General features: G+C 45.2%; 1 protein-coding gene across 3 annotated transcripts; it reads left to right on the top strand.

Annotated features, from left to right (window-relative positions):
* The first annotated feature begins 2,448 nt into the window (after positions 1–2,448).
* On the top strand, positions 2,449–55,496 carry Gng4 (G protein subunit gamma 4). 3 transcript variants are annotated; one of them, XM_063260080.1, is made up of 5 exons: positions 2,449–2,764; positions 14,019–14,138; positions 25,499–25,584; positions 27,147–27,255; positions 52,638–55,496. In XM_063260080.1, the coding sequence occupies exons 4-5, from the start codon at positions 27,157–27,159 to the stop codon at positions 52,764–52,766; spliced, it is 228 nt and encodes a 75-aa protein (XP_063116150.1). In that variant the 5' UTR covers positions 2,449–2,764; positions 14,019–14,138; positions 25,499–25,584; positions 27,147–27,156; the 3' UTR covers positions 52,767–55,496. The 3 variants fall into 3 exon arrangements, with proteins under 3 accessions (XP_063116150.1, XP_063116149.1, XP_063116151.1); XM_063260079.1 differs by lacking the exon at positions 14,019–14,138 and having other exon boundaries at positions 2,450–2,764; XM_063260081.1 differs by lacking the exons at positions 2,449–2,764; positions 14,019–14,138 and adding an exon at positions 4,972–5,132.
* Positions 55,497–60,948: the final 5,452 nt, after the last annotated feature.

Here is a 60,948-nt window from a genome sequence, read left to right as displayed (position 1 = left end):
ACTGAAAAACATCAGGCTCACCCATATTCAAAGACCCAATACAAAAATGGGCATCTGAGATGAACACACACTTCTCAGATGAAGAAATACAAATGTCAAATAAATATATGAAAACATGTTCAACATCACTGGTTATTCAAAAAATGCAAATTAAAACAACACTGAGATCCCATCTTACCCCAGAGAAAGTGGCTGTCATCAAGAAATCAACCAATAACAAATGCTGGAAATCCCATCTTACCCCAGAAAAAGTAGCTGTCATCAAGAAATCAACCAATAACAAATGCTGGAAATCCCATCTTACCCCAGAAAAAGTAGCTGTCATCAAGAAATCAACCAATAACAAATGCTGGAAATCCCATCTTACCCCAGAAAAAGTAGCTGTCATCAAGAAATCAACCAATAACAAATGCTGGCAGGGCTATGGGGAAAAAGGAACCCTTCTCCACTGTTGATGGGAATGTAGACTGGTGCAACCGCTATGGAAATCAGTGTGGAGATTCCTCAAAAAACTAGGTTTGGAGGTCTCATTTGATTCAGCTGTTCTCCTCTGGGTATTTTCCCAGAAGAATTAAAAACATCATACCATAGTGATATATATGCACTGTTGTTTACAGCAGCATAATTTGTAATAGCCAGATCTTGGAGACAACTTAAATGCCTATCAAACAAGGAATGGATAAAAAAAAAAAAGATGTATTTTATACAATGGAGTACTACTCAGCTATAAAGGACAAACTTGAGGCTTTTATAAGTAAATGAATGCAACTTGAGACCATACTCATAAGCGAAATAAATCACTCCCATGTGTAAACATCGCATTGTCTCCCAAATGTATAAAACTGAAAGAGTAATAAGATCCAAAATGTATATTAGATATATAAAAGTGAGAGGGGAACAAACTACTCAAAAGGAAAAAACAACTGGGATGGAGGAAAGGAGAAAAGAAAGAAGGAAAAAGACTATATATACAACATAAATAATTATACTGCTAATCTCTTCATGGAAAAGAACAGTTTGTGTCTTCATTGTTTGATCATTTTTTAAGCCTATATCTTGTAATCTGAGCAACTGCTTTGAAGATAACAATATGCATTATGGGCCTGGGGGTTTAGCTCAGTAGTATAAGTGCCTGGCTGGCAAGCAAGAGATTGTGAGTTCGATCTCCGGTACAAAAAAAAAAACCAATAAACAAACAAAACAATACACACTATGTTGCTAATGAGCTGCTAATGAGCTGGGGCGGAAGCATCTTGAGATCCACTGTGGAAATTCTGGCTTAGCCTGACAGCTTAACGTCTTTCTCTTCAGGAGGCTCAGAATCCCATCTTGAAAGGATAGCGCAATAGAAAGATAAAAGGAGGAAGGGAGGTTCCTGGAAGCATAGATGTTGATCTCCCTGACCACTAATTGGAATCAACAGTGGGATCTGGGGCCAATGGAAACCCAGGATTCTGCTTTATACAACCAGTGTGAGAAAAGGTGTGGCACAGACAAAGGCTTGCCAGCGACATATTTTGGGAGTTTTGGATTTGTGACATTTTCAATGCAGCACCTATGGGGATGGGGTGCTGTGCAGGGGACATTTACCAATCAATTTATGGACTCGGGAACTACGAAAAAATTTGATGTGAGATACGTGCTGGCCCCACGTGGCCTTTGCTGGCCTCTGCATTTGCGTGGCACCTGACACTTGGGCTCCGTGAAGGTGCACGTCTGTCTGCGATCCCCGTGCCATTTACAGCAAGGCGCAGCTGCTGAGGGTGGGTGGAGAGGAAGGGCGCACGGTTACTCATGGCTGTCTGTGGTTGCCTGTCTAGTGGGAATTAATATTGGCCTCCATTAATATCGGCCTCCCTGTTTACGAGTTAGACTGCCTGAAAGGTTCCGGTTGCTTCCCCATTCCGAAGGGTTTGTGTTATTTTACCAAGAGTTGAAAAATGGACGGCGCCCGAAGCCGTTTTTCCCGCAAGGGAAGCGGAGTGCGGTCACTACGCGATTTTAATGTGCTCATCACAAAACACTTACAGCTCCGAAGGCGCGAGACTCGGCGCGCTGTGGCCCGCTGCGCAGGGGGTGGCGAGGGCAACCCCCTCTGCGCCCACCTGGGCCCGCTCCGGCCCGGGCAGCACAGGTGGCCCAGAGCTACGGTCCCCTCCAGGTTCCCCAGCGACGTCGGTGCGCGCCCCGCACAGCTGCCAGCATCTGGGCGCGCACAGCCCGTGAACCCAGGGAAGGCGGAGGCCGCCGCGCCCCGCGCTCCCCTTCGCCCCATCCCGGGACCAAGCCTGGCCGTGCGCGGACCCGGCTGCGCGCTCCAGGCGGGCGGCACCCGGGGCGCGCGGAGCCCGGTGCGGGAGCCCCGATGACGCACCAGTGACGTCGACGGCGGCGGGCGGGATTTCCCGGCCCCTCCCGGGCGCTGGGCGAGACCCTGCGCGCAGTGGGCGCGGCCAGGAGGGGCGCAGGAGAAGAGCGTCCGGGGTCGCTCACCCGCACCCCACGGGTTGGTGTGGACGTGGAGCCTTGCGCCTGACGACTTCGCTCCTGCGCGGGGCCGGCGAGCGCAGCGGGCGGGTTCCCACCGCGCCCCCTCCCCGGCTGCGCGCCGTGCTCCCCGAGGGCCGGGGTCGCCGCCAGGACCCGCGCTTGCCGGGGCGCGCTCCCTCGGCCCACCGTGTCCCCGGCCGGCGGTGCTGCTCGGCCCTGCAGCCCCCTGAGAGCGCCGCGCCGCGCCGGGGACCCCGCCTGCGCCTGAGCCGCGGTAAGTGGCGCCGCGGCCGCCGAGCCCCGGGGTCCCCGGGGAGGAAGCCTCGGCCTCTCGTCGCGAGCTCAGGGCGAGTCGGGAGCCGCAGGGAAACTCGGGCGGAAAAGTGTGCGAACTGGAGAAGCCGCTCCGGCGCCCCGTGTCCCCCGAAGCTGCCCGCCACACAAAGACCCCAGGTTCCCGGCGGGGCCCCTGGGCGCGCTCCCCGATCCCGACGCTCCCGCCGCGCCCATGGGTGGGTTGTGGGGCGTCTGCGGTCTCCCCCGTTGGAGGGTGTGGGGGGAGGAGGTAGAGTGGCCTTGGGCCATTTTGCCTGGAATCTTGTGTTTGGACACCTGCCGGGGGAGCGGACCCAGCTGGAACTTGGGTCTTCCTCCTCTGTGGCGTCTGTGCCCGCGTCCGGTGCTGAAATGCTCTGCGCTCCTCGCGCGCGCGCCTGGCCGCGCAGGGGGACCTTGGGTTTAATTTTTTAATCGCCTCTGAAATAATAAACGGCAGGAGAGGGGACAGGCATGGCTGGAAAATGTTCTTTAAACGGATCTCCTTCTTATCCTGTGTTATCAGCTGAAGCGTTAGGAAGCCCCGAAATGTTGAAGTTTGATCAAGTGATAAAGTGGGTCCAGGACACCGGGTCTCCTGCCCTCTCCCCAGCTCCCATGGCTGCCCGTTCCCTTCTTTCTGCATCGCCTCCCGGATCTGTAAAGGGGTGGCAGGGGGCGGGCAGGTTCAGCCAGAGCAAGAAGCGTCGCCTCTGTTCCCTTTAAAACCTGTCAGCCTGCCCTCTGCTGTGAGCGAGGTGTGAAGGTTCCCACTGTGGGCCCCAAAAATTCAGCGTCAGTGCCTCACCGCTGCAGCAAGGCCACCGGACCTTGCGTGGCTCCTTGGTTCCTGGGGCAACTCCTGTGCCTGATGGCCTGCAGCGGGGGAAGGGAGGCAGCCGCCATCTGATCTGGCCCTGTTCCCTACGGAGCCTACTGTGCTAACAGCTGGGTGGTGAGCGAAAGCCTTGTTCCGCTCCGGGAGACAAGATTGCGCACCTGCAAGCTGTGGGCTCTGTGTCCGTGTGCGTGGCCGCGGCACGGGAGAAAAAGCAGGTGTGTGTTGATGGGGCGGTCCGTTGTGCTTTGTGAGGCAGAACAGACTCATCTGAGAGTCGTTAGACTGAAATAACGAGGGACAAGGGGCTTACTGTCAGCCCCTCCACAACCCTCTGCTCCAGTCCTTGTCCCCTTAGATAAAATCACTCAGAGAGACCGGTGGGAGGTGTCTGGCCCCTGTGAAAGAGCACAGCAAAAGGCTGTTCCCAGCAGTCCTCGCCTGGCCGGGCAGCAGCCTTTTCCATTTCTCAAGCAAAACTCTAATACAGGAACCAAAAAAGAGCTTTCTCCTGTTCATTTCAGTTTTTTGAGTAAGAGTGACAGACCCCAAAGCCTCCAAATCTCAGTGCATCCTTGGAAATGGTGGAACATCAGGTGGGAACATGGAGCCTGGTCCCTGGGAAGCAAGTACCCACAGCTGTCCCCGAGGACAAGACACCTGGCGAGACAAGTGGTCCAGTGTGCTGCCGCCTGCGACACGCTCACACCACAGCTAACGACTCCAGGGCAGGCGGCCAAATGGTAGAGAGAATTCTCAAGTGTGTGCCAACAATCATTCTCATTTATTGATTACCACATTTTGCTACCACTTTTTTTTTTTTAGTTTGCCTCATTTTTGTTCTGCTTAAAGAGCAAAGGATGCCTGATAATATATATCTGAAGACTGCTCTTTTGTTCACGGAATTTTGAGGCATGGATTTTTAAAGCTATTTCCTGGGTTCTGTTCCCAGAACACCTTCATGAGCACGGACTGCTATCTAATCTTGCTGACTTTCCTTGGCCTTTTTATTCACTGTAGACATACTGAGACTTTTATTATTCAGGTACTCAGATAAGAAACCAAAACTTAACTTTGTAAACACTGACCTATCCCATCACCAGGGGCTGGCATGGTATCTTAACTGAAAGTCAAAGAAACCAAATTAGGAAAGAAAAGCACAGCAACCACACATAGAATACAGCTGCTAAGGGCTTAGAGTACCTGATTAAAAACAGATGAAGAATAAGCCAGAGAATCACGTGATCAGATGGGAGCGCACAAATGAAACCTCCATTTAGAGAAGGAAATAGAGGAAAGGAAGCCTGCTGAGAGGAGACATTAGCGCAGAGTGCCCTAGCCAGCTGGAGCATTCCGGGTCTCTCTCATCATAGATTCGGTGAGGTCAGGTGGCAGCTGCTGTGCCAGTTCTCCTGAAGCCTGAGGCATTGTATGGAAGCTGTGGCGTTTGCTATGGATGGCCTTGGGTACCAAAGAGGGATGAGGACAGGTACGTCAGAGTGGAAAAGCTGTTGTTCATCCTGGGGGCCTGGGTATCTTCCAGCAGATCAACAAAGGCCAAAATGAAAGGATGAGAAAGAGAGGTTAGCAGGACAAAGGGTCAAGCAAGAAAGACCTGTCTACTGGACTTGGGCTGGACACAGCATATAAGTGATCTCATTGGTCCTCAGGTGATACCTGCAAGGTTTTGGTTTTTCAAAAACAGCAGTGACTGCTACGTCCTTTCTGTCCGTGGGTGTGTTGACGGGGTGTTTGGAGGGTGGGGAGAGACTTTCACAGAGAAAAGCGTCACGTATAAATAACAGAGTGCTCAGGTCATGTGGTGGAGAACAAAGTAAGTGACTGGGTGGACTCCACCTCCCACACCCCAATTCTGGACATGGACTTCTCAAAAGGGAGGATTTGACCCTCTTTCTCCTTGGATTTCTCAATCTGTTGCTCTCTGGGTAGTGGGTAGTGGCTTTCTCCAGTGGGATATGCATTGTGAGGCTGTGAAAGGCCCCCAGGGAGATAAGAATCATTTCCTTCCTTCAGTGGGGCCCGGGCACCCCACAGCTCCACAGCACACATGCATGCAGGCACCACTTTCCTGCCTTTCTCACTGTTCCCCAGGTTCCCTCCTGGTGCTGGGTCTAATGCACAGCTGTGGGGCCTCTCCTTCCACCCATCCAGCCATCACCACTGAGGAGGAATGGGCTCTCTTTCTCTGACCCAATATTGTGGGCTTTTGTGGCAGCACCCCTTCTCACCTGCAGGGCCCGTGTCACAGTGGGCCCCCCATCACCTCCCCACCAGTTCCCATTCTTTACCTGTATGGGTCTGCACCAAGTCTGCACAAACTGTCATCCTCCTCTGCAGCATCTTTCTAGCCCGTGTAGGGGGCCGTCTGTGCTGCCCTGGGGGGCCTTTGGTAGAAATTTCCAGCAGGCCCTTTTGCCCTTCAATAGCTGGTGCGGAATCGATATGAGTCAATTCTGATTTGATTTTGATTTTAGTTCAGCAATCTTAGAAATATCTTGTGGGTCCCTGTGCTCCATCTGACATCACTCACAGCTCTGGACTACCCCTATGGGCCAGTGCATGATCAGTCACCAAACACTCTGGGCCCCAGTCTGAAAGGAAGGACCAGCTCCACAGTGGGCAGGTGGTGCACATGGGATACATGAGTGTCCCAAAGATGTAGGTACACATCAGGCTTCCTGACTAACCATTCAGGGCAGTGGTAGGTGTGGAATGTGTCTGAGAAAGGAGGAAAGTGGATGCTGGGTGGAAGACCCTCATCCTTGACCTCCAGAGAAATGATTAAAGGAAACGTTTAGGGCTGTTGGCCTCTGAGTTCATTCTAGAACAGGGTGAAAGTGGCTCTCCCTTAGTGTCACCCAGTTTTCCCCTCTCTAGCCAAATTGTATCTGATGGGGCAGAGTCACTCGTGTCTTCTGCTGACCTGGGCCTTGGGTGCCACATCACTGCTGGCTGCCTCATCTCCAGGTAGCTACAGTGGTCAGCCTTTCCGCTGTTGGTTGGCTGGTGTCAAGTTGTGTCTTTTATGGTTTTCTAAACAACCCAGCATCTTTCCAGAACCTTCCTTCTTGTGGTTTGTTGCAGTAAATAGTCTGAAATAGTCACCGGCTGGACCATACATGTTTTTATTAAACAAAAATCTTTGTCATGAGAGGGGTCATCATGGAGTCCTGTCAGTCCTCATGATGGTCTTGCCAGGATAGCCACTCTTTCCTGAGTTTTGCTGTGCATTGTGGCACCACTCTTTGGTCACCTTGATTGGAAGGACTGCATCGCGTGCATATGGCTGAAAGTCACAGTTGTGTCCCTAGAAGACTATGAAACACCTTTGTGAGACCACTAGGTTTTAGGCAGTGGAAAGATGAGTGAGACACAGTTGTATCTTCCAAAGAACAAGTTGCCCAGAGGGGAATCCATGTGTGAAAACAGCTTCCCCATGGATCAGGGCTTTGGCCAATGCATTTAAAGATCCATGATGGGAAGCCTCTTCCTGATGTCAGGGAGAACAGCAAGGCTTGTCTGCAGAGGTTATATCATCAGCTGATGGGAAACCGATGGGACTTTCCAAGCTGGATAGACAAGAACAGACTTTAAGCGAGAGTTCAATGTCTGCCTGGCTCCCAGAATGGCTATACGGGGGTAAAAGAATGGCAGGATGCATCAGACTTCACATATGAAGGCTGTTCAGTAACACAGGAAGGACCTGCCCTGTAGCGCATGGATCCAGGACAATTGTTAGCAAAAGCAGGACTGGGCAGATCTGATCTTGGCCATGGGTTCTGCCTGGTGTATGGGCCAGTCAGCAGGTGAGGAGACAGGGCAGACCTGGAAAGGCTCCGAGGATGCTCCAGCTCCATCTCTGGCAGCACTTCTGTCTGGCTAGAGGCAAAGGGCCAGGCAGTTGCTGAAACCTGGGAACTTCAAGGTCTTCAGTTTGGGCTGAAGAGTAATGTGACTGGGTTTGGTGAATGGAGTTGGCAAGTGAAGAGGAGAGTGTATGACTGGCCAAGAGAGGAGGTGATGACATCCAGGGGACAGGTGGGTCCAGAAATAAGTAGAGGGCAAGATGGGCACACAGACGAGAGGGCGGCAGCACTGGTATCCAGGTGAAGCTGGGTAGTACATCCAGGGGGGGGTCCAAGACCCGGTGAGCCACATGGGAGCCCCAGGACTCCCAGGACAGAGGTTTGGGGAACACCAAAATTTATTCCATGAAGTGCACACTTTTTCTTTTGTTATGGCCTCATTTCTTGCATGCTAGATGAGCACCCTGCATCTGGGTGACACCCAGAACCCCGTACCCATTCTGATGCAGGATTTCTCAGGTTGGATTCCCTTCGGCTGCTCACTCCTCCAATCTGGGAAACAGCAGCCAGCAGCCCAGCCGCACCTCCCCGGCTGACTCATTCTGTCTGCGTACAAGTGGTGGCAGTTCTGCCTCTTGTTTATGATTATGTTGTTCCCCTACTGCTTCTGGATGTAGTTGGATGCTGCTGGAACCCGCAGTCTCTCACTTTGTGTCCACATTGGAGAAACAAAATATTGGCCTCTGGTCACCAGCTGAAGAAGAGATTTTGGTTAAGGTTTTACTCAAACCTCATGGTCACCCTTTTTCCAAACTGTAAGCTTTGGTGGCTTGGAGACAGGGAGGGTGGCCGTGGCCCTGCTTTCCAGTAACCATAGCAGGTCACCTGAGCCACCTTTAGAGTGGCCTGCCAGGCTTGGGCTGGGCCTCCCTGACTCTTGGTCTCCTGGTGGGCTGTCTGTGGCCAGTGTTAAGTGCGCTGGGTCCCCGCCCTCAGTTAGGGCCTTATTGTGTACCCTAGGCTGCCCTTACTGCATTTCCTGCTTAGAAGAGAGCACACCTCCTCTGTGGGGGAGCCAACCTCTCACCTGAGGAACACCTCTGCTTAGAGCACAGTGGCCTGAAAAGCAGGCCTCTCCTGTCCCTCCAGCAGCAGTGGTGGCAGCTCTGAGGTTCTAACCCTTCAGTCACCTTCAGGGAAGTATGACCTGAAGATCCCAGCCTGTCTTGGTTATTTTTTCTCTTTGCTGATACAAAATAAAGATATTTTGTATTCGCCTTTGAGAGTTAAAGAAGGAAAGATTTATTTAACTCACAGTTTGTAGAGGTTTCAGTTCATCATCGGCTGGCTGGCTCCGAGCTGGGGTGAATGGCAGATAGGCACTGCAGAATAAAAACAGTGCATGGCAGGCAGAAGGTAGCAGAGCAAGCAAGGACGGGCCTCTTTCTTCCCTTACACCTTATCCAGCTCCCTGCCCCCAGGGCAGTAGCACTTACACTCTTACTCTTAGCATTGCACCATGAATCAGTCCCAAGTCACACACTCTAGATCCAACCACATCAGAAAAAGCCCCACCAATGACTGTGTGAAGCCTTGGGGGGGGGAACACCTGAATCCCAGACATTAATGCCAGTCATAAAAGGGTGGTGGGAGGGGTTCACTCTTCTGCTCTTCCATGCTGGGAGAACACACAGTGACCGTGTCCACCATTTCCACCTTCCACTATGGGCTGACACAGCAAGGAGACCCTTGTGAGACAGGTAGCACCTTGATCTTGGCTTTCCCCACATCCAGGACTATGAGGAATAACTTTTGTGTTTTATAAATTACCCAGCTCAGGTATTCTGGGATAGCAGCAAAACAGTGACTAAGACAAAGACACATGATTATAACACAGCACAAAGTTAAAAACAAGTCCCTTTAGGTCACAGCAAAGCAGCAAACCCCACTTAGAAGGTACAGGAAGGTCTCAGGATCTGGCCAAATTAGGGGTTAGCACAGAGCCTGTGCAGGGCAAAGACTTTCCAGGCAGATAAGAACAATGTTAGCATATTTACTAAGTGCTTCTTATGGGCCAGGCTGTACTTTTTGTTTATTTCCTCATAGTTCTCAAGTCTAACAAGGTGCTCTCTCACATCTCCACTCTTATTTTTACTAGTGTTTTTTCCATTTTGAGATAGGCTCTCACTAATTACGCCAGGCTGGGCTAGAATTTGTGATCCTCGGGGCTGGGGATTTAGCTCAATGGCATAAGCACCTGCCTTGCAAGCAGGTGGTCGTGAGTTCAATCCCCAGTACCAAAAAAAAAAAAAAAAAAGAATTTGTGATCCTCCTACTTCAGCCTCCCTAAGTGCTAGGATTACAGGTACTGGGATTACAGTGTAGAATAACAACCAATAAACTGATATCTAATCCCAAATATGCCCAGCTCTACAGGCCTTATATTATAGTACAGTATCTTTTATTCCTGACAACCACTGTGGTAAACAAAATGATGCCCCCCTCCCTCGCCCCAAGATCACACCCTAAATCTGAGAATAGGTTACCTTCCGTGGAAAAAGGGGCTTTGCAGGTTCATCAAAGTAGGAATCTTTGATTTATTACTTTTGTTTTTGTGGTGCCAAGGATTGAAACCAGGGCCCTTGTATACTAGTGCTGTACCACTGAGGCATGTTTCCAGCCCTAAAGTAAGAATCTTGAGATAGAAGATAACCCTGGATTGTCCAGGGGCCCCATGTAATTACTAGGGTCCTTGATAAAGGAGTACAGGGGCACCAGAGAGGAAGGTGAGAAGACAATACTCCGCTGGTTGTGACTGGTTCAAAGAGTGGCAGTGCCCTAAAGGCTCCCTGCACCGCCACCACCACCACCAGCTGCCTGGTGCAGGAGGAGGAACCTGGTCATTCTGGGAACTTCACTGTGGGAGACTGGCACAGAGGTCAGATCCTTTCATCTGTGGCTTTTTTGACTGCTGGAGAAAGTGAAATTTATCCTTGTGTGCTTGAAGCCCAGTCTGCCACCACCACCTGTACTCAGGGGCAAGACACTGTGAATGTCTCAGGATCTGTGGCAGACTGTCAGCACATTGAAGGAAATCGCACACATGAACACACACACTCACTTCAGACTCTACATCTTTTTTCCTGGAAAACATCCTGATTATTTGCAGGTTTATTTAATGCATCCTGTTTTTTTTCTCTTTGCTGCTATAATATTCTCCTCCAGGCATGGCATAGTCAGTTTGCAAAACCTCCCAGAGTCCTTTGCAATATGTGTAACAAGTATTCAGCTGCAAAGCTTCCCAGTGTTCTTTGCAACATATGTAACAAGTGCTCAAGTATCATGCCTCTCATGCATGACGGCCTTCCTAATTTTCCCAGGACCATTATCTCTGACAAGTCATTTGATTTTGTAAATTCTTCAGATCAAGAGTGAAAGCTACATTACTGGGTTTCTACTTTCAAGACCACGCCATTAAATTGTTATCTAATCTCAAAAAAGAGGGAGGAGGTGACAATATCTAATAGTCTATAAATTTGTCAGTTGTCCTCATTGATTCTGTTGCCACCTGAGGCCTTTTACTTGATTCTAATCATTTTGGGATGAGAAGGTGACAAATGTTGCAAAGGGAAAGGCTGAAATGCCAAAAAACAAATACAGGAAGACAGAAATACGCTGGAAAGCAGAGGTTTAGAAGCAAGTCTCCTGGTTCCTCAGTCACTTTTCCTACTTGAAAAGCATTCTTTTTTTCTAGTTGTTCAACCTGCATCTGGAGAGCCAGTATCCCATCTGTTCCTGTATCACCAAAAAGGAGAAAAACTCAATTCTGGCAGCTTGCTCTGCCGCTGACCTGTGCACTCTCTACCCAGAAATGAAAGCATGTGAACTAACTCTAAGCCTCCACATGCGTGGTCCCCTGGGGACATGAACTGCCCCTTTGTCCAGCATATTCACACTGTATATGTTACCCTCCCACTAGTCATTTAGTAACTGCCTCAGTTAGCAGCTCAACTATTACAGTATCACAGTGTTTATGTTCAAGTAAAAATTATATGAAGCTTTATTATATGTATGTATAGAAAAAACAAGGCTTATATAATGTTTGGTACTAGCTGTGTTTTCAGGCATCCACTGAGTGTCCTGGAATGTATCCCTGTGTATAAGAAGGGGCTACTGGATTTTAACAGAATGGTTGTGAACTGGGCAATACTAGGCCACAGCAGGTTAGGTCTCCCTGAGCAGGTGCAAGGAAAATCTTCTATAAGGTGTTCACAGAAGCAACACAAACTGTTGGTTAAAATGAAAAGTCCCTTGTTAAAAACTAGTTGACAGGTTCCCATTGTTTAAGTTTGTAATTTGTTAAGATTCCTCTTACCATTGTCACTGAATTGGATTTGCTTAACAGGCACCTTAGGTGTACAATCTGGCTAGTTCTTGCCTCTTTATGGATGGATGGATGGATGGATGGATGGATGGATGGATGAATGTGGCAGTGGGCTTGAATCCAGGGCCACATTCCCCAGCCCTGCTAATTTCTTGTGAGGTTGCAGCACTTCAAGGAGACAGGGAAACAAAAGAGGAAGAAGCAGCACGCAGCACCATATGTGTGATCTGCGCAACACTTCTGTGTGGGATGTGCCCTGGAGAAAGTCTCAGGCAAAAGTCTCCTGCTCATAACATTGTTGTACAAAGTAGCCAAATGTTGAGGACCATTCCATGACTATAAACCGAGCAGGGAAACAGGTGGTCATGTGCAGTGCAGCACAGTGGGCTTTGGGTGGGTGCACAGGTCTCAGGAAAATATCCAAGAGAGTACCTTTCCTCTGCGTTACAATATTAAAGTAGGAAAGATAATTCCATGTGTTACTTAGAGATGTATATCTGTGCTTGAAAGGTACGGACACAGGTAGAACTCACCAACGATATTCACGCCAGTGGAGGCTGGAAGTGGCACACAGGGTGCCCAGGAGACATTGGTCATTGTGTTTTGTTTCATAAGCCAGGTGGTTGGTAAATCAGTATATTGCTATATTGTCCTCCAAGTTGTATTGTATATCTGAAGTATTCCATGAGAAGAGGCAGATTGGAAATCTACCCAATTCACTTGCTCGAGGACATACGGAACCCTGGCGTTGGCAGTATACACTGGTAATCTCAGCACTCAAGAGACTGAGGCAAGAGGATCACCATAAATTTGAGACCAGCCTGGGCTCATAGTGAGTTCAAGGCCAGCCTGAATTATATAACAAGACCCTGCCTGGGGAAAAAACATGAGAAAAATAATCTAATAGATTAGATCATAGAATTTCTTCTTCCTTTTTTTTTTTTTACAGTACTTGACATTGAGCCCACTGCCTTTGCACTGAGCTATATCCCTAGCCCTTTGAAAAATTAAAACAAAAATTTGAGACAGAATCTCACTAAGTGGCTAGGTTCCCCAACCTGTACTCAAACTTGCAATCCTCCTGCCTCAGCCTCACAGAGTGCTAGAATTATAAGCATGGCCACCTCACCTGGCTAGATCTTAGAAACGTATGAAAGCACAAGGTGTATAGTCTGTTCTGTTGTTATTTCTATGCCATGTGGTCCTGGGAGGTCCAGAAGTCAGCTTTTGGGTTTCAGCCATCCAGAAAGTAGATCATATGTGTGTCGAGTCCTAGAGGGAAGCCAGTGACTAGTGGCCACACTGATGTCCATGTAAGTTGTTGGATGTGTGGAGGGACAGGTCCCTAGTACAACTCTCAACTGCCCTGTCCTGCTTTAGGGAAATGTTGTGTCTGTTTGAAGCAAAAGAATACAGCTCAAGTATGAAGCAGAAGGAGGATTTGGTGAAAAGCTATAGGGACACCCTTCGATTCGGTGCAAAACCAAAGAGCTGTGGGCTAAGGCAGCATCAGAATTCTGGAGATGAAGATTTGGGAATAACAGGCAGGGTTCTGACATCTCAGACACAACCCAGCCCCTGCTGCTCTCCGACACCGGCACTGTGAATATCATGTCCCTGCCCCTTTGCCCATGGCCCTGGTTAGCAGTGTGCTGGGGCGAAGACCTGAATGCTCATTTGGTCAGGCTGCTGCCAGTATACATGTGCCACCAATCCACTGTCCCGGCTTGAATGGAATTCATTCCAGCTCTATGATTTCATAGATTTTTGAAATGTGATTCCAACTATCTCTTTCCATACTGGCCCTCTAAGTAAAATTCTTCCACTAAATATTGGTTTTTAAAGGCATCAAATTATTGGAGCTATTATATGTATTTTTAATGAAATGAAGTTAGAAAGAATGTGAATAAAAATCATAACTAGAGAATACCTAGCTTTTTAATTTTATATTTTCCTTGAGTGGGTATTTTTGTACTAAGCGATTAGACAGAGAAAAACTTCCATTTGGAAGTCACCACACCCCCATGTGTGCTCCTATGACAAAATACCTAAGAATGGGTCATTTTAAACAAGAGAAGCTTATTGCCTACAGTTCTGGAGTCTAGGAAGTCCGAGGTCAAGGTACTGGCAGGTTCAATGTCTGACGCAGACCTGTTCTTCATAGACAGCGCCATCTAGGGGTCTGCACGTGGAAGGAGGGGCTGCCATGTCCTCACGTGGTAGAAGAGCAAAGGACCCAGGCCGATTCTGTGGAACGCTCTGAATCTGTGATCCATGCGGAAAGGTAGAACCCTTATGACTTAGTCACTTCTCCAGAGACCCCCACCTCTTCACACCACCACAGTGAGGATTGTTTCACTGTGAATTTTGGAGGCGACACACATTCAAACCTTAGCAGCCTCCAAAAAAATCAAAAACCACTGGGACCTGTTCCCCTTGTGGCTGGCAACGTTTGCACATCTTGGTCGGGGCCATGGTTGTGTCCACTCCTGTGGTACTGACTCAGAAAGTAGGACGTTGATGCTGAGTTTTTCTATTCAATTAGTTAAATAGGTACTGAGTATAAAACTCTATGCTAGGTGTTCGGGGGCAGCAAAATAAATCTGCAAGCTCTTGTCCTGGAAGGAGCTCACAGTCTATGAAGGAAGAAAAGACATGCACACAATCATTTGCCTACCAGATTATAAAGTTGACTGTAGTGAGAACAATTAGAAGCGTCACAGGAAAGAGGAGTAGGCAGGTCTCCAGGCCGCAGTGTGAGCGGGCTCGTGAGAGCCCGGAGAGGTTGGCAACCCCAGAAGGATGCCTTGCAGATGGGAAGAGGAAGCACTAACCAAGGAGAGTGCCAGGTCAGGGAAAGTGGAATTAACTGTGGAGTAGGAACGAAAGGATTACAGTGGGCAAGTTCTGACATTCAGAGCAACCCAGTTCCTCCCACCAGACTGGAATCGCTTAATTCTTATTATCAATGGGAGAAGTTTGATACCAGTTTTTAAAGTCTTATGTAATTGCATTTGACATTTCAGAAGAATTATCCCCATCATTACATTTTAACCAGGGATGTGGTTTTGAAAAGATAAACTTTCTGGCTATCTGGGGGCCTCTACTTCTTTTGCCTCGCTGGTTCACTAATTAGCTCCCTGCCTGGAAAGGCAGGCAGAGGTTCAACTTCACTGCTTCTCAGAGAGCAGGTGCCAATTTTGTTCAAAGAGGAGTTGCGGGTCAGCCTCCCAGATCTGCTCATTTCTGTGGGTCTCAGTTGAGTATTCACTAAGGGGGTTACATCTGCCCAGGAATCAGTGACAATGATCCCCAGGAAATAAGTCATGAAGGAGGTGCCTCATAATTATAGTGAACCACAGTCATCTGTGGAGGGCAGATGTCCTTGGCCAGGGAGCTTGGTGGAAGCCCCAGGATCAAAGGAGGATGAAGACTATGAGAACCTCATAGTGAAGGTTGGCAGACAGAGAGGGTAAGCATGCAGAGGCAGGACGCCACTAGGACAAAAGACCACTGGGCCGAGGATATAGCTCGGCTACCTGATTATAATGCCTGCCTGGCAAGCACAAGGTCCTGAGTTTGATTCCTGGTAGAAAAAAAAAAAAAAAAGGACTACTGTCTATACCTTTGCATTAATGTGAGTAGGGCTGGCATAAGACTCCATCCACAGCTCAGGTGTCAGGAGAAGGGTAACTCTTAATTTTCCTCTAACTCAACTATTCTTAAAGCATGGATGCTTTAAGAATGTGCTTTACACATTCCTCCTGGAATGTGTAAAGGACCAGAGTGTTGGGAAAAGTGTCCCTTCGATCCTGGAGGCATCTGTCCACCAGTGAGACATCATCATCTGGGTGTTGTCCTTGAGACTACTGGCTCTCCATGGTCTTGGATCCTGTCTGGGAGCACAGAACACTCCCTCAGACTGCCCATGGACCCCTCTGTCTCAGGGGGTTAGGCAGCCCCCATTCACTGGCTAACAAGACTTTGTAGCCCTGACAACCCCTGAGGGGCTTCCACTCTCCGTCCTGCTTGGACTGTCAGGAACAGTGCTGGACAGGTTTTTTGTTCATGCTTGTTTGTTTCTTTCTCTTCCTCCCTCTCTTTCTCTCTCTCTGTTTCTCTCTCTGTTTCTGTTTCTGTCTCTCTGTTTCTGTTTCTGTCTCTCTGTTTCTCTTTCTCTCTTTCTCTGTGTCTCTGTCTCTCTTTCTCTCTATCTCTCTCTCTCTCTCTCTCTCTCTCTCTCTCTCTGTCATCAAACAACTCAGGACCTTGCACTAGGCAGGTGCTATGCAACTGAGCTATATCCCTGGCACCTCATGCTTATTTCTTACCCTCTGGGCCCAGCTGCTCCTGGCATGGGGACATGCAAGTTAGCATCTCAAAATACCATCTAATCCCATGAATTTAGTGAATTGGTCTTTCAAAGATGTCTCTATGCTCAGGTGGTCTGGCCTTCCTCTCTGACACCGTTGACACTCACAGAAGGCTAAGCTGCTGACAGAGCTCCGAGAGAAGTGTTGGGGGCCCAGATCACAGCCAGAGTACACACCCACCCCCTGCCCATTCCTGTGTGCCCCTGGCAGCATCCCACACCCTCCACTCACTTTTGGTCTTTAGGAATGTGCCGTAAGGCAGGTGCATTCCTGCTTGTTACCCAGACTTGGAGGGAGTAAGCAGCTGCCTCAGAGTCACCTGCAGGCTGCCCGAGCTTGCCTTCAGGTTTGTCGATAGCTGTGATGCTTCTGTCTTCTGCTCAGGGGTCATGAGCAGTCTCTAGTCCCAATGATGGGCTCGGATTTGGGTCCTCAATTGCTTGTCTCTATCAAAACACTCTGTGGCAGTGGTAAGGAGAAAGGTATGAGGAGCGTACTCTGTGGATCCTGGACTCCGCCAGGAGTTGGCGGGTGATGAGTACTAGACAGAGGAGAAAGGAGAAGGAGAGAGAGGAAAATGAACACCAGCAGGGCCGGGAAGGGGCGCCCACCCCTCAGATCATTGTGCGGGATCCGGTGTGTCACTCTGAGGGGGAAACTCTTCCTGGGCTCTCAGCTCCCCATAGTCCAGATCTACCTGTGAGCTCTGCAAACATTAGAGAGGTCAGGAAGATGAGAGGATACAACACAGACAGGGAGAGAATATTTGTAATATACATATAATAGACAGTGAAAATATGAAAAGAATTCTTTTTGTTTTTGTTTTTGTATCAGAGATTGAACTCACAACCTTGCACTTGCCAAGTAGGCACTTACGCCACTGAGCTAAATTCCCAGCCCTGCAAAGAACTCTTCAAAGAAAATAACCCTATTTTTAAAATGACCAAAATTTGTGAACAAGCATTTCACCAAAGAAGATGCACAAATGGCAACTCAGCATCTGAACAGATGTTCCACGTCAGAAGTTATTCAGGAGATGCAAGTTAAAACAGCAAAGGGACACCACTGCATATCTTCCCTAGTGGCCCAGATCCAAAAGACTGACAACCGCAGATGCTGGACTCTGAACAACAGCAGTTCACATTCGTTGCTGGTGGGAACGCAAGGCAGAGGCTGTGGAGGACCACTGGGATGGCTCCCCTTGGGGGAAGACCATTTATTGCCATGTTGGCTAAATCTGGCCCTAATTCCATGTATTGATATGTACAGTGCTGGCGTGGATAATACTTTACCTCCTCAGTTGGCTTTAAGTGATGCCAGTGGGTCTAGCAGAGATGCTGATGTAGCCTTTGAAACACTGCAACAGGTCAGTGATGCCCCGCCTGTAGCTCCCAAATACTAAGCATGAGCCAAGCCAAGAGATGCCACGCTGTCGCTGAAACTGAGGCTCAAGAAAGAACCCATGATGTCTCAGAGCAGAGAGGACAGACAGCAAAGCTAAAGCACTGTGCGAAAACACAAAATACTTCCTCAAAGTGTATTATGCAAATTGCTCCAAACTTAGAGGCTGCCTGTTACCAGAATCTGGTGCTCTTTCTGCATGTTGCAGAGATGCTGGCAAGCCTCCTACCTAGTACAACTCACAGTATTCATGTACTTCCCACCATTCGTAGTCCCTTAGGCCCAAGCCCGTACCTGGGTTCTGCCCTGGGTCATGGCCTTTGTTCTGGTGGGCCATTGTTCTGACTGGCCTTAGGACCCCCTTGACTGCCCACAATTACAGATGTGTGTGTGTGTGTGTGTCTCTTTATCCTCATTGTGGGTTGCACTGGAAGTGGTAGAGTGGAATTACTTACTAGGATTCCAATAACTTTTCCTTGCGATTACAAATGTGGGCTTCTCCAGACTGATGAGGCCAGTGCAGGCTCTTTATAAGTGGCCACTTTGTTTCTTACTAAACTACATATTTTTTTTATGGGATCCAGAAATTATGCTCCTCAGTATTTACCCACATTTAAAATTCCTGTCCACACACACACACACACACACACAAAAGCCCTGCACATGAATGTGTATAGCAGTTTTATCCATAATTTCCTAAATGTGGAAGTAACCAAGATGTCCTTCAGTAGATGAACAGACAAATATACTGGTGCATCCAGACAATAGAGTTTATTCAGCGCTAAAGAGAAATGAGTTGCAAGCCCAGTGTGGTGATGCACACCTGTAAACCTAGCTCTCCAAAAGGCCAAGAGAAAAGGGTCCCAAGTTTGAGCCCAGGCTTTCACAAGACTCTGTCTCAAAATTTAAAAAAATTTTAAAATAATAAATATAAGAAATGAGCTATGAAGCCATGAAAAAACATGGAAGATATTTAAATGTACATTGTCAGATGAAAGAAGCTATTCTGAGGGGGCTGGGGATTTAGCTCAGCGGCATAAGCGCCTTCCTTGCAAGTGTGTGGTCATGAGTTCGATTCCTGGTATCGATAAAAATGAAAAAAAATAGAAGCTATTCTGAAAAGGCTACATTCTGTATGATTCCAGCTATATGACTTTCTAGAACAGTCAAAACTCTAGGTTCAATAAAACGATCTGCAGTTGCCATAAGCTAGCAGGGATAAAGGATAGGTAAAGTGCAAGGAATTTTCAGGGCAGTGATTCTGTGCTGCATAACACTACAAAGATGGGTAATTATAAATTTGTAGGGACCCACAGAATGTACATCACCAAGAGTGAGGCTGGGGAGTGAGGCTCGGTGGCCAAATACTTGCTTACTGTGCACAGGGCCTTGGCTTCTGTCCCCAGAACTGCCAGAACAAAACCAAACGGAAAAGCACTTTACTAAGAGCCCCAAAGTAAGCTCTGGACTCTGGGTAGTGGCGTTGTGTCTCTGTTGGTTGTGGGTCCTCACACACTCCTGGAACTCCTCCCTCTCCAGCCTAGCTGCTGCCTGCATCTTCCTCCTCCTCTCCTGCGGGATCCTCAGTGGGCCCTGCTCCCTTTGTGGATCTCTTGCGAGGTCGGCTGTTCCCCAACCTCAAAAAGGTCACTAGTGTGTCACTGATGCCCTAGAGCTGCAGCTAGCTGCCAGTCCTCTTGTAGCACGCAGGGGACTGTTTTATCCAGCACTGTTGGCCAAGACAAATAGGTAGCAAAGGGCCCAGTGGTAGAGCCGAAATGAAAACCCTCTGGGATGCATCTACAGAGTCTCCTGCCAAGTCTTACAGGAAACCAATGAAATGAGCAATAAATCCACACACACAATGTGAGGTACAACTCTCATACCTTAGGACAAAGTCATCTTAGTTTTTAAAAACTTTACTTGGAAGGTGCAAATGAATAATTTGCCCTAAGAATGTTTGTAGAAAATTCATTCTTCTTGAATAATACTCGGAGCTGGACTATGACAGCGTCTGTCTTTTCTTCAATTAAAATTGCGTGGGAAACTTAAAACGTTCATTTTTCCTAATAGCCACTTCCCACTTTGTAAAAATAGATTTTCTGTGAGAAAAGAACATCATGTGAAGAAGAATTGGAGATAAGCGAAAGAACCAGACTGTCTTTCAAAGGGCAACTGTGCGCAAGGCCTTCAAACTTGGGCCAGCTCCCTCTGACCAAATGCTCAGTGACCCTCCAGCTCTCCTCCTTGGCATTTGGACATTGTAGAGCCCTTACGAGTTTGTGATCGCTAGTTTCAGATGTACATTCTGTTAGTGCAGGTTCACGTATATAACAGAAATAACCGCTTCGTTTGTCCGTCAGCTTTTTTTATCAGCCAAGAATGCACTCTGGAGCTGCGGTGCCAAGATCACCATCAGTCGAGGCCAGCCTGGGAATTCAAGACCAGTTGGAACTACATCCCAAGACCCTGTCTTTAAAAAAAGAAAGAAACAAAGCTAAATTAAGGATTAAAAAAAATCAATATAGCCAGAAGTTTAGCTCAGCCGCATAGGTGCCTGCCTAGCAAGCGCAAGGTTGTAAGTTCGATCCTTGGTACAAAAAAAAAAAAGCAATACAAAGAATGGCACCTACAGGGATTTTTTTTTTTTTTTTTTTGAGGCACTGTCTCACTATCTACTAGCGGCTGGCCTTGAACTCACTTATGTAGTCCAAGCTGGCCTCAAACTCATGGCAGTCCTCCTGCTTCAAGCCTCCCAAGTGCTGGAATTCCAGGTGGGATTCCACTAAAGACCCGTATAGTTAGAACTTTAGCCAGTGAGGCCAAAAAAAGAGATAGAAGACCCATATTATAAATGTCAAGAATGAAAGAGAAAATATCACTATGGATCCTACTATATAAAAAGTAGAATATGACAAAGAACTATATGCTCATAAGTTTGTTAGGTAAAGGAAAAAGCCCATGGAAGACACAATCAAAGCGCCTATAAGAAGAAATAGAAACTAAATAGTACTATTTCTGACAAAAGTGAATTTGTACATTTGAAACCTTGTCTCACACACACACAAAAAGTCTAGTACTAGGTGGCCTTGTTGATGAATTTTATCAGACATTTAAGGAAAAATATTACTAAGGACTGAAATAATAGCAGCCATTTGGGATGGAAGTCACTATTGAAGCCTGAATTTGTTCTGTCACACACACAGTGTTGCTTATAGGAATCATCCGGGATCTGCCTACCTTGTCTGGCACCAGGGATACAGAAGCCATTAAAACAGCCTCTACCCTCAAGGGGCCTCCCTCAAGCCAGTGGCCTGGTAGCAGATCTTCCATGACCTCAAAACAATCATCTTATTTAGCGGTGACCATATTTTTTCTCTTTAGGAGGGAAATCAGCTTTTTAAAGCATCATGGCATTGACATGTGGGGGCGGGGGGAGAAATCATAGAAAAATTTAATGCTCTTGGGCCCGGAAATTTAGCTCAACAGCATAAGTGCCTACCTTGCAAGTGTGTGGTCCTGAGTTTGATCCCCAATACCGATTTAAAAAAAAAAATTACAGCAGAAAATCTAGTGCTCTTGAAAAAGCCACTTTTTCCAGCAACAAGATCAAGAGAGCCTGTCAGGGCCTGAATCCCACTGGTACCGATCACTTCTCTTATTTTGAGACATGGCAATGATGTGAGGCAAGTGTCTAAAATCCTTTGCATGAGGATGGCTCAGCATATACAGATAATAAATGTAATATGTCACATAGCAGAAACAAGGACAAGCAACTCACATGATCCTCTCACCAGACCCAGAAAAGCCTTTGATACAATCCAACATTCATTCATGATAAAAAATACTGAGAAAGGAAAAATAGGACCTTATATCAATCTGATAAAAGCTATCTATGACATAATTACTGCCAGTGTCATATTAAAAGGGAAAAACCTAAAAGGCTTTCCTCTACAATTTATGATATACGGTCATGAAAGAAAAGACCCCTTAAAATAATGAGGAACCAGAAAGAAACAGTTCAAAGGCTAGAAGACAACAAAAAGATACATAATGTAAGAATAAAGCATGTGAGCGAGGAAGCAGGGGTAACCAAAAATGAACTACAAAGAATATTCACAGATATATTAAAGGAGGGACTGGGGATTTAGCTCAGTGGCATAAGTGCCTTCCTTGCAAGCGCACGGTCAAGAGTTCAATCCCCAATACCAAAAAAACAAACAAAAAAAACATATATTAAAGGAAAACCTCCCAAGCATAGGAAATAGAAATGATATCCAGATAAATGAGGCATACAGAACTCCAGCCACCTACAACCGAAGCAGATCTACACACAGACATATAATAATCAAGATTCCAGAAATCCACCAAAAGAACAGAATACTAAAAGCAGCCAGGGAAAAGATGACCTAAAATGGTAAAATTATCAAAATAACAACAGACTTATCAACACAAACTCTCAAATCAAGATGGGCCTGGGGGGAAATAGTCCAAGCCCTGAAAGAAAATAATTTGCAACCAAGACTGATATACCCAGAAAAACTCTCTCTCAAAACTGATGGAGAAATAAGATGTTTCTAAGACAAGGAGGAACTGTGGGAGTTCATGGCCACCAATCCAACCCTACAGAGAGTGCTGAAGGACATTCCAGAGAGAGAGGGGAAGGGATACCAGGATTCCAGCAACAGTGGCAGAGAGGCCTCAATGAATGGGGCAGACAGTGGAATGAGGGAGTAAGGTGGACAAATTATAGCAGTAAAGCGGAGTAGCAGACATGAAGCAGAGACAGTAAGCTATAATCTTTAGTATAGATAGCTTTGATACACTATAAAAAAAGGCAGAAGTCATTGTTAATAGTGTATCAGGATTTAAAAGTCACAGTAGTCTTATCGCTCTGTTTAGTTTAAATTTATTTTATTCCGGTCTGTCCACTTAGATTTGAGGGCACAGACATCTAACCCAAAAATAAATCCTGTATTACTTATATTGTCTTACTATGACTGATCTTATTTCTGTAATCTGATTTGTTAGACCATGGTTTTGCCTTGGCTGATTTTATTTGAATTTGGAATGCTTGATAGTATAAGTCTAAAAGTAGAGACAACAACTCTGAAGATGACAAGATGTAAAAGATATACATACCAGTTTTGATTATTAACAGCTTTCAAGTCCTACAATGTTTTCAAAGTTGTGTTTTTATAAAAATAGCTATGTAATACTATGTTTAACTATATTAAGCCTGATGATGTGGACAAGTCTATTGAAAATAACAAGAGAAAGCATAGTAACTACAGTAGATCACCTAATATTATGGTCTTATGTGTCTTTTTCATTGCATGTTTTTCTAGGAATTTGTTTTACTGTCTTGTTATGATCTGTTTTTCCCTATAGTACAGACAGGATAGATATACATGTAGAAATTCACACATGGGAAGAATTTTGTAAACTATTTATGAGAACAGATTATATAATGCAAGATGTAATGAACAGATACTCTGAAGAAGAAGAGACACTAAAATCCAATGCTAATTCTGTAGCATTATGATATAAAATCTAGCAATACTATTATTCACTGTTCAGAGTAATATTAGTCTAGTCTCTTAAGTTCAATTTCAGCATACATAAAGATAAGGACAGGGGCTGGGGATTTAGCTCAGCGGCATAAGCACCTGCCTTGCAAGCAGGCGGTCATGAGTTCTATCCCTAGTACCAATAAAAAGTTTTTTTAAAAAAACAGCTACTATGAAGAGAATGAGAGACACTGTGGTAGTCATTATTGTCTTCCCCAATGTCAAATCTTGAAGACCTAAAAAGCCTTCATCATCCTGTAATGATTTGATTAGTTCTATAGTATGCAGAATGTATTTAATGTGTGTGAAGATGGGGACAACTATTTGGAAGAAAACTAGAGACAATAAGATAGACAGTGAACATCTCCAGTGGAATTTCTTTGAAATCTGTATTTCTTTAAATTGTTTCTTTTTTTAACTGTTTTGATATGATTAATCTTACCCTCTTTAAGAAAAAAAACAAGTGTGTAGGACTGATAACCATTTACTAAGTTTTTGTTGCATCATTGAGCAGAACTGTTGGCAGGGTCACTATTTGAATGTCATTTTACATACTTTAATTTTGTAACCTGAACAACTATTTCTAAGATGACAATATGTAACTTATCAACTGGTAATTCCTTACTGTTTATTTTTGTGTAATTCTGTATTATTTCTACCCTTTTTTTCTCCATTTTTTGTTTCTTTCTCTTTAAATAAATTTTAAAAAAAAGGTTTTCCTCTACAATCAGAAACAAGGCAAGGATGTCCCCTGTCACCACTTTCTTCAGTGTGGTACTTGAAACAGCAGCCAGGCAGGCAAGATGCCCCATGGATGACTGAGACCATTGGCAGGACTGAACCCTATATAGAGTGTGTTTTTTCCATATGTACTTATTTATGATAAAGTTTAATCATGATCTCAGGAATAGCACTCACCTTAAAATGTATGAATTGTGCTGGGTGTGCTGGTACACACATGTAATCCCAATGCTTAGGCTGAGGCAAGAGGATCACTGTGAGTTTGAGGCCAGCCTGGGCTACGTAAGTGAGCTCAGAGCCAGCTGGACTACATAGTGAGAACCTGTCTCAACACACACACCCTGAAAATAAGTATGAATCATGTCTGGAATTTTTTCATTAATATTTTCAGACCATAGTTGACCCTGGACCACCAACACTGCAGAATGTAGAACCACCCTGCTGGGGAGCCTGCTGTGCTCTGACAGAAAGGAGCACTCACATCTGTAGCGGTAGGCATGTGACGTTTGTGAAAACACTGGAGGGGCTGTCTTCATCTGTCCCATAGATCGGAGAGCTTATACACAACAGTGTCCTTTTCTCCATTCTGGAGGCTAGAAAGTCCAGGACAAAAGCGGTGGCTTAGCATCTGTTGAAGGCCCGCTTTCTTGTTCATAGCTGGAGGCTGAATCCTCACCTGGTAGAAGGGACAGAGTCTCTCTTGGGGCTCTCGTAGGAGGCACAAATTGCATCCTGAGGTTTCCTTATTTGCAATTCTATCCCCTCCCTAAGGCCTACCTCTTAATGCCATCACTTAGGGGGTGAGAATTTCGACATTAGAGTTTGTGGGGGACACATTCATTCAGACCAAAGCACAAGCTGAGAGAAATGCACCACACACAATTCCAGTCTTCCCTAATGTTCACATTAAGACAAATACGGATTCCATCCTGTCAGAGCAAATGGGCCTGGCACCCCATTTCTTGGTTTTACTTTTGGGATCCACGGTTGAGGAGGGAACTTGGGACCAGCATCATCTCTTGGAGCCAGCCATCTTTGAGGCATCTGTCTACATCAGACAAAGCTCTTTTTCCCTCTGCAGTTGACCTTTGCAGTCATCCAACCTAGACATGAACTTTCCTTGAAATCTAGTTATTCCTGATGCAGGTAGGGGTCAACCTGAACCAACCTGCTAAGCGTGATCCTCTAGGAAAAGAGATTGCAATTGGTCTTTATGTTTCTGTTGTGGTTGTGATTTTCCCTGTCTTCACTGGGCATGTAGTTTTACAGAGAGCAAAAACCATGTGAACTTTCCATTTGGCAGGCATTAGCAGGAGCTAGAACTGTGCTATGGAGGGGCTGAGAGTGTGAGGGTCAGCGGGAGGCCCATCAGGTGAGACTCACAGCAGCGGTGACCCTGAGGCTGTGTCCCCAGCCTTCTCCGAGTCACCTCAAAGGTTCAGTTTCTGCCTTTGGCTCACCATCTCCCCTCACCCTGAGATCCGCTGTGCTGCTGAGGAGGGGAGAAGAGTGGGACTGGCTGGGGACAATGACAGCCACGTCTCTGGTTGTGCTTATAGGCGAACCCTGAATCAGCCTCTCATCTGTCTGTCGACTGACTGCCTGCGTCCCTTTCTGGGCCTCTCGCTGTGGTACCTCTTAGCAGGTAAGGGGAGTGATTTTCCTGTTCGGACGCACCATCCTCTCTGGAGAGAGACCTAGCTCTGCACCCACCTTCCCCTCCCCATCCCTCACCAACTTCCATTTCTGACATAGGGCTGTTGGGACATCTGAGTGGAGTGAGGTACAATGGCATGCACTTTCCGGAAGTTCTAAGTGCTGTGTCCTGAGTCAGGTCCAAAACAGCGCTGAGGATGAAACCACCTTTTCCTGGATAGCTACTGGGTTTGGAGCCACTGGTGCAGCCCTGGGCCACCTGTCCATGCAAATGCCTCCTGTGTGCCCTGAAGGGAAGACATTTCTAACCGTGCAGTGCCAGTGGAGGGCCCTGGCTTTTTCTTTTTGCCTCATCTTCTGGAAAGCCAGGCAGAGAGTCAGAATCCACAGGAGCTGGCAAATGTGCTTAGCTTCACTGCAGTTTCACTTTGCCCCAGGTTCTTTTCCTTCTTTGGGCCAGAGGGAGATGTATAGCACACACAGGTGTGAATGGAGACATAAACGGTATCACAAGTCCAGCATCCGGGTAGGCAGCAGAGGCAAGAAAAGCCCTTGGCTAGAGTGGGGTAACAGTACCTTGAAGCCTCCCCACAAGGTCTGTCTGGGAGGCAGAGGCAGGAGAATTGCAAGTTTGAGCCCAGCCTAAGCAACTTAACAAAACCGTGTCTCAAATAAAAATTAAAAAGGGCTGGGAATGTAGCTCAGTGTGAAGGCCATGGGTTCAATCCCCAGTACAACAACAACAACAAAAGCAAACAAACAAAAAAGCTTGGTCATCTATAGTGTTGTTTGGCAAAAAACATTTTCTTCCTGTGGCAGCTGTCCCTGAGTGACTTCCCAATCCGGTGGGGCAACCCCTTCCTCCCACCTCTCTCCCAGGTCAGGCAGGGGGCTGAGCTGGTTTGGGGAACATGTGGGTAAAGTCCTCTTCATGCCCTGGGTGGTGGGGCTGCAGATGCCCCCAGATTTCAGAGCCCACAGCTACACACACTTCTCCTTGTTGCCAGGTACAAATTCCCAATAAGATGAACACACACTGGCCAGCTCTGACTGAGGAGGCTGACTTGTCTTATAGCAAGAAAGTCTTGTTTAAAAATAAAAAATTTGCCCGTGAGTAAAAGAAATCACCATCGTGCCTCACTGGGCCAGAGAGTTGGCTCATTGATGGAAAGTCTGACCATCAAGGTCCTGCCTGCTGCCTCACTCTGTGCCTCAGGAGTCATTGTCACTTGTGTTGCTCTTTACAGTGGTCCGTCCTCAGTACTCACATTTTGATTGCTAGGTCTCCTCTGAACAGTTTTTCATTAGATGAGGTAACTGTAATCCAGGGCTTCTGCTTTCTCGGGGGACAGGTAGCATTACATGTTTTGTCTTAGTCACATAGCAGCAGTATGCATGAGGCTGCAGAGAATTTCCTTCCTTTCCAGAAGAGCCAGTTGGGCTTGTAAGAGAAGCCGTAGATGGCGGGAGGTAGGCGGAGTGGATTGGGATCTGTCTTATTATTGTGTTTCAGAGCTTCACTCCTAACCCTTTGCCTGTGGCTGCTTGCAGGGGGCGCAGAATGAAAGAGGGCATGTCCAATAACAGTACCACTAGCATCTCCCAGGCCCGGAAGGCCGTGGAGCAGCTGAAGATGGAGGCCTGCATGGACCGCGTGAAGGTGAGCATATGCAAACACTCGCCTTCTTCCAGGTGCAGCTGGGCCAGGTGCAGTCCATCCCAGGAGCATCCAGTCATACTCAGCAGGGAGACATTTGCAAACACTCCAGTGTTCTGGTCATGCCCAAGGATTAGGAGTGATGCAGAATTGTGTGTGTGATATCCAGAAGGAGATGCCAAAAAATAGATGCCTCTTGGTCTCAGCTCTGTTTAACTATATTGTCCTGCTAGTAAGCAGGAAGGAGAGTTGAACAACAAGGTTGGTCACTGGTGCTGTGGCTTCAAATCTAGACAGTATTGCGTATTTTGGTGGGACACTGCTGGGATGAGGCATTCATCTGTGTCTGTGTGTGTCACAGCTTCCTTGGAAGAAGGTGATAAAAGGTTCCAGCCACTAGGCATGTTCATTGGTGAGTGCAGGTCTCTTCATACTAGCAGAGCTACAGCAAAATAAAGCCACCATTTCTCCAGACGCCACTTAGAGGTGAGTGGGAGGCCAGGCAGGGCATGTGGCTCTGAAACACCCTGGGCTCGCAGCTGTAGAAGAGTTGGAAGGAGCCCTCCCAGGAATAACACCTGCAAAGTCAGCGCCATTGTGCCTGTGGTCTTTTGCAGAAGAGGGTCTTGCTGTGGCATCTGAATTACAAAGGAGAAACCATGACAGTGGTAGTGGGCAGCTTCCAAAGCCGCCTTCTGCCAAAGCCAGCCGTCCCTCCCCGTGGTTCATCATGCCCCCTGCACTGCTAGAATAGGACTGAATGGCACTGACTCCCCACTCTGTGTGGATAGTTATTTCTCCTGGGGCTTTGAGTTGCCAGCTACCCAAGGGAACAGAAAACTTGCACAGAAGGTGACATGCAAGTACATAGGACTGGGAAGGAATTCAGTGGGGTACAGATTAGTGTAAGTGGACCCATGTACCTTGAGCATCTACGTCTTACACATGTTATACCAGCTCTGCAATAGTTTGGATCTGGAATGCCCCCCAGCTGCCATGTGCTAAAGGCTTGGTGGGAGGTTTTAGATAACTGGGGGCCGTGCTTTCGAAGGGGACTGTGGGACTCTGGTCTCTTCTCTGTCTGTCCTGGCCATGAGATGAACGGCTTTGCTCTTCCATGTGCTTCCAGCATGGTGTGCTATCCCCACTTACACCAGCGGCCTAAACACACTCTGTTTACTCAGCATACACAGGCACTTCCAAAATTGGGAGCCAAAATAAACTTTTTCTAAACTGATCATCTCAAGTATTTGTTAGGATAACAGAAAACTGACTAATACAAATGACAGATCAGGTGTCAGTCATTGGTCAGCACCCAGAAAATGACTTAAAATGGAGAGGGCCCCCAAAGTGGAAAGGCTCTTAACCATAGTGCTATGAGTGTTCCGTGCTCCAGCAGCACAGTTAGGAGAGCGCTGCTGAGGGGCAAGGACACAGTGAGGCCCTTCCTGGGCTCCACTCTCAGCATGCATGGGACAGTAACACCGTGGCCAGACTTGTAAGTGGTGACTGCTCGTGGGCTGGCACTGGACAAGGAGAGACCAGTATGACCACACCATGGCCGTGTTAGCACCCAGGAAAGAGCTGAGGCACAGCCGGGGTGGGGACAAGTTGCACACAGGCACAATCACAGAACAACTGGGCATCAAGCTGAAGCCATGGGGTAACAGGCATTCGAGGTTGCATAATAATTCATTTAACTACCCTCTTATCCTTAGATGTTTCTCTTATTTCTGCTTTTGAATGTTGTCTTTAAGAAGTGCTTGCAAGCCCACTGGTGAGTAAAATGTGCATGTCTGATTGTTTCTGTAGGATACATTCCTAAGGACTGAAAATTGCTTCTTCAAAGGATACATACACACAGTGTTTGAATCTGTATCAAAGTTCTCTGTGAAAAGTGATACCAGTTTGTACTCTTAATAATAAACACATCTTTTTTCCCCAAATTCTTTTCCAAAACACCATTCTTTATGTCATAATGGTTTCATAAAAATCAAAATAGTACTATTCATAGTACTATTTTGATTTTTATGAGAGCTTACTATGTGCTGTTCTGGACAATTTTTATTAAATTCATGCAGTGCTCACAACAGTCCTATGAAGCCAGTGCTCCATTTTACAGAGGAAGAAACTGAAGGCTGTAGGCAGTAACTTGCCCCAAGATAAAGCCACCAGACAGTAATGATGGCTCAAGGATAGGAAACCTGTAGTCTGGCTCCCAAGTCCTCACTTGTTATTATTATGTTTTGTGTTCTCTTGGTTATTGATGTGTATGGTTTGATCTAAAATGTCCCCCCAAATTCTCGTGTGTGCACAGGTAGAGGTCTTCAGAAGGTGGCTGGATCATGAGGGCTTCTGCTTCATCTATGGACTAATCCATTGATGAGATCAGAATTTAATGTCATTGATGGAAACTTAGAAGTTGGGGGGGCTGGGGATTTAGCTCAGCGGCATAAGCACCTGCCTTGCAAGCAGGCAGTCGTGAGTTCGATCCCTGGTACCAATAAAAAGGAAAAAGACCAAAAAAAAAAGAAACTTAGAAGTTGGGGCCTAGTTGGAAGGAGTGGATCAGGGCAGTGTGACCTTGGGGACTGTATATCTCTAATCAATGCATGTTAATGACAGGATGGTGATACCCACTTGGGGGGGATTGGCCCCTGCATATAACATATCTTGATCATTTTCGGTTTGGATTACCCCGCCTCTCTTTTTCCTCTGCCTTCCCTAACCCCCTTTCCCATCTCCAAGAGTCTATTTTTTAGTTCTCTATCATCTCTCCTTCACTTCAGTCATTTATTTATTTACATATATTTACTTACATTTTATGCTTTTTGTGTAAGAAAACATGTTCAGGTTTCTGAGTCTGGCTTATCTTGCTTAGTTTGATGGTCTTGACTTCCATCCCTTTTCCTCCAAATGGCATGATTTCATTGTTCTTTGCAGCTGGCTAATATTCTCCTGTATATGTCTAGCACATTTTCATTATTCATTCATCTGTTCAAGAGCATCCAGGCTGTTTCCACAGTTTAGATATTGTGCATTGACCTGCAAATGTGAGTGTGTATCAGTGGGGTATGATTTTTTTTTATTCTTTCAGGACTATACCCAGGAGCAGTGTAGCTAGTCAAATGGTATTTCTATTTTTGCTTTGGGGGCCATCTCCATACAGATTTTTATAGTGGTTGTATGAGTTGACATTTCCAGTACAGTGTAGGAGGGTTCCTCCTCCTCCTAACCTCACATCCCTGCCGACATTCATTGTGTGTGTGTGTGTGTGTGTGTGTGTGTGTGTGTGTGTGTGTGTTTGTGTCTATGTGTGTGATTCTTAATGATTGTTATTCTGATTGGGGTGAGAGAGAATCTCAGAGTAGTTTTGTTTTGCATTTCCCTACTAGCTAAAGATGTTGAATGTTTTTTAATATGTTTATTGGCCATTTATATTTCTTTTGAGAAGTGTCTACTTAATTCATTTGCCTATTTTTCATTGGATTATTTGTTTGGGAGGGGTTCCTTCTTTATAGTCTAGATAACCTGGATAGTAGATCTCTATGAGAAGAATAGCTAACAGAAAATTTCTCCCATTCTGAGGGATCTCTCTTCGCTATTTTGATTATTTCCTTTGCTGTGCAGAAGCTTTTAATTTGATATAGTTGATTCTTGCTATTATCTCCTCTGTGACTCAAGTCCTATTCAGTAACTTTTTGCCTGTGCCCCTGGTCTCAAGTGTTTCCCCTATATTATCTTCCAGCAGTTTCAAAGTTTTTGGCTTTATATTTGGGTTTTTGATTCATTTCAATTTTATTTTAGTACAGGACAAAAGATGGGGTTTCTCCCACTCTCTTTGGCTACTCTTCTTTGGAGTATCACTAGGTCCTCACCAGCAGGGCCAGCAGTGGTCCCCTGTGTTCTGCCCCAGCCCAGCCTCAGGGTCACTCCAGGTAAACCCACCGATACCTGTACCTCTGTATCTCTGCCTGCAGCCCAGTACCCTGAACTCCTGTGCTGATATCTCCTGATATCTACCAGACACCTACTGGCCAGTCCCTCAAAGTTGTTAAAGCAGCATGTCTGAAACAGAACTTCTATTCCTTCCTTTTTTAATATTCTGTCTCATTTGATGATACCACTGTCTACCCAGAATCACTACCAAGAAATTTGTGGCATCTCTTTCATACCACATATCCTGTAGAGTTCCAGATCCTACCAGTTTTGCCTCTTGAATATTTCCAAGATGGTTTCCCTCATCTGCGTCTGTGATCACCTGGCCGCCTGGAGAAACCATGGTGGTCCGTCCGCTTCTGTCTTGCCCTGTCAGATCTGTGTGCTTCCTTTACTCACCTGCTCTGTCTCCAAATCCCCAACACCAGCTAGGAACTCAGCAGCTTCTGTGCGAGGAACCAGGGACAAATATCAAACATTTATGATTTATCATAATCCAATATAAAAACCTGGCCATATATTCCTATACTTTAAAAATTCTAGAATAAAACAAAATAGAAATGGTTTAGAGCTTTCTAAGTCTGCCCCTGGAGGCTTCCCATCCATTTTTCTGGGTCTGAAGCTGATACCTTTAAAGGACTTAGGAGAAAGCCATTCCCAGAGGAACTGGGGGCCCACCCCCAATAGTCCACTCTGGGAGCTGGGATTAGAGTGCAAAAAGTGTGGATTTCTGGATGTGCTTGTATATTTTTTCATATTCATTATCCTGTACTTTGTGCTTAAATACATATTTTTCCTATGCAGTAGATAAAATATTAGAATCATTCATGGCATTGTATTTGCAGTACTGGGGATTAAACCCATGAGCTTTCACTGAGCTACAGCCACGCTTTTAAATTTTATTTTGAAGCAAGGTCTTGCTAAGTCACCATGTTATATAGGTTTGCTAACACCTGTGATCCTCCTAGTGTGATTATAAGTATATTTCACCACGCTCACCTCACATGACTCTTGATTCACTGTTTTCATTATATTTAGGAATTACTAATAGTCTCCTAATTAAGAAATTAAGAGTCCAGCATGTGGCACATGCCTATAATCTCAGCACGTGGGAGGCTGAGGCAGGAGGATCACTGTGAGTTCAAGGCCAGGCTGGACCACAAAGAGAGATCAAGGCCAGGCTGAACTAAATAGAGAGACTCATCTCAAAAAAACAAAAAGAAAATGAGGCATGAAGAGGAAGCAGTTAAGGGTTTATCCCTCCCTCCCATGTGTTTACACCCCTGCTTTCTTCATCAATCTTGTGAATTATGCCATGCTGTAACATGACATGATATTTTCTCCACCCGGACAGTGTCCTCTGACTAGAAAATCTCATCCATCCACCGTGTGCCAGTTCAGAGAACAGACCATGACCTGAGAGTTTCCATGTGCAGTCCGCTCGGTCTTCACAGAGGCTGCTCACCTTAAAGCAGGGCTTCTCCAGAAATCCAAGAAGACTTCCCACCCTGAAGATGGGCATGCAGTTTGAGGGGAAATGTGGGGCATCTTTGCAGGGAACACACTAAACAACATGGTTGATCTGTGACTTTCCACTGCGTGGACTTTATCTGTCATCCCCTCCAAGAGCTGCGTCAGAGGACAGACAGCCTTCCAACACCGCTGTAGAGAGAATATTCAAAAACTGCTCCAGTGAACTGGGGAGGAGGGCAAAAAGAATCTGCCTAAGCTGCCACCCAGCAAATAGCCTACTTGATTTAGAAGAATAAGAGGAAAAAGAAACGGTTATATAAATATTCCAAAAAAGAAAACAAATCAAGGACCAGTCTGTGACATACGAAAGGCTAATGGATCAATCCCTTCGGAAGCCTTCTTACAGAAAACTTCAAGTCACTGCTTTATACTCTCAAAAAATATGTAAAGCAAACAAAATCTAGGAAATAGGAACTCAAAGGAGAAAGATAATAAATAAGCTGAACAGAAGGCAAAATAGCTAAGGAAAGACTGGCCAGGGAGTGGGGAGTACTGCTAGAACGAGCAGTGAGTGTAACACATGGTGTAGAAGACCAGATCAGTGACACGGAGGACGGGCTGAACGTCACAGGGGAAAAGACAGACGGAGGGCCAGACCAAAGCAGTCGGGAGAGGACGGAAATCAGGACTGACTACAACACTGTAGATTTTGGAGGCTGATGCTCCAAAGAGAGAATAAATGGAATATGAGATGTTCTTTGAGGTTTAAAAGTCACGAAAGGTTTCTTTAAATAGAGGAAGACCTGGAACTGCAGAGCCAAACAGCTTGCCCCATTGCAGGAAATAATTGGTAAAGGATAATCAACCCTGAGACACATGTATCAGTGAGGGTCCTTGATCTCAGAAGTAAAAAAATACCCACGAATATCACCAAAATAATAAAAACAAAAAGCCAAAAAAATTTTAATGATAAGAAAAAAGAAAACCCTATTCAGTAGACCAGCAGAAGCAGCAGCCACCGAGGACAGGGTCCCTAACTTGTATTACATTCTTCACGTGCCTCATCGGCCTGGTGCTGATACCCACTTCACAGCCATGAAAACTGAGCCCCAGAGGTGCTGTGATTGAACACAAAGGCACACACTCAAACCTCAAAGACTGCCACCCAGCCACAGGACGGGAGGTGACAGCCCACAGAGAAACAGCATCTGCAGGAAACTCTCCATTCAGCCAACTGGCCATGTGTGCCCATGGTGACATAATATATTCCCCATATGGAGAAATGTAAACATAAATATGTGCTGCTTGTACTTAGCAAAATTAGTCTGTTTTGTACAATGAACTGTCACTAAAGGAATACAAATGTACATAATTATGTTACCTCCCTGCCTGATCAGTTTCCTCCCAAGCACAGTTGAAGGTCTGTTCTTTCTTTCTTTTCTTTCCTTCCTTCCTTTCTTTTTTTTTCTTTCTCTTCTTCTCCCCCTTCTTCTCCTCCCCCTTTTCCTCCTTCTCCTTCTTCTTCATCTTCTGTTTTTTTCTCCTCATACTTAGGATTGAACCCAAGGCCTTTGCACTGGCCTACTTCCCCAGTCCCTTTTTTATTTTGAAACAGGACCTTGTTAAGTCACTAAATTGCCTGGGCTGGGCTCAAACATGCAGTCCTCCTGCCTCGGCCTACAGAGTGCTAGGATTATAGATGTGTGCCATTGCACCTGGCAGGTTGAGAATGCTGGTCACTGCCAAATGTGACCACCTAATACCTGGGTCATTAGTCAAATTTAAGAGTGAACTTGGCCTATTCCAATCAGATCAGTTTTGATACCAGGCCCAAGGCAGAGTCATAAATGGTCTCACTAAAGACATCATCATATGCCATGCGTGCTTTTAAACCTCATAGATTGCTATGAACATGCACGTGAGAGTCACCTTCCAGGAACAGCGCTCAAAACTGTGCTGCAGCTGCTTGGGACTCACTACAGTCCCCACCAAGCGCTGTGGGCTGTCACTTGTACCATGGCCACGCTGAGGCAGGAATCCAACCTTCTAGCCAGGGCTTTTGTCACTTCCACCAGAAGAAAAGCTGCTACTCTCTGCCTCTTGGATCCTTAGGCAAATATGTGTTTCTTACAAACAGAACCAGGGTCACATGCCTGTGCCCAAGTGACAGGGGACTCTGATAAAGGGAATATTTCACATTTTCAGACCCTACTAAGAGAAATTATCTTTTCCCATAATAGGACACAAGATAATTCCTCCAACTAGAGAAGGGGTTCCATTGCTACGAGATAAAATACAAAGAACTCTTAAAATCCAGCAATGAGAAAAGCACATTTAAAATTGGACAAAAGATCTGAAGAGCATCTATGTCACCAAAGATCATACATGAACGGTGAGAAGTATATAAAAAAGATGCTCAACATAACTTTCTCTAGAGAACTGCAAATTAAAACGCGATACCACAGCATATCTAGTAAATGGCTACAGTGCAAAGACCTGGCTATCAAATGCTGGCAAAGACGTAGAATGATGAGACCTCTTGCTGATAGACACTTTGGCCATTTGTAAATAGTCAGACATCGCCAACCACACCAATAATACGCAAGTAAAAGATGAGGAAATGTCAAGAGATACGAGTGCATGTGTCCACCTTCCTGCTTGCTTTGTGTGGTTTGCCACCAAGGCCTGGGAAGGACATGCCACGCTCTGGTCATACAACTTGCCCATCTTTTCCAGCATTCCCTCAGATTGTGCTTCATAAAATGAGAACATAAGAATTCTTTATCTAAAATAGCAAGGACACCATTCTTACAACCGTCCCTCATGAAACACCTCAACAAGTCCTGTAAAGCAGAAACAGTGCAGATCCATTTTTGCATAGAATACAACACACTTAATGGTGGCAGTGATGGGAATATGCATCAGCATCGGGAACCTTTTAAAACTGTCTGCTAAACAATGGGACTGACTTTCAGAATGCCTTGTATTACATGTATAAGACTCAAAATCTCAAAGAAGATTCAGTTAACAGAATACCTTGTTCTACAATAGGCAGAATCAATTTTTTATGTCTTTGTTGAGACAGGGTCTCACTATGCAGTTCAAGCTGCCTTGGGCTCCCTTTGTAGCCCAAGCTGGTCTTAGACTTGCAGTGATCCTCCTGCCTCAGTCTCCTGAGTGCTGAGACTACAGGAGTATGCCACCATGCCTGCCTGGCAGAATCAATATTTTAAAATCTTTTCTCTCTAAATAAATGTATAAGGCTAGGTGTGGTGGCACACCCCTGTAATCCCAGCATTCACAAGGCTGAGACAGGAAGATTGCTGCAAGTTTGAGGCCAGTATGGGCTACAAAGTGAGTTTAAGGCCACTCTGAACTGTATAGTGAAACGCTCACTCAAAAAAGATAAATAAGGGGCCGGGGATTTAGCTCTTCAGATCTTTTGTCCAATTTTTGCCTGACTCACAAGCACAAGGTCGTGAGTTGAATCCTCGGTACCAAAAAAAAAAAAGATAAATACATGGACTCAATATAAATATTATTAAAACTGTGTTTTGAATTTTGAGGAAAATAAACTTTAAATTACTCTAAAGTTACGTTAGATGAAAATTGTGTGAGAGCATCTCATCTTTGCAGTACTAGGGATTGAACTTGGGGCCTTTTGTACATGCGAAGTAATAACTATCACTGAGTATGGCCCTCCCTGAGAAGGTTATTATTTCTTTTAAAGGAAGATACATAGATGTTTCCCACAATGTATTAAAACATATAAAATTATATTTAAAGATTTCTGATATTCTCTCTAGAGAGACAGATTAATGGGACAAAATAAGATATCTCAAAAATAGACCCATGTATATTGGGAATTTAGACTATGACCCAGATTGCATCTCAAATCGGCAAAGAATAGATGATTAATCAATGTTGTAAAAAGTTGTTAGCACTTTGGAAAAAAAAAACTGCATACTTCACTACTTTTATCCAAATGTCAGGGTGAATGTCTTCTTGGGCTGTCAGAGTGCCACCAACTCTGACTTAAACAACAAATTTATTTTTTCACGTTCTGGAAGCTGTAAATCTAGGATCAAGGTGCCAGGAAAGGTTTGTGTGGCTGAGGCCTCTTTCCTCGGACTGTGGACACTCACTTCTCACTGTGCACCCACACTGCCTTCTTTTTTGTGCTTACATAAAGTCCTTGCCCACAGCAATGTCTTCAAGAGTTCTACCTGTTCTCTCTTCGAGAAGATTCAGTGTTTGCACTTTAATATTTAGACCTTTGATCCATTTCAATTTTAACTTAGTGCATGGTAAAAGATATGATCTCTGTCTTAATTACTTTTTACTCGTCACTGAGACAAAATACCTGATGCCCAAAGTTGGGAAAGGAAAGGTTTATTTCTTACAGGTTTTGGAGGTTTCAGTCCATACTCAGTTGGCTCCAACGCAGGGTGGCATGGTGGGGCCACAGTTCATAGTTGCTTCAAACAGCAAGGCAGAAACCAGCAAGAGAGGGAGACACACCTTCTTCCAGCCCTTACATTGTACGCTGGCTCCACCCCTAGGCCAGTGTAGCACTGACACCATCAATCCAAGCTCTAAGCAGTGAACCACTCACAAATGCACAATGCAAACGCATGAGGCCTGGGGGCCACTGACATAAACCATGACAGTCTAGATTTACTCTTCCACATATAAAAAGCCAGCTTTTTTGAGCACCAGTTATTAAAGAGGATGTCTTTCTTTCAGTGAAGATGCTCGGCACCTTTGTCAAAGATAAGGTGGCTGAGTGTGTTTGGAATTGTTTCTGCTTCTACTAATCTGTTCCATTGGTCTTTGGGCCAGTGTTTGTTTGTTTGTTTGTTTGTTTTTGCCAGTCCCAAGCTGTTTTACCACAGTAGCTTTGCAGCATAATTTCAGTGAGGGATTGTCATGCCCCCTGACTTGCCTTTGTTGCCCAGAATTGCCTTTACTATTCTAAGTCTCTCCTAGTTCCAAATTAATTTTAGGTTTCTTTTCTCTAATTCTGTGAGATACGCTGTTGGAATTTTGATCCAGATTGCATTAAATCTGTATAACAATTTTGGAAGTATGGCCATTTTCACTCATTGGTTCTTCCTACCCGAGAGCAAGGCATATCTCTCCATTTTCTGATATCCTCTTGAGTGCTGACTTTTATCCAGCTATACTACTGGATTTGGTTATTAAATTTAGAAGTCTCTTGGTGGAGTTTTAGGGATCTTCTATGTAGAGCATCATATATTTAAATTCTTTTCCTATCTTTATTCCTTTTATTTCTCTTGCTCACTGTTCTAGCTAATATTTCCAAAACTATATTGAATGAGAGGTGACAGTGGACATCCTTGTCTTATCCCTGCTGTTACAGTGCAATCTTTCAGATTTTGCCCAATTAGTATGATGTTGTCTGTTGGTTTGTCATGGATGGCTTTTATCAGATTGATGACTATTCCAATTTTCTGGAGGGTTTTTATTATGAATGGATGTTGAATTTTATTAAATGCTTTTTCTGCGTCTTTTGAGATGATCATATGCATTTTGTCCTTGACTATGTTAATATGATATATTAAATTTATTGATTTGTGTATGTTGAACCATCCCTGCATCCCTGGGATGCCTCCTGCTTGGTCATGATATATAATCTTCTTGATGATTTGCTGCATTCTGTTTGCCAGTATCTTTTTTTTTTAACTGGGGATCAAACTCATGACCTCGAGCTTACCAGGCAGGAACTTGTGCTGCTGAGCTATATCCCTGGACCGCCAGTATCTTATTGGAGATTTTTACATCTATGTTCATTAGGGAGATTGGACTGTTGTCTTTCTTGGTCGGGTCCCTCTGCATTTCAATATTAGAGTAATGCTTGCTTCCAGGAATGAATTTGAGAGTATTCTTTCCCTTTCAATTTCATTAAAGGGTTTTAAAAGTAGTATATTAGGTCCTCTCTAAATTTCTTCTAGAATTCAGCCATGACTCCATTAGGGCCTGGGCTTTTTTTTGTTGGTAGGTTTTTAATTTTGTCATTCATTTCATTGACTGAGACTGGTTTATTTAGAACTTTTATATCTTCTTGATTCAGTTCCATTAACTCATATGTATCTAGAAACCTGTCTATTTCTTCTGCATTTTCATTTTTTTAATAATTTTTTTTACTTTAGGGGGCTGGGGATTTAGCTCAATGGCCTAGGTGCCTGCCTGGTAAGTGCAAGGTTGTGAGTTCAAACCCTGGTACCAAAAAAAAAAAAATTTTTTTTTTTTTACTTTAAAGAGAATAAACCAAGCAAAATAAAAACAGAATAAAGCCAGTCAAAACAGGACAGTGTAAATGACACAGGGTTTTAAAAAAGGGCCAGAGGGCAGGGGGTTTAGCTTGGCAGCATAAGTGCCTGCTTTGCAAGAGCACAGTTGTGTGCGTGGTGCTGACTGACAGGAAGTGGCTGGCTTTTTGTTCTCCTCCCTGTGGCCCATGAATGGCTGCGTTTTCATGCTGATTAGAATACAGGTTCTCAAAGTAGGTACTGATGATCTTCAGGATTTCTGCAGGATCTGTTGTGATTTCACCCTTTTATTCCTAATCAAATAGATTTGAGTCTTTTCCTTTTTTAATAAGGTTGGCTAAGGGTTTGTCAATTTTATTTAATCTTTCAAAGAACCAACTTTTCAATTCATTGATTCTTTGTAATGTTTTCTTAGTCTCCATCACATTGATTTCTGCTCTGATCTTAATAATTTCCTCCTTGTTACTAACTAAGCTTGACTTGCTCTACTTTTTCTGGACACTTCAGTTTCCAACATTAAGTTGTTTATTTGAGCATGCACTGTTTTCCTGATATTGGTGTTCACGGCTATAAATTTCCTTCATAGGACTGTTTTCATCATGTCTCATATATTTCCATATGTTGTACTGGCATTATCATGTAATTGTAGAAACTAATTTCTTCTTTAATTTCATCTGTGAAATTGGTTGTTCAGATTATTTAATTTCCATGTGTTTATGAAGTTCTTGTGGTTTCTTTTGCCATTAATTTCCAATAATTCACTTCTTTTGCACTTACTTAAACTTATGCTCCATAAGTTAGTATGTGGTCTCTTTTGGAGAACATCCCATGTACAGCTGAAAAGAATGTATATTCTAATGTTGTGGGGTAGAATACTCAAGACATTTGCTCATTTCATTTGTTCAAAAGTTTGGTTTAGTTCTAATATTTCACTGTTGTTTTTTTTTGTCTAGTTGGTTGTCAGTTTGTGACAGTGGGATATTGAGGTCCCCTATTACAGTTATATTAATGATTATTCGATTTCTCACATTTGTTAATATTTGCTTTATATTTGGATGCCCTGGTATTTGGTGTATCTATATCTATGATTGTTATCTCTTCCTCTTGGATTGTTTCCTTTACAAATACGTAGTGACCTTGTTTGTCATGCTTAATCGGTCTTGGTTTGAAATCCACTTTGTCTTCACATAGAATAGCTATCCCTGCTGTTTTCTGGGATCCTGTTGCATGGAGTATTGTTTTCTATCCTTTGACTTTCAGTCTACGAATTTCTTTTTTAATTCAATGTGATTTTGTATGCAGCATATTTTTTGATCTTGGTTTTTCATTCTTCCACTCTGTTTCTTTTGATTGATGAAATGAGAATATTAACATTGATGGTATATAACTGATATATATTGACATATTCTTGTCATGTTCTTTTCCTGTTGCTGGATCCCTTTTTTTCTTCTGTGTAATTATTTTCCTTGCCTGGTATATTCCTTCTCTTGGGTTTTATGGAAGTGTTGTCCTTTTTATCTCTTTCTAGAATGTCCTTCAGAACATTTTCTAGTACTGGTTTGATATTCATGAATCTTTTCAGGCATTGTTTGTCATGGTAGTATATTGTTTCTCTATCAATTTTGCAAGATAGTTTTGTGGGGTGCACCAGTTTAAGTTGTGTTATAACTCAGGCCCCAGTATAAAATCCAAGGAAGCAAGAGACCGAAAATTTAGGTGGCAAAGGCTTTATTTCCAGGCCTGGTGACCAGTCTCTGGGAGCCAATTTGGAGACTGTGTCCCAGAGACTGAAGGGAGGACTTTAAAAAGAGGCTGGAGGAAAAGGGTGGGGGGAGAAACAAAGAAACCTGCAGAGCCATCAAACTTGTTGACCCGAGTCTGGCTGTCCACTTAGCTCTGACAATCTCGGGAGTTCCTGGTGTTTCTCAAATTACTCCCATCCTACAGACTGACATTATCTCGAAGTGGCACATCTGCAGCAATATTTGGGGAAGAAAGTGGACAGTGAATTATCCCAGGACAGCTCGTTTTCACTAGTGGGTATGAAGGGGTCAAGAGTTACAAGAAGCTGAAACTTAAGTTTTACAAAGATCTGATATCTAACTTATTTGATGCATACAGAACAAAAGGAAAGCACCGATTGGGGTTTGGGCCATAGTATTTCCCGGTAATTTCTTTGAAGCTAAACAGTTCTTAAAATTTGGGGCAGGCTCATTTTGTGACAGATCATCACCGGGTCGGGAAGAGGTCACCAGAAACCCAAATTCTTTATGGCCTAGTTAGATAGGTGAGGGGAAAGGGAGGCAATAAGGCGCCATACAGAACAGAAAACGGAGGTTATGTGTCAAGTCAAGTAAAGGGTTAAACTCATACACAAATCTCTCTGCACACAAGCAGGTTACGTTAAACAAGTGTAAATTAGTGGGCCATCCTAGTTTTCTTTAGCTCTTTAGCGGAGAATAGAGACACCTAACAGTGATTAACAACCCTTGTTAGCTTGTTTTAACACAACTTCTGTAGTTTGTAGAGGGTAACAATGGTTAACATATCAATTAGGTAAGATTCTTGCAATTCTTTACAGAGGAGAGTATTGCTCAACATATCAATTAGGTCACGTAACATATCAGTTAGGGAAAAAGGATAAAAAAACACATTTAGTAAGCCACGTTTGCAGGTTTGCTATAATACACATATAACGAAGCTACTTTCTTAGAGTACAACAAGTTGGAAGTTGTTTTCGTTTAGGTCTTGAAATACTTCATTCCAAGCTTCCCTTGACTTGAGGGTTTGTGTTGAAAAGCCTTCCATGATTCTGATGGGCTTTCCTTTATAGAAGATTTGTTGTTTGGGGGTTTTTGTTTTGTTTTCCTCTAACAGCTTTTAATATTCTATTCTTGTGTTGAATTTGTGGAATCTTGACTATTATATGCTTTGGTATAGTTTTTTTAATTCATGTCTAATTGGAGTCCTATATGCCTCACTTATCTGTATGTCAAATTCTTTTTTCCCTACAGAGGAAGTTTTCTTTTTTTTTTTTTTTTTAATTTTTTTTAACTTTTTATCAGTACTGGGGATCGAACTCACGACCGCCTGCTTGCAAGGCAGGTGCTTATGCCGCTGAGCTAAATCCCCAGCCCCCAGAGGAAGTTTTCTGTCATGACTTCTGTGAACAGATTCTTTATGTCATTTGTTCTGTGACTCAATCAATCTTATTATTCATCTTTGCATCATCTAGCAGCTGCTAGGTTGATTTCTCATAGTCCCTTGCTTTTTTTAAGAAGTCTTATCTTACTGATTACTCACTGCAATCCTGTCTTCTATATCTGAGATTCTGTTTTCACATTGGCTCATTCTGCTATGTATACTTTCAATGGAATTTTTAATGTAGATATATGCTTGAGTATGTTTCATGGATTCCAGTTCACATTGATGGTTCCCCTCAATTTCCTAAGCTCCTCTTATTTTTTTATCTGTAACTAGTCTAGAGTTACTAACCATGTCTTTCATTATTTTCTTCATCTCTGTAGTTATCTGAGAAATTGTTCTGTTTTGATTTTTTTCTAGAGCTTCATTCATTTGTTTTGTTACATCTATTGTTACTACTTTAGAGAGTCCAGGTATGTGGCTTTTGGACTGTCCCACCTCATTGTCCCTTGGGTTTGCCTTTCATGAGCTGGAAGTTTGGGGTTGCATATTGTTTAAGGGTCTTCTCATTTATATTTATTCTCTTTTTCTTTTTTTTTTTTTTTTTTTTTTTTTTTTTTTTTTTTTTTTGGTCTTTTTCTGTTTTATCGGTACCGGGGATTGAACTCACGACTGCCTGCTTTTGAGGCAGGTGCTTATGCCGCTGAGCTAAATCCCCAGCCCCCATTCTCTTTTTCTTGTCTCTCTGTCTGTCTGTCTGTCTCTCTCTCTCTCTCTCCCCCTCCCTCCCTACTTTCCTCCCTCTAAATTTAATGCCTAGTTTGATGTTTGTACATGGCCTATAGTGGAGCAGCATTATTGCTAGTGTTTAGAATTCTTGGGAAATGACTACTTCCGTGAAGTATCTATCAGGTATAGTTGACTTTTACATTTTGAGTCTGTTGCAAGATCCTAGCTCTTCAATTTATTAGAGCTGAGAAGGTCCTGCCTACTTGGCCCAGCCCCTGGATCTTTTTTTTTTTTTTTTTTTGCCTTTTTCCTTTTTATCGGTACCAGGGATCGAACTCACGACTGCTTGCTTGCAAGGCAGGCGCTTATGCCGCTGAGCTAAATCCCCAGTCCCCAGCCCCTGGATCTTTGGCACTGGCCTATAGTATCCTTCATGTCTCTTAGCAATCTCAGTCTTAGTGTACCAGATTAGAACAGTTAATGTCACTTTAGCTAATGTGGTACAGTTAGCAATAACAATAGCATCAAACCCAGTACAGAAAATGACGAAATGAGGTAACTATTAATTGGCCACCTTTAGTCATGTAAACCAGATTTGTGGTTATGTAACAAAATCTAAAACAAACCAGGAAATTATATGCATTAAACAAGCCCTCAATATGGCAGTTTTAGCTTCTGGGGAGAAAATTTAAGAGGGGTTGGAAGGGCAGACAGAGAAATAGAAGAGAAAGAGATTAGAAACAAAGCTAGAAGTCAAAGAAGGATTATGCAAATTTGGGAAACTGGTGAAGAAAACAGGAGGGAAAGAGACAAGAAATAAAAACCAAGACAGGACAGAAAAACAACAGTAAAAACTAGAAACCAATGTCACACTCATAAAAGAACAAATAATGAAGAAAAAAAAAACTTGGGGAAAAATAAGAGAAAAAAATGTTCACTTAAGGAAGTGACTCTGCTGTCACTGGTAGACAACATGGGCAGACAGAATCCGGGTCCAGATCCATGTTGATTAATCCCAGCAAGCCAGCAGTAGCCTCACAGCAAGATAGTGCTCAATCCTAGCAAACCTACACCTTTATTCCACTGAAGTTTGGGCTGGTTTCCGGCCATGAGTCATCTCCAAGATGGCTCCCAGATAATCCACCTCTCCTTCAGGGTATCTGAACCTGCTCTACTCACCAGCACTGCAGTCCACTGCATCCACTGCTCTATTCCACTTTTGCATTTCTCCACGGAGTCCTCTGGAGTCACCAGTAGTCACCAGACATCTGCAGGTTTAAGCCATTCCTTTCATGTAGTGAATCCAGGCTCAAGCAGAAAGCACCTCATCAACTCTGTCTTCTGCACTGAAGTTTCTCTCTTTCCTATCTCCCTGGGTTACAGTTCCCACTTCAGATCCTTCCTGGGTCCTAGAGACCCACTGTCCTTCTTCCCTTCCTCACATTGGTATATTTCCAGTGGCTGGACACCACATCTCAGAAAGGCTCTTTTTCTGCTGCTTATCACTCTGCCATCTTCCCAGAAGAGCAGGAGTAGATGTTTTAATCATACGAATTTGAAAAAGCCTTTCTAATCATATCCTAAAATTCATAGTTCATAAGCTAAAAGTCTTGACTATATACTTTTTAATTCTATGAAATAAATTTCTCCCAACAAAAAATAAAAATATTTGCTAACCATAAAACAAAGTTAATTGCTGAAAATATAAGATGTAAAAAAACAGTAAAAAGAAAAGCTGTCTTTTTTCCAATTGTGCAAGCCACATGCAAGTAGGCAATTTATAAAGGAGATCTATGACTGTTCAACCATAGGAAGAGGCATTTTCCTTTATGAAGAGTATAAGAAATGTGGCTAACGTGAGTTCGATCCCTGGTACCGATAAAAACGAAAAAGACAAAAAAAAAAAAAAAAGAAATGTGGCTAAAAACCAGCAACTGACCTGCTGAGCACCGATGTTTTCCATTCTTGCAAATTCAGGGTCCCCCCCAGCGATGCCCCAGGGGAGGCAGATGTTTTTCTGTGGGGTGTAGAAATTGGCACAGTCTTCCCAAAGGGCAGTCAATACGTGTGTCTGCGGTGCGTGCTATCTGACCCAGCATTTCCACTTCTGGGAATGTTTCCTGAGGAGACAGTCTCACAAGTAATGAAGGGCTGGAAGAGATTCACCAAAGCGCTATTTAAAATGTCCAAAAAATTTTGAAAATAATCACCCATCAGTAGGCATTGGCTAAGTGTGTTACGAAGGAACAGTGCTATCCTGTTGCTGACACTGACGGCTCTGTGTGCATGGAACAGGGAAGCACATCACAGAACAGTGTATGTGTGTACCAAGCAGGAAGAGCCATGTGTACAAGTGTGGGTGGATGACGTGTACCAGTGTTATTAACAAGGAATGAAATTTTGGTTGATTTTTACTTCTGACTTGCTACTTAAAAAAAAAAACAAAAAACCTTCACTTGTAGCCCCATCATTCTGGGAAGGTGCAGCAGGAGGATTACTAACCGAAGCCCAACCTGTGCAACTTAGTGTTTTCATGAAATACTGTCTCAAAATGTATAATCAAAAGATCAGGGATGTAGCTTAGTGCAAAGGCCCTAGGTTTGATCCCAAATACCACACACCCACACACACAAACACTCACACGCAAAGTTCACAAAGAAATAAAGATTGTTATTGTCAGACAGTAAAGCCATTTCAATAATGGTGTTCTTCCAAGGAGTCTCTTCTTTCTAGGAGTCCCCACCCAGGGCTATGCTCCCCTCCGTCCTCTGTGATGGTCTCTTATACATCCTGGGTGGTGTGTGGGTATCTTGAAGGAAGAATGTTCTGTGCTGTAGGGCAGTGAGGAGAAAAGGAATCCTCTCTGTTCCTTCCACTGAGATCTCACCAGCACACTATTAGCCTCAAGCACTGTCACAAACCCAGGCATTGGTTTTTTAGCAAATCTAATTATCTGCATATGCACTGTTCACTTCATACAAAATCTTTGTCTTCTTCCTTGTTTTTTGGGCACTGACAGCTAGACGCTAGATATGGCCATATTTTTATGTAATCACTCTACATGAAAATTGTAACATACATTCAAACTTTAAGTGTAAACTAGTTAGGGGTCCTTTGCACCCCTCAGAGTGGATTACCCAGGCCCCATCTGTGGAGCCGAATGGGAAACGTCTGGAAGCTCGGTGGGAAAGGCCTTCGGGCATCCAGCTCTTGGCATTTACACATTTCTATTTGAGCCAAAGTTTTTTCTCATATTTCTTCAAACAAATGCCTTTTAACACATGTTTTACCCTTAATTTTTTCTAGCACTTTTCCTAGGAAAAGCATAAGCAGTAACACCAGAGTGTGAATGCTTTTGAAAGAGCGAAATATGTTTCCTATGGTTTTGTTTTTCCTAGAAGATAAAACACATGGTTAAGTTTATGCAGCCAAACCAGAAAATTCTAAAATCAAAGAAAATAGTTGTTAAGAAGAAACATGGAGGCTGAAATGTCAAATGTAGAAAATGGAAGATTAGCAAAATCAGGGAAACCCTCATGTTCTGATTGGTTGCTCACAGTCCACTGAAAAGGTTTGGGGAAGTCCAGGAACAGGAGTAATTAAGGCAACATTGAATATAAAGATGGCAAGAACCGGATTTGGTGGCATATTCCTGTAATTCCAGCACTAGGGAGGCTGAAGCAGAAAGATCACTGTGAGTTCAAATCCAGCCTGGGCTACATAGCAAGACCTTGTCTCAGAAAAAAGAGAGACAGAGAGTGACGGAGAGGGGGAGGGAGAAGGAGAGGGAGAGGGTAAGAATGACCTTCCTAAAGGAAAAAGAACACAAGTGGCAATATGTCCTTGGCACAGCGGGGAGTTATTGATAGCAGTGCATGTAGGTGTTGGCTTTTCAGTGTGTCTAGTCTGAACCCGTCCTTAGCCCAACTTCTGCTAGTTTCTGATTTAGATTTAACCTTTTCTTTTGTTGTATCATTCTCCTTCAGAAACACTGTAGTGCAACATAGACTTATGAAGTGATTCTGATGCTGATTTCCTGAAATCGTATTTAGAAATAAATCATCACCTGCAAGGGGAGGGTGCTCCTCAGTTATAGAAGTGGGATCAGATAAAAGGAGAGTGGTCTTCAAAATAAACCAGAAGGGCCCTTCAAGCCAGGAAGGTTGCATTGCCTTGATCATCTCAGAGAAACCACCTCAGGTCCAAACGTCTTTCCCTTCCTTGCAGAAGGCAGCCAGTGAGTGAGGGAGTAGCAGCCCCTATGGGCAGGATGGCGTCCATTGCATCATTTGGCTGCAGACCAGCAGGTGCCACCTGTAGAAGTGAAAGCTCTGGGCATCCTGCCCAGAAGGACACTGCACCTGGTGCCATCACTCGGGATGCGCTTCTGAGCTCTATGCTTCTCCCTAAGAGAAGTAAAATGTGCCGCTTCCTGACATCGCCCTGGATCTCAGGCCTCTGGTGGGGTCTCTGCAGCCTTCATCATGCACCTTGCTAGATTCTAGCATCATACTTGTTACTCCTCGGGAAACTTGCAGAATTCCCGAGGCTTGGCTCTGTGCAGAATATTGAGAAATATCAAAACTGAAAGGTGGTCAGTCAGGCAGAGCTTTGGCCAGTGTATTGGAAGGATCCGTTTGTGCCAAGGTTCCAGGGTGGGTGTGGGTCAGTTATACTCAAACAGGCCTGTCAAGGGGCCATGTAGTGATAGCTGGCTCTTCTGTGAATGCGGTGACACTGACCCTCTTTCATACATCCTACTCTTGCCTCTCAATATGCAGTCAAGTTTTGATATGGGAGGAAAAGGCCTTTGTGGCGATGATAGTGACCAACCCACAATTAGGGGCATTTGCCCTTACAATTCAAAGGGGGTGTATTACATTGTTTTTTTTTTTACACTCATGAATCTCCTGTCACTGCCTCCTCTGGCTTTCACTTTTAGAAATAACTCCATCTCCTTCCAACTAGGTGGTGTCATGGCCTAGGACTCCCTGAGTGCCTAGAAGACCCTCCCTGCCAGGGCCATTTGCTAATGACAGAATTGCCTATGTTGGTCCAAGATTTATGCAAGCCATACTATGAAAGTATCTAGAGACTGTATTAGGAACTAACGTGCTGGTTTCAAACATTTTGGAATGTCACAAGAAATTCTCAAGAATACACTGTGCAGCATTTGCTCAGAATTTAGAGGTGAGGCAGGTTATACTTGTCATGTCCCGAGGATCCAGTAGGGCGCCACCTCTGGTGTCTGTATGAAGTATAGCAGTCTGACCTTAGAGGAGGCACCATGGCATCATGCCAGCTGCAACCCAGCTGTGCTCCTAACCATGATCCTGCTTTCTTTTTGGGAGTAGAGGAAGGAACAGCCAAACCAACAAAGATGCTTTTGATTCCAAATGGTATTGTTCAGTAGACCAACGTCACTGAGAAATAGGTACAGATCTCTGTACTTTGGATGCAAAGATAAGTGTGGTGGGTGTCACAGCAAGAATAGTAATTATGTCATCTGTCTTGTCGTGGAATGTGACTATAGTAATTGCAACATTCTCCCCCATCAGTGAAGCTTGTAATTATAGTGCGACTAACAGGATTATGTGCTAACTTAGGCTGTTTTAATCACCTCTTTTACTCTGAAATGCAATGGAAAAATTCCGCAATTGCTCCCAGGCTGCTGGTTCTTTTCGATATCTACTGTCCTGTGTCTCTAACAGTGGAAAACTGAGACAGAAGATGAGATGTTCAGGGCATTTCATCAGAGCAGACTCGAGGTACAGGCAGCATGAGGTGCGATGAGAAAACAGCCGCAAGGGAGTTTCCAGGTTCCTACCAGAGTAAAAATTTTTGTCTTCAAAAGCAAATTGTCTATTTTATGTTTTTTAAGGTGACAGATGTTTTGTGGGATCTGGCGATGTTTGTAACCCATTTTTTCTAGGAGAAAATCTCCAACCACAAAACCAATCTAGGAATAAAAATCAATCTAGAGCTGGTTAAGAAATTCTTCCCACCTAGCCTAGGGAACAGCTTTAGGTTAAAGCCTGATGTCACATAGTAGGTCACATGAAAATGTAAGTCACATGAAGACGCATGGAGATGGGCATTGGTCAGGTTTTATATCGACTGATCCCATTCCAATAAATGCCAGCAGTTACCCACAGCACTTTGGCTATGTAGGAATAAAGGAGCTTTGGACTCTGGGAAAGAGAAGTCTGCTTAAAGCAGAAGACTTGATTATTTTGTGGTAAGATGACTTACATCCCATTAGACACAGTAGTATATAAATAGACCACTGTTTATAGAGTAATTGCCTCTGTCTCTTTTCTTCAGTTATCACAAAATCAAACAGCCTGGGCAGTTTATGAGAAAAACTTATTTCTCACCATTCTGGACTAGGAGATCTACCTGCAGGGACCTCCAGGCTGCATCATGACGTGGGAGAAGGACAGGCAATCATGGCTCATGGGTCATGGGCAGGCAGAAGAAAAATCAGGCAAATTCTTCCTTTAATCAAGAGGTCACTCCATGAAAATTAACCCATTCATGCTGTCATGGCCTTGACCTTTTCATGAGCTGGAAGCCCACTTGGCCTATCAGCTCTTAAGGGTCCCACTTATGTGTCCTGTTGCAATAGCAGTTAAATGTGTCATCCTTGGAGGGACATTCTGACTGTCACAGTTATATATTTATAGTAATTCTGAGTGTATTTGGAAGATTAATGGGCCGTGGACGCAACCCCGGTCTCCGCATTTGATCTCAGCCAGGTACTCACTGCTCTGCCCCAATGGTGGCTTTGCTGTGCATTCATTCCTACAGGTCAGGCGTGCACACAGGCACACAGAACCCAGGGGAGTGTAGTGGTGACCAAGCAAATGCAGCTATGACCTGCAACAGAAGGAGGGCATCTAGGAACAACTTGTTTTCTTGAAAGGAAAAAGGCATTAAGAATAGTATCACCTTTGGGAGGCGCCAGGAAAATTCCTAGCAGAGGTCTACTTAGAGATGGCAAGGCAGGGTGTTCACAGCACTGTTGCTGGTGTGTCACACACTGGGCTGGAAGGAAGAAAACACACCAGTGGGAGAGGGACTGTGGCCCACCCAGCTTCCCTCCACTCTACTGTCCCCCAAAGTCCAGCACATTTGAGCCCCTCATATGCGTGGCTGTGATATACTGGCCCACACTGCAACAGCCCCCAGAAGATGATCCTTCAAGATTGCTCTCGGGATTAAAGTAGCTCAGCCCACCTATGGATGGTGCTGACCATGTGTACTATTGAACTGATCAAGAGGACGGAAGCTGCTGTGATCAGTGATCATTCAGCAGGCTGCCTCCTGCGTGTGGAAGGTGATTGCATATTGGCTCCCTGTCTCTCTGCATCCGGGACATTCCAGCACATACTGATTATAATGGTGAGGTCATTCTTTCTGAGTGTCTCCATTGGTTCTAGAGGGCAAAAGTCTCACCTCATTCTTTTCTTGCCTCCTCTCAATTAGCCACAAGGTAAGTACTCAATAAACACTTCCTGAATGAGATAATGAGGGTGACAGAGGATTCAGAATCCTCTGGAGCATGGCCAGAAGATGAAATGATGGGAAAATGGAAACTCGGACACTGGAGAGGCTGCTGCACTGGACAACTAGGCAGGGACAGAGGCCCAGCAGTCCCGGGGGGAAGAGTGTCTCCATCACTGCAGTCTGCACAAGGACTTGGCAGCGGTGAAGACCCCTCCCAGGACTGCCAGAGAGGCCACTGGATGGGTTCAGTGACCAGCTCCCTTGGTGCAGCCCTGGGGAGACCTAGAAGCTTTGGCATCTCTAGGCCTGGTGGGGAACCAGAGAGGAGGAGGGACGTCAAGACTAAGACGGTCAGGAAGCAGAGTATTCTGCAGCCATGTGCTGAGCACTCAGGGCCCGATTCCTGTTCTCGTGTGTGTCCACCGATGCTGCCATCCCTGTGATGGTGTCGCAGGTCCTTGCAGGCTTAGTTCTTCCCTGGGCCTCTGCTTACCTGAGAAATGTCTGACACAAGTGTCTGGTCAGCTACTGCAAACTTCAAATGCTCCCATTCAACCCAACATCATTCAGAATTTAAAATACTGAGCATGGTGCTACTAAAAGTCAAATCATACACACTAGACAAGTAAAAGCCAGTTTAGAGATATTTAACACTTCTGAATTTGACTGTTAAGAAAAATAAGGCTCAGAGAAGTTGATTTCCTTGCACAAGGTCACTGAGGAGTAGAAGTGAAGCAAAAAACCTGATGTTCATTGATGCCTCATTCTCCATTCCACTCTTTTTTGTCTCTTGTGTTTTGTCTTTTTGAGATAGGGTCTGCTGTGCAGTTCAGGCTGGCTTTGAGCTCACTTTGTAGCCCAGGCTGGTCTTGAACTTGCGACAATCCTCCTGACTCAGCCTCCCGAGTGCTGAGATTACAGGTGTTTGCCACCATGTCCAGCTTTTATTCCACACTCTTGACAAATGTAAAATAAGTCACAATTTATGTTGAATATTTGCTCAACTTCTAGTTGATTTATCTGAGGGAAAAAACTTCATTCAGTGTCTCTGGTGGAATCATTTATAGGGCATGTGAGAAGATCTGGGCTTGAAATCAGAAGAATCTCTATGAAATGTTGGAAGATGAGAAGTTTAAAAAAAAAAAAAAACCAGAAGGGATGGTGTGTGGCTTGCCTGACTAGAGGGCTGGAAACATTTTCCTGTGCAGTCACAGAGCGGCTTTGTCTTTCTGGAAGAGAAGACACTGATGCCCAAGAGGCCCGGGAGGGCTGCCCAAGCTGCTGTGACTCACCCTCAGGCAGCTGAGCTGGTGCCCAGCCTTTCTCCCTGCAGACAGTGAGTGAGCAGATCAAGCTGACAGCTCTGCTCCCCTTCAGCGAGTGCATCTCTGTGCACTGCCACCTCCTCTGGCCTGGAGCTGGGAGCAGTTTGATGCGCAGCTGTCCTGTGTTAGAAGTCTAGAAAGAAAATGGGGAGAATGCTTCCCAGTCCAGAGCAGCTCCTGTAGGGGAAGGCCACCCCAAATTAAAATGTAGGACATGGCACAGTGGTAGCCATAAAAAAAAAAAAAAAGCAAAATCATGTCATGGCAGGAAAATGGACAGACCGAGAGATCATCGTGGTAAGTGAAATAAGCCACATGCAGAAAGACGAGTGTCGCTTGTCTTCTTTCATTGGTGGGGATGTATTAGAGGAGAGGAGGGAGATCAGGAAAAGGAGAGAAGGGCACAGGAAGTGACAGGAGTGACAGAGAGGATCAAAGTATGTGCATATACACATCTGCTGGAATGAAACCCATTCTCCCATAGAACTAATACGCACTAATTTAAAAATATAAGAAAAATACGTAGTTTTATAGGCAGCTAAATGCATGTCGTATTGAGGGGAACAAAATACCTTTCTTGGTTTGCAGTGAACTGCAGATGGACTGCAGTAAAGCAGCTCATGATGATGATGGTGATGAGTTCAGTCACACTGACTGGGCCAGGGACACGTTCTGCATTACTGTTTCAGAAACAGCTCAGTGGAACCACCGTGAGGCTCTTATCTGGGCTCTCTCCTCTTATCCCAGGTGGGAGTATGACGAGGGCATTTGACCTTTCTCCTCTGCCCTCATGGGTGACCTAGTGTCACGTTCTGGTTTGCATCAGCTCTTTGCAGCCTGGATGTGGCTGTTGTGCAGGCCGTCCTGGGCTATTCCCTCTGCCCTGCTGGGGCCCTGTCATGGTCCCCCTGGGCCATCACCGGGTGCGCTCTGTGAACAGACCTCTAATGGAACCTTTGCTGTGTCCCCCCAGGTGTCCCAGGCTGCGGCAGACCTCCTGGCATATTGTGAAGCCCATGTGCGGGAGGACCCCCTCATCATCCCAGTGCCCGCGTCAGAGAACCCCTTCCGGGAGAAGAAGTTCTTCTGTACCATCCTCTGAGGCCTTTGGTGATGGGCCATCTCCTTTGTAGAAACCCTCCATAAAGACAGTGCATGCTCTTAGACTAGGGAGCCACCATGGCTGGGCTCAATTCATTTTTTTCTCATTATATTTGTCACACTATTAAAATTTTTTTTACTTTTATGTTATTTTCATTCATAGCAAAGAAAATAGACATTTTTATAGCCAAATAACAAATGTGACAAATGTGCCATAAAAAATAAGTATGGATTTAAGGGTTTACCGTTTTTAAACATCAGTGCTCAAGGTTAAATATATCAAGTTAATCAGTGTCAGTGAATAATTTACTGAAATGAAAATTTCCATCTCATTGACAGCAGTTCTGTATCCAGTGACATCTGGGGGACCAGCTGAAATGTGTAGATAGGTTCCATCCAGCAGCTTTGGGGGTCCCCATGTGTGACATTCCATCATCCTATGAAAATGAGTAGCCTGCAGGATAGGAACCTCTAGGACTCCAGAAGGGTGGCCCCTACCCTCTAGAAACAGACTACAGCGTCACAGCTCGAGGCTTGCTGCCCACTGGTCCAAGCCTCGACATGGTAACCTGTTTAACCCTCCACAATAAGTGCGTGAGTATAGACCTGTTTTAGAGAGAGGAAACTGAGGCGCAGGGATATAATATACTTTGCCCAAGATACATAAAGTAAGTAGGAAAGCAGAGCGTCAGTGCAGGCAGTCTGACTCCAGGGTCCTTCCTGGACTTCTGAGCTGGAGTACCTTCAGGTACCTGTCTGCGGGTAGGTACACCTGCAGACAGTCTTACCTACACACTGGGGGGCAAACATGTTCGCAGCACTGGCCCACAGCTACTCAACAGGACACTTCTCTGCCTACACCGGAGGGACTTGGTGAGTCCATTTGCAGGCAGTCTCTAGATCCCTAGAGAAAAGCTTGACCTATGCATTAGCTCTTGCATCCCTAGACACTTGCATTCCTGCCTAGACCATCTCCCGCCACCCTGATGATGTCACAGGACAGAGAGCTCTGTGTCTAAGTTTGTTCTGTTCCATCTGTTCAGAAACTGCCTCCCCCCACCGCACCCCACCCCCGGCTCTGCCAGAGGCTGGCTGTGTACCTCAGCCAAGCCATTGTGTGCCTGAGCTGTTCTAACCTGGAAACCGGGGACAATGGTAATTACTCCCTCTGCCTCTCTGTCTGGAAGGAAATTGAGGGAAGCTCTGATTATCAGTTAAAGCAAACACATGTACTAAATGCCAAGCTGTAATGTAGGGAAGAATGTGTGACTTCAAAGATAGCAGTGCTTCAGGGTGAAGAATGTAAACTTGCCTACGAAGAGGCAAATATAATTTTCAGATCAGTTAATCACTTGCTGGACTGGTAGACAGTTTTACACGTCACCGTGCCCAGCTGCTTTTTCTGGAAGCATCTTCAGTTTCATGGGTTCTCATTGATGAGCTCAGTGCAGTCAGGAAGCTGTGAGCTTGGATCACAGCAGAACTGGGCACTGCATGGGCTGATACAATTTCCAGTCCTTCCATGGTTTGGGTTGTGACCAAAGTCTCCATATTCAGTGGCCTACATCACTGTTACTAATGTGATAATACAAAGCACAGTCCATGAAAGCGTATCAGGCATCTGTTGCAGTTTCCACATTAGGTCAACTCATGGGCCTGGCCTGTGAGTGATCGGTGAGGTCCCCTGATCAGTGAGGTCCAAGGAGGTGCCCCCACCTTGCCACACAGGTTGCCTGCATCGAACACCAGTTATTTTGTGTTTTCATTTTGGTGTTTGGCATCTACTCATCCTGCCTCCAAGGGCATGTTACTCTGATATAATGCATTTAGTACAATGTGGTGCCTGCCTCCCACTGAGGAAGCTGAAACAGGAAGGTGTCCCTGTCTCTCAAACACCTGCTCTCCAGCTTGATTCCATAGGCAAGTGGTCAGCGTTCCGGGCAGACTACTTGGACCTCTTGCTTGGTGCTGTGAACCTGAAGCAGGAAACAGAGAAATAAAGGAGGCTGAGAACTGTTTCATGGAAGCCACAGTGGCCTAGTGTGGCACTGTGTGGCAGGGGAGGTATCTGGAGCTGGTCGGCTGCAGGAAGGGTGTGTCTGCTAGTAAGAGTGTTCAGGGATGGGATAGCAGGGCCCTCTAAAGACCATTCTGTCTCCACTGTGAGGCCCCATGAACAAGCTGCCCCCTCCTATCTTCCTAGAGCTCCCTTCTAGCTTTCTGGTACTTCTTTGGCCTCCAAGCTCCCCACCAAGTAAATTCTTTATTCTTTCATGAAATAACCTGAACTGAATGTAAATACCATATGACCTAATGCATCCACCCTAGGTGCCAACCCCACAGAAATGTGTCCATGTATTCATCAAAGGAAACGTGCTAGAGTGTTCATTGCTGCACTGTTCATGATGACCCTAACACCCGGAAAGTACCCGAATGCCCATGAGGATCATCACAAGAGGAATCCTATACAGCTGTGACAACGAATAGTCTGCATGTCCCTCACAATAAGGACACCCAGCGAGGTGAGGCAGTTAGGGACCCAAGTTACTCCTAAGGGGATAGTAACCCAAGGGAAAGCCTGGTACACTTTCTAGAATGTTCTATTCCTTGATCCAGTTGCCAGTCATCCGATGTGTTCAGATTGTGACAATTCTCTCAACTGTATACTTTCAGTTTGGGTGCTCTTCTGTATGTGGTACTTCAATAAAAAACTGAGTTTTGTGGCTGCCAATCCTGAATCTTACTTATTTTTTCTTTTTTGGCTTTTTGCTTCACTTTTGGCTTCTCTCAGATATCACCATTAACAGGACGCTGATCCTAACATTAGCGGGGATTTGAAGAGCGTGCTTGGCCACACTTTGGGTGATGAAGTACATACAGTCCGCAGCTGTCTGAATGGAGAAGAGCTGCGGGGCCTCCGAGGGTAGGATATGGGGATGCCGTGCTGTGGGATTTGGGGGGAAGTCGAGGAACCCTGCTGAGGCTTCACACTGGATGACTGGGATGATATCTTCTGTGCCGCCTTGTCTTCTGGCCATCAGTAGACGGTGTCCAAGCAGGTCACCCCAGGGGGAAATGGGTACCTCAGCTCGCCCAGCCCATGGAGTAGGTTTGCTGACTTGTTGCAGAAAGCATTCCAGCACACAGCAGTAAGAGACACAGGCAGGCTTATTAGATAGAATCGGAGCGGTCCACACGCAGGGGCACAGGCACTCAACGAGATGCACTGTGGTCTGGGGCAGGGGTGTTTTTGTGGTCTTGGGGTGTCCTCAAGATGGGTGATGTGGGATATGTATTCCCTGAGTTATTTATCATCTACCTGTAGTGCAAGACCAGCTGCGAGTGGGCTGGGTTAAGATGCAAGAACCAGTTGCATGCGTTTGCGTGTGTTTGATGTGATATCCAGCTGATAGAGCTGCTTCCTTCAGGATGGAAGTCTAGGATTTGTGGCTTTAGTGTTAGAATAAAACTGTGGGCCTCATCTTGAAGATTCTGTAGGAATAAGGAGTTTGGAAGGAAAACAGGCCAAGGGGTGGAGCGCGCATTGCAAGTTCGGATGACTGACGGTGTCTTGATGCTGCAGTTTTGTCAAAGGCACAGATCCTAAATTGCAATTTTTTTGTCTGCTCTCTCCCTGTCTATTCCATCCACCCTCGGTCTGCGGGACACATGGGGAGGGAACAGCGGGTGGGACACTCAGCCTTCTGCCTGTGTCCTCCCCAGGCTCCGTCCTCATCCACCACAGTGCCCAGTTCTCAGGGCTCCTCTCCCACTCGCAGCTCCACGTGGCCTCTGCCATTCTCACAGCTCTGCCGTGTCACACCATGGGGTGATCACAGAGTAGCTTCACACTGGGACCCTGCAACACAAGAGCACAGGCCTGGCTCTGGTTCTGAGCTCCAGCCTCCCTGAGTGCTATGAGGAACCTGGTGGTAACCGCCCTCCAAGGCACTGCTGGGGCAGCAAAGAGCGTAGGGCCTTTGTTCTGGTGACTGCAAGTTTGAGATAAAATAAGGAAACCAACCGATGTTGGAACCTGAGATGAACATGGAGCACAGATTAGGATTGGTTTGCTCTCCTACCTGCTGGGCTCTTCAGGTGGTGAGAAGACACTAGATGAAGGTAGGTACTTTGGTTTCTTTGTGGTTCTAAGGATTGAGCCATGAACTATGTCCTAACCCTTCATTTTTATTTTTTATTGCAAGGTCTTGCTTAGTCACTAAATTGCTTGGGGTGGCTTGAACTTTCCAAGCTCCTGCCTCAGCTTCACAGAGTGCTGGGATTACAGGTGTGCGCCACCACCCCCGGCCAGGGGTAGATTTTAGGGAGTACCAGAAGGAAGCTCCCTGCCCCATCTCTGGGCACCATCGCCCCTCCCCAGCAGCATAGAGGACCGGCTGGTATCTTCCCAGTTCTCCTGCTTCTGGAGGTTAGTGCCCACTGGCCATAACCTCATGATTCTATGTGGTTTCTTTTTTTCTGTCTTTTTCCTTTTTTACTGGTACTGGGGATCGAACTCATGACTGCCTGCTTGCACGGCAGGCACTTATGCCACTGAGCTAAATCCCCAGCCCCTCTATGTGGTTTCTAATCAAATGCCTACACTTGATTCTGCTGGGGCAAATGTAATTTGTTAACTTGTAACACTTTCAAACCTGTTTATGGAAGTTAACCATATGTTGGTGGTACTCTAACCACTTCCCTTCAAAGATGTCTTAGTGACCCAGTGTAGCTCCAAGGCTCTGCGTACTCTGGCCATTATGTACTCATCCACACTACCATTATTCAAGCCTACTTCATTTGCCATCTTCCCTGCTGCCACAGGGCCTTTGCATCTGCTGCATCCTCTGCCCCTCTCTGCAAAGTCCATTTATTTTACAGGCCTTGACTCAAGTTATTAGTGAAAGCTTGACTGTTCTATGACCTCTTTGTCTGTTCTTTGGCCTCTTTGTCTAAGACCAATCTGTTTCTTCTAGGCCTTCACTGTGAGGCTTGTATTGCTGTTGTCATTTTACATTTTCATGTGTGATTACCTAGTAAAAATCATCTACCCACTAGATGCAATCACCAGCAGGAAAGATGCCCTAGTTTTGCTCACCATTGCATCCCCAGCACCGCGCATGTCACCTGGCCCATGACAGGTAAGTACTATCAGAAAAAACACATGCTTTTACAACTCGTCCCTAGTCTGAGATAACAGAGTTCACATTAAGTAACTTGCCTGATAGTCAACAACTGCTAAATGCCTGTATTTGAATCCAAATCAGTCCAGAGCCACCACTACACTGCCTGTGGTCACATATGAGAACCGCAAGGCCCTCAACTCTTCCACCACCCAATCGAAAAGGAAAAAACCGCTAGGAGACCAGGAAGCACACTGTTGGCTTTGTAGCCTTGATGTGCTTTGTTGCCTTTAAAAGCCGTAAGTCATCTGTGTGCTGTAACTGCACCTTCCCACTGTGTGGCTGGGCCCTAGTTTAATTGTGATAATTAAGGCCAAGGGAGGCCTGCCTCTAGATAAGAAGTGAAAGAATAGCTTGGAAAGGAAAGAAACACCCTGCCGGGCATCACAAAGGCAATGTGAGTGAGTTCTGCTCCCCCTAATGCCCATGGTACCCAGTGCGGTGACTAGAGTGTTTCCTTTAAGTGAGAGACCTGTTATTTATTGCAGCCGGTGTGTGAACAAGTGTTTATTCCCTGATTCTTTCTGTCCAAATCATTTGTTAAAGTTCTTATCATTTCCTTATAGCTTTTAACATTTTTAATTATATTTTACTTCATTTTTGCTTTTAAGTTAAATTAGACTCAGTTCAACTCAATTTTAAATATAAACCAATCCCTGGGGCAGAAGAAAGAAAGCTTTTATCCTGAATAAATCTAAGGCTTCTAGCTGATGCCTGATCTAATTATTGGTTGCAGCCCTTTGTGGCGGCGCACATTTGTTAATCCTGGGAGGGGACTGCAGGGGGAGGTGTACTCTGGGAGGTTGAAGCAGGATTGCAAGTTCAAACCCAGCCTGGGAAATTTAGTGACTTAGTAAGACTCTTCTCAAAAAAAAAGTAGCAGAGGTGGGCTGAGGATATAGTTCAGTTGGAAGGCCCTGCACTCAGTCCCCAGCACTAACACAGACAGACAGACAGAGACAGGGAGAATATCAGTGGTTGCTTTGCTTAGTCTCAATTCTTACTGATTTGTTTGGAAGTGCACATTCTGCCTTAGTTATAATTATACAGAAACAAGAAAATACAAAAGGGAATGATACACCCTGCTTGGGCCCTGATTGGGCAAGGAGGCACTTAGGAGATCAAAAAATCACTTGTCATTTTACATTTTCATTTGTGATTACCTGGTAAAAATCATTAGAGTGAGAGGACCTGGGTTTCACAGTGGAGAGAGACTCAGCTGAAATCCTGGCCTGTTGTGTGCTAGCTTGTTCACTGCTCAGAGGTTTCGCTTCCTCTTGTAGTAACACGGGTGAAAGGATTTTGCCCTAGATAGGACTACAATGGGAGGCGGGACCAAGGGACCTTTATCTTGAGGTCACTTTCCCCGCCCCTAGGCAATTTACCTCTGGCATAAAAAGAGTTCCAATCAGCTACTTGCATATCAGCGAAGCCACCTTTAGGCACCACCCCAGTCAAAAGCTATGTATATGCTCCCCCCACGCCACTTGTCCAGCAGAAAAAGCCAGACCCCCAGTGGTCATGGGCTATCTCTCCACATTCTTAGAATAAAGGCCATTTTTACTTTATATTCTCTCTTTATTGCGCCAAAAATCCTATCAATGGGGATAGTAACAGCTCATTCCTGGGGCCTCTGGGGGACTCAGTGAAATCACCTAAGTGAGTTGCACTGCTGGAGGCACCCCATGTACCATAAATAGGCATTTGATAGATTGACCCTCTTAACAGTGATTGTGCAGACATGATAAGCATTTGAAGACTTGAAACAAGACTGTGCCACTTACCAAAGGTGAACTGAAGGGAGGAGGGAAGGGGACACTTAGCATCCCATGGCCAGGGCCTATCTCATCCTGCACAAAAATGTACCAAAGTCACGTTTTTTATGCAGGAATACAACCTAGCAGGTGGGTACTCCAGGCCTTGTCCTGCAGGGGGAGGGATTAAGCCCTCTGTGGAGATGGCAAGGTAAGATGAGGCACAAGGAGAGCAGGTGGTTGCACTGACACACAAGCAGGGACAGGCGAAGCTGGCAGGCTCGTGCCAGACCATGACTCCTAACTACTCTGTAATGGCTGACGCCAGGGTTCAAATGAAAAGAGTGAGCGCCCAACAGGAGACTGGAGGTGTCCCCGGAGTCATGGAGCAGGACGTGGAAGCATCTGGCAGGCTGACAGCCACCTGGGGGCAAGGCATTTGGAAACAAGCACCCCAACAAACCTTCAAGAGCCTGGAACATCACCCCCAGACAGGATCAGAGAGCCAGGCCCAAGGGTCCTGAGGGATCTGGAGTCACATGATGAGTGAGAGACCTGGAATGCAGCAGAAGAGGGGTGGAGGCCGCAGCAGAAGCCCAGCCCTGAAAACTAGCCACACAGTGAGCCAAAGAGTGCCAGCCTGAGCCTCACAATGAGAACAGGAGGTGGGCTGCGGTCAGAGCATAGCGGTTCCTCAGCCAAGGTGACGGCCACTGCCTCCCAAATGGCCTCACCGGGAAGAGTGGGGGCAAAACTCTTCCCATGCAGCCGTAGCTACTCAAGCATAGGTTGGACAGGCTGTTGGAGGCTCTGAAAACCCAGCTCCAGAGACCTGAGGAAACAGGAGAAGGAAAGTAGAGAAGCCCGTCTCCAGGGGGCAGGCTTGCATCCTCTGGGGGTGTCCTCTGCCTGAGGAGGAGGCAGCAGCCATTCTTATTAATTATCCTGAGTGTTGTCACTAAAGTCAGACCCAACTGGGAAAGGTTTGCTGTGGCGAGGAGTAGAAGGAGCATCATGTATCGGTAGAGGCTATAGCGGTCACCGAGTCCCACCTCCTCCACCCAGGATGCAGGTTGCAGGTCCTTCAAGCTCAGATCTTCAGTGCTGGTATTTTGTGTGCACCGTTCAAGCACCTGTCAGTTGTTGCTGAAGCATGCAAGCCTTTAAAGAGGTGAAGTCCTCAGCATCCTGATGGGAGGGTTCTCCAAGTGGAGTCAGTCACCCCAGCTGCAGGTCTGCGATGCCT

This window comes from Cavia porcellus, unplaced genomic scaffold (genome assembly GCF_034190915.1).
Source record: "Cavia porcellus strain 051 isolate PalLab524CR breed Dunkin Hartley unplaced genomic scaffold, mCavPor4.1 scaffold_13, whole genome shotgun sequence".
In the NCBI taxonomy this organism is placed as follows: domain Eukaryota; kingdom Metazoa; phylum Chordata; class Mammalia; order Rodentia; family Caviidae; genus Cavia; species Cavia porcellus.
This window is presented reverse-complemented; position numbering and strand designations above follow the sequence as displayed.

Bases quoted from the DNA above. Each gene is read 5' to 3' on its own strand.
- Gng4 (XM_063260080.1), top strand. From the start codon at position 27,157: ATGAAAGAGGGCATGTCCAATAACAGTACCACTAGCATCTCCCAGGCC. The intron at 27,256-52,637 runs GTGAGCATATGC...GTGTCCCCCCAG, and splicing joins CCTGCATGGACCGCGTGAAG to GTGTCCCAGGCTGCGGCAGA.